Source organism: Macaca fascicularis, chromosome 10, assembly GCF_037993035.2.
Source record: "Macaca fascicularis isolate 582-1 chromosome 10, T2T-MFA8v1.1".
In the NCBI taxonomy this organism is placed as follows: domain Eukaryota; kingdom Metazoa; phylum Chordata; class Mammalia; order Primates; family Cercopithecidae; genus Macaca; species Macaca fascicularis.
The window spans coordinates 60,825,835-60,897,923 of NC_088384.1; the positions used below are offsets into that span (position 1 = coordinate 60,825,835).

The following is a 72,089-nucleotide window of genomic DNA, read 5'->3' on the forward strand; positions in this document are numbered from 1 at the left end:
TTGTTAATACTTTGTCTAACTCTAACTTTTATTCTGTTACCAATGTCAGTAATACTTTATTTTTCATTATTTCTCTTATAAAGTGACTTCTGAACTTGCTAGTTTGTTTAAACTATCACAAGGTCAGAAAACCAAACACTGCATGTTCTCACTCACAGGTGGGAATTAAACAATGAGAACACTTGGACACAGGGCGTGGAACATCACACACAGGGGCCTGTCATGGGGTGGGGGGCATGAGGAGGGATAGCATTAGGAGAAATACCTAATGTAAATGAGGAGTTAATGGGTGCAGCAAACTAACAGGGCACATGTATACATATGTAACAAACCTGCATGTTGTGCACATGTACCCTAGAACTTAAAGTATACTAAAAATAAATACGTAAATAAAATAAAAAAATAAATACAAACATATTAATCATAAGTAAATGAAATATCTGATTATCTCATTATGTCTGGTAGTAATGTCATCTAAATATTTAAATATTCATCGATATATTCCTTTGCTAAATTTTCTTTTATTTCTCTTTTATATTAAACTTTTTTTAGAGAGCACAACTCCAAATCATCTTTTATTAATGTAGAAAGTAGAAAGGTCATATTTAGCAAAAGACACAAGGCAGGGAAGTGTCAGGCCTGAGGCCTGAGCCCGTGCTGAGGGAGAAGGAGGCTGGGGGCACGTGGGAGAAGTGCTGGGAAGGGCTGAGTGGTGGGGCCCACAGAAAGTTCCAGTGGGCAACACTGTGGGCAGGTCATGGGTGGGACTCACGGGGACCTCCCTGCTAACTCTTGTTGCTTTGGCGGAGTGGGGTGGGGGGAAGGGAGGATCGTTAGTGCTGCCACCTGCAGTGAGAGCCACCCCTTGGTTCCTGAGGGCACCATCAAGGGACACAGGACCCAGGAAGCCCAGGATGGTTAGTGCAACTAGGGATGAGGGCCAGGGAGAAGCAGGTGCTCTGGAGTGGCCGGAAAAAGTCCAGACACAGAGGCTTAGGAGCTTCCTGTTAAGTGTGGGTTCCGCTCTGTCTCCGCCAGGCACTCTGACTAGGGATGGATGATCCCTCTCTTCAGGCGCTCCGTGGTGCTCTTGCTGCCAGCGAAGGTGGTCCGGATCCCTTTGCCCATCTCCCCTGTGACCGACAGCAGTTCCGTGTGGGTGCTCTGGCAGCCCTGGGCGCCAGGTGGTTTCATGGCCTGCACGCAGCCCATGGAAGGCGGTCCAAAGTCGTTAAACAGCGGTCTGAAAGGGACAGCGGCTCCTGGCACTGAACCCGACGGCGACAGGACGCTTCCTGTAGGGACCGGGGTGCCCGGCCCAGGGGTGCTGGAGCCTGGGGTGCTGCTGGGGGCAGGCATGATGGATCTGTAGAACATCCTCAACTTCTGGGCACTGCGGAGCCAGCAGGCCGCTCCTCGGGGGTTGGCTGCCTGGCCGCTCAGCCGAGATCTGATTTGCAAGCTGGCTGCACACCCCGTACTAAATCTATGTTAAATTTTTTAACTGCCGTTTTTATTAATCTAAATACAGTTCAGATATTCTCGATGAAAATTTCACATTTGAGTTGAGACGTACTAAAATGTAAAATACACAATGGATTTCAAAGATTTCATAAGAAAAAAGAATGCAAACTATCTCTAGTAATTTTTACATTGATTACATGTTGCCACAGTATTTTGGATTTATTGAGTTAAAATATGCATTATTTTTTTAAAAAATCTATGCTACATTTTTGTTAAAAAAATTTAAATAAACTATGAAATTACTTCTTGGGATAGAAAAGGGGACATTATTAAATATTTACCTAAATTTTTTTCAAAAATATATCTTTAACAAAAACATTATCAAACAAAACAAAAGTATTTTAATTTTGACTAGGTAAAATAAACTTATTCCTGCTGAAATTCAATCCTGGTATGATTTCTTTTTTACGCATTTGAGGACTCTGTTTATAACCCAGATAAAACATAAAGCTTATGAAACTCCTCTGAGAATGTCGAACACAAATTACCTGTATAGATATGAGGGTGCAGATGATGCTGAGGCCGGGCTGGCTGAAGAAGAGCAGGATGAAGATGCTGTACTGGCACAGGGGCTGGCCCCAGGTCACCCGCCCTTCATGTACATGGCGATGGTCACCTGGCTCACCAGCAAAGTGAACAACAGGTCGTTGGTGGCCAGCCGCATACCAGTGTGTAGAAGGCGGTCTCCTTCTGCTCCTCGCGCGACTTGCACAGCAGCACGATGGCCACCAGGTTGCCCACCACCCCGAAAATGGACGGTCCAAGGCTGTCCAGCAGATTGGGCTCCAGGTGAGGGACACATTGACCTGGGAAGGGGTTAACATGACGGTGGCTGGTGGTGTGCAGCCCTGGAGTGTGAAGCTGAGTCTGGGGTGATGGAAGAGAGACAAAGCCTCCATGAGTGAAATGACCACCTGCAGGATGTCAGAGCCGCGCCCAGGAAACGGGATGCTAACATGACAAGAGAGGATCTCAGTCCCACTCTCTGGATTGCAACCACTTACCAACTGCAGCCACCCAAATCTCCAGGCTCGCTCTGCTCCTGCCAGCGGCACACCATTGCTGATCTTAATATGTGTAAACTGAGCCTCACATTCCTCTTCCTCCCCCCTACCCCCCCCCCCCCACACCTATCTCACTACTCTGACAAGAGCCATCTTCAGGGAAAGGTAACTCCCTAGTATTATTCCTGACAGATTCTGAGTTAATAAAATCCTCATGGAAACCCTGGAAGACAATTTGGAGAGTGTTCTCTTTCCTCCCTGGCTCCGCTGGCAGTGCCCCATCTCCACGCCTTCTACCCAATGGCCCAAATCCCATGTCACGTGTAGCGGCCCCAGTGGTGGCCTCTGCACGACCCCCTATGGTCAGCCCTCAGCTGTCTTGGACCAGCCTCCAGTCTGCCTTCACCTCCTCCTGCTCAGCCTGGAAAGTGCCAGGGCTTTGGCTTCTGAGAGCCAGGTCTCAGTGGCTGCGATTTAGGGATCTGAGGTCAGAGTAGCCAGTTTTCAAAAACGTGGGAAACAAGAGGGCCAGCGGGATGGATCTGGAAAGAACAGTGCTGGGTTACTTGTTCGATTTTTTTCCTTCCTTCAAACATGAGTCCCAGCTTTGCTGTGCCCCCCGGTGTAGGCTGTGGGAGGACAGCTTCCAGGTGTGCGCCGCACGCACAGGTGGCAGGAAGCCTGGGTTCCGGCTCTGGCCGCTGTCCGCCCCAGTCGCTAGCAGTGTCAGCAGCTACTGATGTTGGCGGCTGCCGCTCACTGGCATTTATAAAGTACTCCACCCTTGGCTGGGTGCGGAGGCTCACGCCTGTAACCCCATCACTTTGGGAGGCCAAGGCGGGTGCATCACCTGAGGTCAGGAGTTGGAGACCAGCCTGGCCAATATGGCAAAACCCTGCCTCTACTAAAAATACTAGAATTAGCCGGGTGTGGTGGCGGGTGCTTGTAATCCCAGCTACTGGGGAGGTTGAGGCAGGAGAATCGCTTGAACCCGGGAGGCGAAGGTTACAGTGAGCCGAGATCAGGCCATTGCATTCCACCCTGGGCAAAATGAGCGACACTCTGCCTCAAAAAAACAAAACAAAACGAAACAACAAAAACCCCTGCTCCTCCACCCCCTAGCATCAGAATACAGCAGAACATTTAGGTACCCACAGAACATAAACCAAGATGGTCTGTGTCCTGCATTTTAATAAACATTAGAGTTTTAAAAGAACTGAAATCATGTACAATGTATCCTCCAGCCAAAATGGCATCCAATTCAAAATAAAAAAGTAAGATAACAGCAAAATCTTAAATACTTGAAAGATAAACAGCACACATTTTAGTTTTGTTGGTTTTTTTCTTTTTTACATTTTTATTTATTTTATTTTAAGTTCTGGGGTACATGTGCAGGATGTGCAGGTTTGTTACACAGGTAAATTTGTGCCATGGTGGTTTGCTATACATATCAACCCATTGCCTTGGCATTAAACCCAGCATGCATTAACTATTTTTCCTGATGCTCTCCCTCTCCCACCCCCATCCAGGGGCCCCATTGTGTGTTGTTTCCTTCCCTGTGTCCATGTGCTCTCATTCTTCAGGTCCTACTATAAGTGAGAACATTAGGTGTTTCGCTTTCTGTTTCTGCATTAGTTTCCTGAGGATAATGGCTTCCTGTTCCATCCATGTCCCTGCAAAGGACATGATCTCATTCTTTTTTTATGGCTGCATACTATTCCATGTTGTATGTGTACCACATTTTCTTCATCCAGTCTATCATTGATGGACATTTGGATTGATTCCATGTCTTTGCTATTGTGAATAGCGCTAAACAGCAAGCACACTCCTAAGGGAAACGTCTCAAGGGAAACTATTAAATATATTAAACTGAATAAAAATACGACATATCACACTTGATTCAACACAGGTAAAGCCAGTGCTGGCAGGAAAATGTGTTTCACTAAATGTGTATGACGGAAAAGTAGAAATTTCTCAAATAAAATTTCAGCTATCACATCAGGAAAGTAGAAAATAGTAGCAAAATAAAACCAAAACAAATATAAGAAAGAAGCCCGAGCTCTGAGCGGCAGCCGTGGCCACCGGCAACAGCACCGCCACCAGTGTCTTGCGGGCTTTCCTCAGAGGAGCCTGTCAGCATCCTCCAGTTCCAGGCGCTCTAGCCCCTGTCCTGCTTCAAGAGGCTTTTTCCAACCAGAGGCCTCTCCTCCATAGCCTTAAGGCTCGGCCAGTTCCCACGAAGTTTGCCGGGAACGCAAGGCTGTCACTGATATTCGTGGCACCAAGACTTGTGCGCAGGTTGCACACATTGGCCACTGTCTGTGCCACGTGCAATGACGCCGCCTGAGGCGCGCACACCGCACGCGCACCCGCGTAACGGCTTGGCTTGCCTGTAACGGCGAGGCCTGGCTCTGCGTTCCTGGCTTGGCTTGGCGTTCCTCGCTTGGCTCGGCGTTAATCGCTTTGCCCGGTGTTTCTCGCTTGGATTGACGTTTCCTCCATCGCGTTCTTTTGCTGGGCTTGACCTTTTCGCTGCTGGGCTTGGCATTCCCTTGGCTGGGTTGGGTGTTTCCTTTGGGCGGGGCGGGGCGGGGGTTGGCCCTTCCTGGGGGGGGGGCGTGGGATCACCTCGGGTGGGCGTGGGCTTTCCCCGGCTGGGTGTGGGTTTTCCCGGGTGGGGTGGGCTGGGCTCCCCTGCTGGGGTTGGCAGGTTTTGGCTGGGATTGACCTTTCTCTTCAAACAGATCGGAAACCCAGAATTTCCTGCTAGTTGGTGAAACTGGTTGGTAGACGCGATGTGCTCGCTAGTACCGGCCTCCCCTGGCTGTTCAAAGCAGATGGTGGCTGAGGTTTCTTCAATACCCGCTGCCTCCGCTGTGAAGAAGCCATGTGGTCTCAGGAGCAAGATGGGCAATTGGTGCCACCACTGCTTCCCCTGCTGCAGGGCGAGCGGCAAGAGCAACGTGGGTGCTTCTGGAGACCAGGACGACTCCGCTATGAAGACACTTAGAAGCAAGATGGCCAAGTGGTGCTGCCACTGCTTCCCCTGCTGCAGGAGGAGCGGCAAGAGCAATGTGGGCACTTCTGGGGACCACCATGCCTCTGCTATGAAGACACTTAGGAGCAAGATGGCCAAGTGGTGCTGCCACTGCTTCCCCCGCTGCAAGGGGCGCGGGGAGAGCAACGTGGAAGCTTGGGAAGACTACCACGACAGCGCCTTCATGGAGCCCAGGTACCAAGTCCCCAGCTGCAAGGGGCGCGGGGAGAGCAACGTGGAAGCTTGGGAAGACTACGACGACAGCGCCTTCATGGAGCCCAGGTACCACGTCCCCCCATGCAAGGGGCGCGGGGTGAGCAACGTGGAAGCTTGGGAAGACTACCACGACAGTGCCTTCATGGAGCCCAGGTACCACGTCCCCAGCTGCAAGGCGCGCGGGGAGAGCAACGTGGAAGCTTGGGAAGACTACGATGACAGCGCCTTCATGGAGCCCAGGTACCACGTCCCCAGCTGCAAGGGGCGCGGGGAGAGCAACGTGGAAGCTTGGGAAGACTACGACGACAGCGCCTTCATGGAGCCCAGGTACCACGTCCGTGGAGAAGATCTGGACAAGCTCCACAGAGCTGCCTGGTGGGGTAAAGTCCCCAGAAAGGATCTCATCGTCATGCTCAAGGACACTGACGTGAACAAGACGGACAAACAAAAGAGGTAACCGGGCCTGGGCTGGGAGGAGGCGGGACATGGGGGAATGATGATGGGGGCATACCCTCCTGGCGGGATCGGGGTCCTGGCTTTCTGTTCCTCCGCAGGCCCCACACCACCCTGGGTGTGGAAACCTCAGAGAGGTCAGGGCACAGGCCCTTTATGAACAACAACACAGAAACAAAACTTTAGCTGATTTCCTATCCGATTATAATTTCCCTTATAGAACACTAATAGACTGTATGAAAGTGACTTAACTCGCAAAATCAAGTCGATGCAGCAGATTATTTTTAATGTACACATTTTAAAACAATGTTCTATACATTATAGAAAGGTGTATATTGAGAACTAAGTCCCATAATATATCAACTTCTGGGCTAAATATTTTTCAAATAAAATCCAATATGGATTTTATATCAATGTACCCTATGTAAATATGTCCTTTACTGAGGAACCTTACAAGGAAACTGAAATGGGAAGATGGTTTGTGTCCTTGAATAGGAAGATTCGTTTTTCTTAAGATGTGAGCTTTTTCTGTGTTTATCACTTTTACGTAAGCCAAATAAAAATAGCAAAGTTTTAGCATTTTTACACTGCACATCCTGTATTTTATTGCTGTAATAAGTTAATTTTTTGTAACAGAATGGAAAAAGACTTGCTTTTCCAGATATCAAAATGTGAATGTGCTATTTCCATAAATTGTTTACTAACAACTGAAAAAGTATCAATGAATAGAACAGAATAGGAAATCCAGAAATACCCAAATATATGTAAGAATTTAGCACTTGATAATGGCGATGTTTCATATTGATAAAGCAAGATTAATCATTAATAAATGAAATGCATGCTGTTTGGAGAAAACTAGCTAGATTTTTATGTCACAAAAGTAAGTTCCTGGAGTATAGATTAAAATTTTTAAATATACAAAAGGAGAAAAATACCAGAAGAAAACACAAAAGCCTATTTATATATGCAACTATTTATTTATTTATTTATTTTTCTGGGACAGAATCTCACTCTGTTGCCCAGGCTGGAGTTCAGTGGCGCAATATCAGCTCACTACAACCTCCGCCTCCCGGGTTCGAGCAATTCTCTGCCTCAGCCTATTGAGTAGCTAGGATTACAGGTGCCCGCCACCACACCCGGCTAATTTTTTGTATTTTCAATAGAGGCAGAATTTCACCATCTTGGCCAGGTTGGTCTTGAACTCCTATCCTTGTGATCTACCCGCCTCAGCCTCCCAAAGTGCTGAGATTACAAGCCTGAGCCACTGAACCAAGCATATATATGCAGATATAATAAAATAAGCTCAATTTAAGATTGGGCAAGGTACTTTTTTGCATATCTACCAGTGACCTGTGCACATAGGAAAACGTAGTGTTCCTGGCAAGAGAAGGAATTTAAGTTAGAAGAGGAGTGAAATACTGTTTTCTATTGAAGTTAGAAGAGGAATGAAAGGCCGGCCGCGGTGGCTCACGCCTGTAATCCCAGCACTTTGGGAGGCCAAGGCAGGTGGATAACAAGGTCAAGAATTTGAGACTAGCCTGGCCAGCATGGTGAAACCCCGTCTCTACTAAAAAATACAAAAAGTTAGCCAGGCATGGTGGCATGCACCTGCAATCCCAGCTACTCAGGAGGCTGAGGCAGGAGAATTGCTTGAACCAGGGAGGTGGAGGTTGCAGTGAACTGAGATTGCACCACTACACTCCCGCCTGGATCATGGAATGAGACTTCATCTCAAAAATAAATAAATAAATTAATAATAAAAATAAATAAATAAAGGAATGAAATACTGTCTTCTATCCACCAAGTTTGTGAGGGTGAAGAACAGTGGTATTTATGTAGTTGCTGAAAGTTTAAGCTGCTGCAACTTTTCTAACACACTTAGATGATAAGAACCACATGTTAAAAATGTGTATGCCTTTTACCTATCAACTCTATTATACTGAAATATCTATATGAAATAGACACATATGTTTTTCTTAGTATTGCTTAAAATAGCAGTGTATTGAGAAGAGCTCACATAAAGATTTTATGAAAAAATTTCAGTGCATCCATAGGATGGAATAACATGTAACCATTGAAGGTGTCAGTAGATACAGAGATATGTTGTGCAAAGATGTGCTTTGCTATATCAAGTGAGGAAAAAATCAGTTTGTTATACACCTACACAAACAGAATCTGCTCTTGTGTTACCTGAAAACGTGTAGAAAACATAATCAAACTTATTTCTGGGGATTTGTAAGTGAAGTTCTTCCCTTTCTCTTATCTGTGATTTCTGCAATGAATATCTGAAAAGTTTTAGTTAAATTTCACTAGTAATGAAATAATCCTTGGGAAGAGAAGGAATGTGCTACTTGCATAGATACAAATAATTTCTCACATTTTATTATTTATTTTTATTCCTGTGGATAGCTATCTTCTGTGAACTTTTACCCTGTTGAGAAGTAGAGGGTTTCTGTTTACCTGTTCCTGTAGATTTTATTGTATATACATTTTATTATAAAATTATCTTTTCATTATATATATAAACATGTGTAAAAGGTATGAATTATTTTATTTTAGTTATATATTTATGAAAACTAAAATAGCAAATATAAATGACCATTACTATTGTAAATGTATTGCTCTACTCAACAGGAGCATTCTTTAAAAATATTGAACTCCCAAGCTGTGTTTATGCATTCTTTCAATCCGTTTAGTCATCAAACATAAGCCAGACACCTATTATGTGGAAGGCATATTCTACCATCTCTCAGGATCCTTCCGTCTTTGAAAACTTCATATTTACCTGCTGGGCCTGAGCAAGTTGAGAGATTTAAAATTGGGGCATTAGGAGGTAATCTCAATTGAAACTTTTCTTCCCTCCTTTCAAACAAAAGCATTTCTGAAGGTAGACAATAGTAAAAGATAACCCTCAACTACCCTTCTGAAAATGTATAAGTCTTGGGTAAAGACTGTTTTAGTACTTTTAAGAACTAAAATGTGGCACACAAACAGCATGGAATACTATGCAGTCATAAAAGAAAAACGAGAGCATGTCCTTTGCAGGGACATGGATGGTGTTGAAGACCATTATCCTTAGCAAACTAATACAGGAACAGAAAACCAAGTACCGCATGGTCTCACTTATAGGTGGGAGCTAAATGATGAGAACGCACGGACATCTAGAGGAAAGCGACACACACTGGGGCCTATCAGAGGGTGAATGGTGGGAGGAGGGAAAGAAGCAGGAAATAGAACTAATGGGTACTGGGCTTAACACCTGGGTAGTGAAATAATTTGTACAACCAACCCCCTTGACACGTTTTTACCTATGTAACAAACCTGCACATCCTGCACCTGTACCCCTGAAAGTAAACGTTGAAAAAAAGCTCCACAAATAGTTTCATAAATTCATTTTAAAAGGATAAGAATTATAACAGTCTTAAATCCTAATATGAATGATTGGAAATATCTAATGTACATACATTGTATAAATCTAAGTATTGATAAAAATGAGCCCATGCCATTCATTTGAATTTCAAGCTTTCTTTGGCTTAAAGTTTTTGAAAACCAAAGTAAGAAATAGATTATTTTAGAAATTTGTTTGTGTTTTCACCTCAGCCCTCTTATTCCATACTTCTTTTAAGAACTAAAATTTATCTAAATGCTAGTCATCTGACTGGAACCGCCCCAGACGTGTTATATTGTAACATATTCTACTTAATGTAAGGCACCAGGGATTGTATGATGCCCCATTATTGTATGTCTCAATAAGAGAATTATTTAAATGCTGCCAATTATAGTTATAGTAAATCATGAATTATAAGTGGTATTTCAGTGTGAGAAATGGTGAAACATAGAGACAATGATCATCTTAGAATCACTAAAATACATCGTTACCTGTAATCTTTAAAACATACCTGAAAGTGTAGGTATAATTGTATCATCTCATTGAATTCAAATGTTGTCTTTAGTGGTATTAGTAAAAATTATAATATCTTACAATTACTGAGCTGTTATTTGTGTTAGGAACTATTCTATATCTTTCATGTAGAGTCTTATTTAAGCATTACTGTGGTTTCCTCTGAGAAATCGACTCTTTTCATTCCCATTTTATTGATGAGGAAATTGAGAGCCAAAATAGGTAAGCAACAGCTGGGAAGCATCAGAGCTTCAAGTAGGATTCCAGCCCACGTTGAATGCCATTCAAGGGCTCTGGTCTTCCTATTCAAATAGGCTGCTCTTTCATTCATACAGTGAGTCATGAGGTAATAAGTAGTGTGCTTTCTTCAAAGGGAAATTAAGTTTGTTTTGAAGGCAGAGTAATAGCAGGCTTTCTGTGTTTGCTATTGCATGAATCATTGATGTAGCTGTAGATAGTGCACTACAATTTCCTAAAAAGTCTTCTCACTCTCATAGGACTGCTCTACATCTGGCCTCTGCCAATGGGAATTCAGAAATAGTAAAACTCCTGCTGGACAGACGATGCCAACTTGATGTCCTTGACAACAAAAAGAGGACAGCTCTGATCAAGGTATGCAGTAGTCAACTATATCAGCATGAGATGGCTTTGATTTCAATACATAGCATAAAAATGAGTTTTCTCATTTAAATGGAACTAGTTGGTGAAAGCTGTGGAATGTTAGTTTTAATTCTCAGGACTTATAATTTATTTTTGGTCTAATACTGACAGGCTGTACAATGCCAAGAAGATGAATGTGCATTAATGTTGCTGGAACATGGCACTGATCCAAATATTCCAGATGAGTATGGAAATACTGCTCTACACTATGCTATCTACAATGAAGATAAATTAATGGCGAAAGCACTGCTCTTATACGGTGCTGATATTGAATCAAAAAACAAGGTATGGGTCTACCAATTTCATCTTCAAAATACTGAAATGCATTCATTTTAACATTGACCTGGGTAAGGGCCAGTTTTCCATATTTGGAAGCTCAAGCATAACCTGAATGAAAATAGTTTGAAATGAGTTAATTATCTAAGACTTTATTTTAAATATTGTTACTTTTAAAGAAGCATTCGAGGGTACAGTTTTTTTTTTTTTAATGCTCTTGTGGTTTATGTTTTTTTTAAAAACACTGAATTTGTATAAGGTAATACTTTGTTTTTTTTTTTCATGCCAGGTTTTTTTTTCCCCTAATAAATGTAAAATGACAAAATTTGCCCTGGAAATAGGTTTTACATTAAAACTCCAAGAAAACTCAAACAGAGTTCAGTGAATAGTAATCCTGCCCCTTTGGCAAGTTCCAAAAAAAAAAACAAAAAAAAAAAAACAAAAAAAAACAGTAATAGATATGAGGTGATGGATTTCTCAGTGACAAGTCTTTTTCTCAGTGACAAGTCTTAAGATATTTCTGATTGCACATGAGGCAGAAGCGGAAAGGGAAAAAGACAGCAATCAGAAATATCAAGGCCAATTTGGAAATTGGGTAATGGAGGGAAAGACCATGAAGAGGTTTTCTGTGTGTGTGTGTGTCTCTGCACGTGTGTGTGTGTGTTGCTGTTGATCGTTCATTTGTTTCCTTTGTATGGTGAGACAAGGTTCTTTTCAATTTTAGAGAATGACAGTTTTCAGTTTGGGAGAGGGAGTTAGTGGGTTGTAAACTGCTTAGAGATCAATTTCAGGAAGCCTCTGAGGATCCAGATAGGCAGTGAATAGGTGGTAATGTAGTGGGAAACACTTGAGCAGAGGGAACGACAAGTAATTAACTGACTTAGTGTCCTATTCTGGTAAAAATGGCCAATTGGAGTCTCAACTCTGCTTTCAACTCTAGAATATCTTGATGGGAAGGTGGGTGATAAGGGGCTTATAAGGAGCAAGATCAGGTTGGATTTTGAGTTTACTAGACCTTGTTCTACTCTTACCGGGGAAAATTATGTGATGTTTTCAGCAAATGAGTCTCTCTCCTACTCTTTCCTCTTTTTGGCCAAATCCTCAAATGGTAAAGGGAATTGGTTATGTGGATGAGCGCTGAGACTGAAGTAATCATCTATTGTACTAGATTCCAGCTAGAGTTGTGCATTCCAGTTACCTCAGGAAAATTTTTAAATAATCCACAAGTCTAGGCTTTCCCCTGAAGGTTTTGATAGAGTAAGTCTAATATGTACATTTAAAAATGTTTCCTTGAAGCCAGACGTGGTGTTGCAGGGCTGTAGTCCCAGCTGCTGGGGAGTCTGAGGTGGGAGGATTGCTTGAGCTCAGGAGTTCGAGTCTAGCCTGGTCAACATAATGAGACCCTGTCTCTAACAACAACAACAACAACAACAAATTTCTCAAAATCTGGATACACTTCTGCTTAAGAACCATGAATACATAAGTGTAATATGTAAATTCTTATGTCTCAGAAACTTAAGATATTTCCAGAAGAGTTGGAGTTGCATATGTGCTAATTCCTTTCAATCTTTCCTTTCCAATAACATTAATCTAACTTTTTTTTTGGTTTGTTTTTGAGGTGGGGTCTCAATAATTCCCCAGGCTGTAGTTCAGTGGTGTGATCACAGCTTACCACAGCCTTGACCTCCCCAAGCTCAGGTGGTTCTCCAATCTCAGTGGTTTTTTTTGTTTTTGTTTTTTGTTTTTTTTTGTTTTTTAGTAGAGATGAGGTTAATGCCATGCTTTTCAGGCTGACCTTGAACTCCTGGGCTCAAGTGAATCACCCACCTCAGCCTCCCAAAATGCTAGGATTACAGGTGTGAGCCACCATTCCTGGCCAAGTCTGACTTTTATATGTGGATGAGACATTAAAATGAATATTATTGGCACTATCAGCTTACGGAATAATACCTTTTCCTTTATACCTTCAGTTATTCCCTGCCATTCAGAAGGTCTTTAGAAATTTGCAGTGAGTAGTCTTTCATTAAGTAGAGAATGGCCCTCTCAGGATTTTGTGTCTCTTTGTTCACTTATTCAAGTGCTTAGGTCAGTAAGTCATTGTTAAGAGCAGAGTTTTCTCAGTTAGAATTGTAGCAAATTCTAAACCTTTTTTTTAATCAACTGAAGCTGTATTGTGGACTATCCATTATGTCTCTTATGTTTGCAGAGCTTTGACATAATCAAGATGGCAGGTTTAAACACTAAAAACCATGGAGTTATTAAGAATACAGACGGGAATTCTGTTAGTTTCAGTAATCCTATGAACTGATGATTTAGTTAACAATCTGGAAAAAGTAAATACAAATAGATTTTAAATGAATGAATGGAAAAATTCTTCAAATGGGCAGTAGGAGTATTAATAGCAATTTTTATTGCACATTGGAGCTTGAACTTTTGGTAAAACATGTGAAACTAAAGAAATATTTTACATTCAAATTCTTGCTTTATATACAAGAATTTTGTCTTAGGGTTGGATAATATAGAGATAAAAGATACATCTCCTGCCCTCAAGAAGCTCTTTGTTTAAATGGAAAAAAAATCGTCATCCAAAAGTGCCATGCCAAATGCTGGGTTAGAAGCAAAGAGTCTTAGAAGCAGTAAATGTTGAAAGTGAGTTTTTGAGATGATCAGAGTTGATGTGGTCAGGCAGCGAAGGGGTGTTTCCAAGGGAAGCAACAGCATGTGGGAAAGCACAGAAGAGTAAGATGGAAGCAGCTACATTTGATTTACTTTCTATGAGTGTAAGTCCACGGGATCTTATATAAAGTTTCCAGTTCAGCTGAGAAATAGGTAATTTTTTGAATTACATATTGTTTTTGTTTTATATTGTTTTACAGCATGGCCTCACACCACTTTTGCTTGGCGTACATGGACAAAAACAGCAAGTGGTGAAATTTTTAATCAAGAAAAAAGCTAATTTAAGTGCACGTGACAGATGTGGAAGGTATAGTTATTTCTTCTAATCTGTGTGTTGTTCGAGATTGATAGCAGTCACTCAAGTCATAAATAATAAATTAGTAAGATTAAATTATACTTATTGGGACATAGTGATGAGTATCAACACAAATCAGTTAAGTAGAAAAACAATTATTTGGACTGGGCAACATGAAGAACAGTTTTAGTAGGATTCATCTTCTCTCATTGTATTGACTGATGTTATTTGTTGTATGATGTTTTTGGTTAGATGAGATTATGTTAGTTAAAGGGATTTCATGTTAATTTTATGAAATGTGAACTTTAGCTTTTAGTTTACTTTATGACCCAGTATTGAACTTCTTAACCTTTTCTAGTAGTTTTTAACCTCTGTGTCTTATATGCTTTTCTGCTAAATATGCTGCATGAAACCTAAATAGGAGTTGAAAATCCTTTTTTCTATTCAATGACTCTGCTTTAAGTTGCCTTGTTTGAAGAATATTAATGTTAGCTTATCCCTACTTGACAATTAATTGCTATTCCCACATACTGTGGGTCCAACAGCTTTTCCTTTTTTATTTCCAGTGTATTTTGATGGTTTTATTTTTAATTGGTATGGAGAGAGGGAGTGAAGATAGTTTTAAGTGGATACACTTTTCCTTTAATGAAGGCAAGCCGTAGGTGGGTGATAAGGAGAAAAGAGCTAGGCTTTGAATTCACACAAGACTGGGTTTAATCCCTAGCTTTCTTACTTGGTAAGTGTGTGACCTTGGGAATCTTATTTACCACCAAATGTGTTGTCATATATGAAAAGTAGGAGAATATATCCTTCAAATTGATTGTGCATAAGTAAGGAAGATATATATGGCATTTAATTGAGTGCCTAGCACATGCTTATTGGCATCATTAACTGAAACTCCTATGTCTATTCTTACCATTATTATTAATATTACTGCTTTCAGCAAGCAGAGAGGTCTTACTTATCTTACCCTCTAGCTGATTTTCTATTACAGCATATCAGTCTAGGGAAGCTGTAAGGAAATTTTCACTTATAACTTTGTCCACTTCAGATAAGTGGCCCTAGCATTGTTTTTTGCCCATTGAAAGACTTTAAATTAATGTCTTCTACTTTCCAATACCTCACCGAGATAAGAGGTTTCCTTGTTGTCCCTTCTTTTAAACCTTGTTGGTATTTTACAAAGATGAACACTTAAGCACCCAAGTGCTTGTGTGTTTTAGTGCATGTAAATCTTTAATTCTGTATGGACAGGTAAGATGTTAAGTTGATAAAGTATATCAAATTAGCTTTTAAAATAAGTTTATTACAGTTCCTAAGGGAGAAATTATCTCTGTCATTTTAGAAATGCTCTCATACTTGCTGTACGTTGTGGATCAGCAAGTATAGTCAGCCTTCTACTCGAGCAAAATATTGATGTCTCTTCTAAAGATCTGTCTGGACAGACAGCCAGAGACTATGCTGTTTCTAGTCATCATAATGTGTAAGTGTTTACATTAAAAGGCGAGTTAATGCTAAATTGAGGTTTAAAATAATTATAACAATAGCATCTTACATATCAGGTGAGATGTCATAGTGCGGTTCAGCTAGTTTTAGAGTGGCAGTCAGTTAGTCCCCTGCATCAGCCAGAAATCAAAAAAAAAGCAAGACGATTTAGAAGTACCAATGGATACAGGATTCTTTATCTCAGGACTTTTAAGACCTTGATACTTAGAGATCCCAACATTGTTCATTTCATCCAAGTATAACACCTATGGATGGGATTAAAAAACAGTGTCATATCTTTCATTTTTCTGTTTAGTTATTTGAGTCTTGAAATGTCCAGCTTAACAGAAAACCTTGTACTGTCTTCTGGAGACTATTTCCTACATACTCCTTGAATTTTTCAATAACTGAAGGGATTCACTAAATCCAAGGAAGACAGTCCCTTTTATCAAGTCAGAAGGAGGAGAATAAAAAGGACATTCCAGTCATTCTGATGTTTCCCTTGTTTCTGTTGCTGCGTTGTTGCCACTCAAACTGGTCCTGTTGCCTGGTAATGGTTGACCTTTGACACCAAGATGCCCTTACTGATTCAGATCCCTCAAGTCTTTAAGTTCCCGTATCTATGCTTCTATGCTCAGCCATTGTTCCCAAAGCACCAGCACCCTGCTCTGGCAGCTGGGCATCCTGACTTGATCTGCAGACAAAGTGAGCAAAATGACACTTGCCCCCATATTCAGAACCTAATGTGGAAACCACATCTTAGCCAAGAATTAGCTGAGACCTTCATGGTACGAAATCCTTTGAGGCCGTTGTTGGTCTTTTCTCTGGCAGATATTAATTGGGCTTGTTCTAAAGGGTCAGAGGGGTTCAAATAATGTGACAGAAAGAGATCAGTGTTTGTTTCTTCTTCTTTGCTATCAGATCTGTACTGTGAGGCACCTTTATATTCTCTATAGAACCTTAGGCAGTAGAAAGTCCCATATGAACCTTCTCCAAGCAGTGGCTCCCAGTTGTGGTCGGCCCTTGAGTGATCTGTTTTACATGATAATGAAAATCGTCCAAGCTACTTTCATCTGTAACTCAAGATTTTAAAATATCTTCAAATTCTACCTCACAGGGAACCATTGAAGAGAATTCTCAGAATCTCAAGTAGGTTAGTTGGACTTAACAGAACCAAGCCCTGTGCATGACTCATCACTAATCATGTGTAAAAATAGGGCTTTGTGCTTGCTTCCGCAGCACATATCCTAAAATGGGAACAATACAGAGAAAATTAGCATGGCTTCTGCATAAGGAAGCAGCACAAATTTTTGAAGCATTCCATAGTTTGGTCAGTCACTGGAAGGTCATTTGACTATTTGCTGACTAGCTCTGAGGAAACAGTGTGAATCAAAGCAAAAAATGGGTGCCACCAAAATATTGAAATTGTGATTTGTACTAAAAAAATAGTCATGTAAGATGGTCTATGAGGTGATTCAGAGCTGAATAATGTGTTTGGTGCAAAATATGTTGTTAGTGTGTATGTCAAAAATTAGAGAATGTCAACTTACAACTTCTTCATGGAAACTAAAAAACATATAGGTAGAGTTTTGGTCTCCATGTCAGGTGGAATTGAACATCAATATAAACCATTATCCTAAGAAACATCTGCTGGCTCAGAGTTGGAGTCGGTACAGAAGGATCACTGGTCCAAGCCAGGTCTTAACATCCATTGGTTTTTCTGCCGTTGGTGTGATTGGTCAACTCCGTAATAGTGGACACTCACATTATCTACTTTAATGAGATATTTATGAGTAAATTTAGTTACAAACTAAGACGTAGTTGAGATGCCCAGAATTATAAGCCCTAAGGAGCAGGAAAACTAAGAAGCAAAATTAAGACTTAATAACATTTGCTGAAAACTATAACATTTGCATATTAGAACCTATGAACAAAATATGCATTGGGTTTTATTTGGGATTCCAAGATAATTTTAGTTATAATGTTTAGGAACAGATTATTACTTTGCTTTACTATTTCTCTGAGCATTTAAAAAATGTTATCTTGTTAAATCTTTGTAACAACCTAGTGAAAGAAGGTAGCAGAGTCCTCACTTTGTTGAAGAAGATAAGCAAGTCATCCAAGAACAAATAGCAGCTGTTCATTATGGAGCTAGGACTTAAGCAGAGTTGGAACGCTTTCTATTATGTCATGCTAATGCAAGCTAATTTACTGGGTCACACTGCTCTCGATTTATGAGCATTTCACCCTACATTTTTGTCTTCTTTACTTAGAAGCTTCAAGAGAAGTTTGTAGAATGTACTCATAAGTGGATGGGATAATACTGTTAAGTTCTGATATTATGATATTGTTTGAAATACTCTAAGAATTTTACATTTGGTAAGTGTTTTACATCAGTATTAAAATAGTAATTTGGTTTATTACATTTTTATACATAGAATTTGCCAATTACTTTCTGACTACGAAGAAAAACAGATGCTAAAAATCTCTTCTGAAAACAGCAATCCAGGTAACCCTTGTGATAGTGAATTACTTTAGGTCAGTTGTCCCTGATCTTTTTGGTACCAGGGACCAGTTTTGTGGAAGACAGTCTTTCTATGGGCTGGGGGAAGGTGGGGATAGTTTCAGGATTATTCAGTCATGTTACATTTATTGTGCTACTTTATTTATATTATTATTACATTGTAATATATAATGAAATAATTATACAACTTACCATCATGTAGAATCTGTGGAAGATCTGAGGTTGTTTTTCTGCAACTAGATGGTCTCATCTGGGGGCAACATGAGACAGTGACAGATCATCAGGCATTAGATTCTCATAGGAAGCACACAACCTAGATCCCTCGGGTGGGCAGTTCACAACAGGGTTCATGCTCCAATGAGTATCTAGTGCTATCACTGATCTAGGAAGGGGCAGAGTTCAGGCAATAATATGAGCCATTATTATTGGTTGGCTATAAGTACAGGTGAAGCTTCCCTGGTTTGCTTACTGCTCACCTCTTCCTGTGTGGTGTGGTTCATAATAATCCATGGACTGCTACCGGTCTGTAGCATGGGAGTTGAGGACCCCTGCTCTGGGTGGTCCTACCATAGATAAAAAAGTAAAAGTAAGGAACTTTTGATCTCAAAAGAATGCTGAAGCAAAGTTATGTTACATATGCTTGTCCCAACAAGGTCTCACTATTACTGACTTCATTCCTCCTCATTTGAAGTTGGAAAGAGACACATTTACTTTGTTGGAGGAAGATGTGCTCTTCTACCTGCTGGTTAGTTGTCATGATAACAGCAATTTTGTTAGAACAAATGCTCTGCTACCATTTGCCAAAAGATTGTCATAATAAATATACAAATTTCTCAACTCTAGGCTCAGGAGATTATAATAAAATTAGAAAAATGTTTCACAATAACAAAAATGCTAGTATGCTACCTGGTTGTGGACACCTAATACATTGTATAACCCAAACGATATGAGAACACCTTTAATTTAGCCATCAATTTATCAAAGAACTTTTATAAGTTTGGTTTTATAAGTTGCAGGAGATAAAGATGGAGCAGATGTAGTTTTGATCCTTAAGGTGCTCATAATAGAGCTGTCTCTATTTCATTTCTGTGCTTTTTCAATAGAATTTACAAAGAAAATATTTCCATTTATGTTTTCACTTCACTTAACAAATAACTATTGAATGTCTTTTAGATACTAAGCATTTTTCTAATGCAATAGAACACAATTAAAAATACAGACAGGAGTTTGTTATTATCATTGTCATTATTTTTTTATTTTACTACTTTATTCAGTTCTTACTGTGTGCTAGATGCCCACTGGAAGCTTATAATTTATTATATATTGATTATGTGCCAGACATAAGTGATGAGGAAGGAAAGTTTTGGTAAAAAAAAAAAAAAAAGTAGGTATGATTCAAGGGAAGCATGCAGAGTGAGAAGAATTTTTCTAGGGAAAGAAGCAGAAGAATAATGTTTGACAGAAGAAACATGCAACAAGATTGTGTGTTGGCCAGAAGGAACATCTAAGGAGATTGCCTGTTTGGCAGGAAGGGCAGCAAGTGCAAAAGACAAGATGCTTGAGTGAACTTTGCAGGGTTTCTGAGCAGTTCAGTTCTGCTAGCACCAAAAGTGTTAGATACCAGAGGTTGGGAATGAGGTGAATACTTAGGTAAGGCAAGTTTATGACAGACTTTTTAATACTACAGAGATGAGTAGATTTTATCCTGTGGGCCATGGGAAGTTTACCAGGTAGAATGCTTTGGACTGCAAATACTGATGAGCAGTGGCGAAAACAGTAGGAACCAGAGTTGTTTTGTTTGTTCAGTGATATCCTAGGGATCCCTCTTGTCCCTCTTTCTGTGCTGTCGACAGTGTTTTATTCATGTCTCCTTTCATGGTTGGGTAATCTGCAACAGCTCCAAACATCTTGTTCTCACAACACAACATCTCAAGGGCTTCTTTTCTTCACCTGTGTTTTCAAAACAGGGAGAAAACTTAGAAGTACACAAGGGGCTTCCTGTAACATTTCATTGGCTGTGTTACACTACCTGCTCATTCCCAAACCAGGCACTGGGAATGCAAACACGTGATTAGCTTAGAATTAACGTTTCCCTTTCTAAGGCTGAGGAGGGAGATTGGGATAATAAACATCCCAATAGACTTGTGTTTCTTCTGCAAGAAAGAATAAGGAATGGCTATTGGTAGGGAGTCGACAAGGTTTGCTGCAGGGGCTCATTGGAGACATGGGAGCAGGGGAGTCACAAGATTAAATGTGAGTATTAAGGCATTCTGGTTATGGTGTAAAATGGGTTAGCAAGCTTTTCCTGTAAAGGACCAGGTGGGAAATATTTTAGACTATGTGGTCTCTGTCATAACTACTTACCCCTGCTGTTGTCTGCTGTTGTAGAGTGAAAGCCACCATGATTCTATGTAAGCAAACAGGCATGACTGAGCTCCTTTAAAACTTTATTTACAAACCATAAGGCAGATTTAATTTGGACTGTGGCCTATAGTTTCCTGGGATTGGTGGAAGGTTACCATGGAAAGAAACCAGGAGACAAAGGAAGCTTTTGCAATAGTCACCTATAGTTTTCGTCACACGTCCTTGGACTAGTATCAATGTATTATAAGGTTTTCACCCATCCATGGTGGAATAAAGTTAGGAATCTCAGTTACTCATTTTAATATGTTGGTCTTTGTTTTTATGGTGTTATGCCTTTTTATTTGTTTTGCTTAATTTTTTCATGTAAGAACTAACATTAGTAGTTGACGGTTTTCTTTTAAATAGAAGCCATTTTGTAAAGTTTATGTTCCCAGTGGCAGTGGGAATATAAAGCAGAGGCAGAAGAGAGGTATAGTCCATATGATTTAGTGATAATTGAATGAGAAAGGCTTGGGGGACCGAGAGAAATGTCAGATGATTTACAGGTTTCCAGGTCGTACACTAGTATTTAACCTGGACATGAGGAAGGAGTAGGAAATTTTCTGGTGAATACAGAAGAGCAAAGAGCTGCAGGTCAGCAGGAATGACCATTTTTTTCCTATGCATGTTTAATGGAATATTCATGTAGTATATTTTGAGTAGGTAATTGGATAACCAGCATTTATAACTCACATCCTACTACTTTGACTCTCAGTAACAAGACTTATCAAAGATCAAAGAATCTGAAAGTTGATGAAACTGTCCATGTGTATCACCATCAGTGACCGAAAGTTGGCATCCACAGAACACAGAATTGGGATAGGTGAACTTAATAGATAAAGATGAATATCAGAATTGTGTTCCTCTTAGGGAATGATAGTCTCCATGACCTGTGTGAGTCACGGCTGCCAGAAAAGAAAGAGAGCAAGGAGTGTATTAAAGAAGCACAGCAAATTCAGTCCTAGAGTGCCCTGCTTGACTTCATGTCATAGTTCTGATTTCTGAAATACTATTTTCTGCAAAATATGCTTTCTGTTTTTCCCCTCTTGTAGCCTGCAACCAAATAGAATCCCTTCAGTGGGGCATTTTTGTGTTCTTCCTTTAATAACAGCAACATATAAATAACAAAAAGAAGTAAGAGAAAGTGTGTTTTTTTATAGGCTCGTATTTAACATAAACTTGAGAGTGAGTACCAAGATTATACTTAGAATTTACAGACCGGGTAGGAAGACGAGATAGAAATCTGAAGATTACTGACTCAAACACAGTGTAGTTTCATTGCTTTATTGTCACATCTCTGAATTCACAACTATGAATTATATTCGTATGCACTATAACTTTAGAAAGCACCTTCCCAAACCAAATATTAAGTGATTGATTATAATTTCTTTGACTTATTATAGAATTGACTTTCCAAGTGCTCATGAGAATTATTGAGAATTTGCTACATAGTAACATCTCAGCTGTGTCCACAAGAGCTATCTGTCACCTTGTCTTAATGACTATTGGCTCACTAGGAATATTGGTTTTGGCATTAAAATGATATTTTTCTAAATGCAGATAGGACCAGGGATCACTCTTGAACATTAATGTCCAAGCATCTTAAAATTACACATCAGGTTTCATAATCTGACTTCTGCCCCACTCTCCATCTTTAGCCCTTTTCCCTGTGCGCCCTTTCTCTGGCATTACTGAGTTGCTGGTAATGTCCTACTCACTCGTTCACTCTTTCAGGCCTCACTCCTGCTCTTGCTGCTGTGTGGAATGCTGTTACCCTTTCCTTCCCTCTACCGCTTTTAATCTGGCTAGCCTCAATATTTCAGTCTGTGCTTGGGCATGTGTTCTAGAAAAGCCATCCCTGATATGCTTTATTTTCATTGTTTTTAAACCCTAATGCCTAGCATGTATGTAGCAGGACTCAATAAGAAATTTCTGAGTAAAATAAAGACTGTTTTTACAAAGATGATGTGCAAGACTGTTCTCTGCAGTCTTGGAGCAGAGGGGACAGATATGTGGCGGAATAACGTAGAGTTCAGGTGGTAAAGATGCAGTAGAAAAATCAGTGAAGTCAGAAGGCAGCCTCAAGAAGGAGGTACCTTTTTATCTGGGGAAAGACATGCAGAATCAAGGAAGACTTCACATATCATTGTTTTAAAAGATGAAAATAAGGCCAGTTGTTGTGTCTCACAACTGTAATCCCAGCATTTTGGGGGGCTGGAGGAGGTGGATCACAAGGTCAAAAGATCAGGAACATCCTGGCCAATCATGAAACATCATCTCTACTACAAATATGAAAAATAGCTGGGCATGATGGTGCATGCCTGTAATCCCAGCTTCTTGGGAGACTGAGACAAGAGAATCGCTTGAACCAGGGAGTCAGAGGTTGCAGTGAGCTGAGATTGTGCCACTGCACTCCAGCCTGGTGACAGAGAAAGACCCTGGCTCAAAAAAAAAAAAAAAAAAAAAAAAAAAAAAAAAAAAAAAAAGAAGAAGAAGAAGAAAAAAAAAAAGAAAAGAAAATAAATTTGTCAGAATAGTAGAGGGAAACATTTTAGATATTAGGAAGACATTGTGCACTAATAAAGGTGTCAGTAGTAGTTTTGGAAATCATTTATAAGGTACTATTGTTGCAGAAAACAGGAGGCAGGGAGAGACCCAGTGGGTGAAACAGGAGGATTTTATTTAGGTGCACACCGGTTCAGTGGATTTGCATCCAAATGCTGAGTCCTGAACAAAGACAGAGCCTGGCTTATAAAGGCAAGCTTACAGAAGCAGAACAAAGGCAGTTAATCATATAGTGACAGTTTTGCAACCTCAGCATAGCTTGTGACTTTGCAACTACATTGAAGGAAAAGAAGAACTTGCAAAATATATACATTTGTACAAATAGCTATGAGTAAATGCTGAGGGGAAGGGGAGACGGTAAAGGAATTTGTTTTCTTAACCTTGCTCTGGGATGTCTGGACCCATACCTGTGGACTCTGGCTTCTTGGACAGGGTCAACACAACCTTACCTGGGCCCTGCCTGTTACTATCCTTAGAGTCAGAGTAGTTAAGTGCAGGAAAACTTGTTTCTCTTTAAAACTAAATTTCCTTTTCATTACATTTACTGCTTCATGATTAGGAAGTGGAGAACAACATTCTGTGTTACCTTATATGTTTCTACTGTATTTTAAAGTTGTGTTTCTGGTGGTTTTGTTCATTTATGTTGGGTGGATGAATTTGTGAGTGAATCTCATCAGGCGTCTCCCCAAGTGGTTTGTTGAAGTCTTAGAGAGTGATTTCCTAAGTAACTATTTCATGAAACACTAAACACTCAATTTATGAGATAACATAAAATGTTGTCTTAAATCTATTTTTATAAAGGCAATAGTTTTTAACTGTTCTAAGTGGTTCATTTTAACTGAATATATGGATTTCTCAACAGAACAAGACTTAAAGCTGACATCAGAGGAAGAATCACAAAGGCTTAAAGGCAGTGAAAATAGCCAGCCAGAGGCATGGAAAATTTTACATTTAAATGTTTGATTTAATGTTGTTTTCTTTGCTTTAATAATATTAGGTAGTCCAAATGAAATTATCTTTCAGACTAGGTTTTGAGGATGAATAGATTCTTTTTTCTAAGAACTTTTTAATAGATTCATAAAATTTAATAAATTCAGCAACCTCATTAACAGAAGAATCAATAGATTCTAAGTTAGCATTTGAAACTTAACTTAAAAAACATAACCACTATAAACTTTAAAATACTCTTACTTTACAATATTCTTATTTAAAATATTCTTATCTGCCTTTTTGATTAGCTTATAGGTAATCTTTCCTTTTGTAATAGAGGCAAAAGAAATTCCAGAACTTTGTTCTTTTATTCTTACAACACCCTGACATGATAAAGAAAGTAACATCAATTATTGGATTATATTATTAAGCAATAGAATTATGAACAATGTAACACTGATGGTCCCTGAGCTGGATTCGTGGTTGAAGAGTAATCATGGCCAGTGATTGAAAATCTGCAGTTTTATATTGCAGTCACTGATAGCAAGGTGAAAGATATATTCTGCCTTGTGATCTCTCATTGACCTCAGCGTTTCTCTTCAGGGAGGGAACCAGGTCATAAAAGCAACCCAAATGCCTATTACAAGAATCGTATCTTGCAGAGTGGGACCTTTGGTGTTAGTGCAGAAACACAATAACATTTGAACTTACTGCAGTTGCAGAAAATGAGTACAGATTATTAAAATTTTTATCCACTGTCATTAGTACACATTAGAATATATTAGAACTGGACTTAAGCAGATAAACTAGATACACAACACTATCATATTACGACATATAATTTCAATTAAAATTTAAGAATTTGCATTTCTTTCTGTTTGGTGTTGATTTCAGCTCCTAATAACTGAAAGCATGCCTACAATTCAGTTAGTAATCTGTAGAGGCTCACTGGTTAGGGTTTGGTGAGGTAAACTCTTTTCAAGTGAGGAAGACTTTGCAACACTACAAATCATCCGCTGATGCATTTTTGGCAGATTTAACACGTAATAAATTAAGTGGAGTCCAAACAAATGGTGACAAAGTTAAGTTTGCTGGTTCATGTTTATCTTCTCCCATTGGCTAAGGTGAATTATTTTTCTCATGTTAGTCAGAAGCCAGTGATGTGGCAATAGCTGAACGTAGATTAAAAAGTTAATTTTTAATTTTAATTAATTATTTATTTTAACAGTTAAATTTTAATTTTAATTATTTTCTAATTTTTCATTGTCTATACTTGATTACTTAAAATAAAATTATTTTTAAAACATGCATTCCAAAAGAGGAAACATCACAGAAATACAACAAGCAAATTAACCTTCTATTTTTGCATTTGCAGGAAATGTCTCAAGAACCAGAAATAAACAAGGATTGTGATAGAGAGGTATACCATTATATTCAAATGTTTCTGTTGAATTAGATTTTTACATTATGTTGTTTAATAAAGTGTTGTAAGTATAGGCACACATGATCCTATCATGTAAGTAGCATAAATCATCAGTGAAAAATTTAATATTTAACTCAGAAAGAATTCTGTAGATTGAGTTTTAAAGAGATACAAACCCCAGAGATATTCTTTCATTATTATGGAATAATCCTGAATGGTGCCGTAAAGTGCTAGGTCATGCGACTTTAGGAGCTTTGGATCAATCATTTTATCTTTCTTGGTTTTAGTCTGATTATCAATAGTTAATGTGGCTAAAGAAGATAATTTCTTATTCTGTGTATCTTCCAGCTAGAAAATTGTACGGCTATCGAATGTGAAATTTGGGGAACATCTTATTTTCTGGGCATCCACGCTTGTACCTCAGCAGTTTCACTCTGTTCCTTGTGTTGTGGCGAACTTTGGTTCCCATGTTTCAGTGAGAACCATCATGTTTTTGATATCCCAGGGACCAAATGAAAAAAAATGATCAAAGGCAGTGGGGGAGAAGAATATCTCAGTGCAGAAAAGGGCAATCTTCCTTTCTATTCCTGAAGCCCCACAGTGTCTCATCCTCTAAATCTGACTGCTTAATGTGAGATCTAGGTGGTAAAGACAGAAGAAGACACATTTTGCATCTTTGTCTTTTTATTTGTGTGTTCCCACGAGTCAAATGGGATAAATACATATATAAGATTCTGAAGAGTCATTGGGAATAAAAGCACAAAATGAAGGAGGGCCCTTTTTGAATTTTGAAAAATTCTGTTTTATTCAGTCAAGCAGAAATGAAGCAAACTTTACAATGATATGATAATTACATCTTAAAATTAGAGGGTAATTGTTCTGTATATATGATCAAACTTAAGTGTGAAATATTTTTAATGACTACAATAATGACAAACTGAGTCAATTGATAAAATCAATCAAAAAGGTTCTTTTTATTCAATAAAGTGAATATCCTTAATATCAAACTTCCACTCAAGGCTGAAGAAGACATGAAGAAGCACGGAAGTAATAATATGGGATTACCAGAAAACCTGACTAATGATGCCACTGCTGGCAATGGTGATGATGGATTAATTCCACAAAGCAAGAGCAGAACACCTGAAAGTCAGCAATTTCCTGACACTGAGAATGAAGAGTATCACAGGTAAGCCTATGACAACATTTAATAGGAGACAGCCATATGCTGTCAAACTAATCCTAATTTGGGCTAATATTCATGATTAAAAATTTTATATTTTTCCTAGGATATTCAGCCTTGCCTGGTAATCAGAAAAATGAAAATCAGCAAAAAATGAGTTACCATTTTTTCCAGTCATTAATTTATTTGAAAAATAACGAGTATTGGCAAATGTGAGGGGAAAGGAATTTCTTTACATTTTAGTGAACTTTTATTTTAGCTTCAGAGGTACATGTGCAGTTTGTTATATAGGTAAACTGTATCATGGAAGTTTGGGCTACAGATTATTTCGTCAGCCACATAATAAGCAAAATACCCAAAAGGTAGTTTTTTGGTCTTCTCCCTCCAGCCATGCTCCACCCTCAAGTAGACCCTTTTGCCTGTTATTTTCCTCTTTGTGTCCATGAGTTCTCATTGTTTAGTTTCCACTAAATGAGTAAGAATATGTGGCATTTGATTTTCTGTTTCTGCATTAGTTTGCTTAGAATAGTGGCCGCCAGCTCCATCTGTGTTGCTGCAAAGGAAATGGTCTCATTGAAAAAGACATGTCGTACACTGTTGGTAAATGCATTTCGAACATTAATTGAGTAGCATATTCACACACACATATATAACATAGTAAGGATATATATGTATATTAAGGATACTTGTATAGATTTGTTACGTATATACTTACATATAAGAACATTTATTACAGCATCATTATATCAAAAGATGGATCCTTATCAGTAGGAATTTATCATTATTAAAAGCAAATCCTTACCAATAGGAAATAGCTCAATTTTCATTCCCAGAAAATAATGTAGTATGGAACCATTTTTTACAAATGAGGTTAGATCTAGAGTATACGGATTATTTCACAATTAAAATGTATTTAAAACCTTTGCTTTGATAACACATCTTAAGATAATTTTGTTAGAATTCTTGTAATATCTGCTGTGTTGCAAATGGAAGCTGCATGCTCCATTGACACTGTACCTTGATTGCTAGTTGTTAAATTTTTGTTGTCAGTGCCTGAGTGCTGAAATATTGGATCTTCAATCTGAATATTGCCAAGGGATTGTATGGGGATCTATATTTAATATAAACATTTCAGTATATTGGGTAAAACTTTTATTAAAATGTATCAAAGGATCTTTCATCTACTAAACCAGAATTTTGTCAGATTTTTCTGCAAAGAGTCAGTTAGTAAATATTTTAGGCTTTGCAGACTGTATATATATTTTTGAGACAGGGTCTCTGTTGCCCAGGCTGGAGTGCGGTTTTGTGATCATGGCTCACTGCAGCCTCCACTTTCTGGGCTCTAGTGATCCTCCCACCTCAGCCTCTCTGCTAGCTGGGACCACAGGTGTGCAACATCACACCCAGCTAATTGACTCTGTGAACTGTAGAGTGAATAAGCATGGCTGGGTTCCAAGATACTTGACTTACAAAAACAGGCAGTGGGATTTGGCCCACAGGTGCTAATGTGCTGACCTTGTGCTAAAAGGAAGGTGCTACTAATGCAGTAACTCTTATTCATAAAAGTGTCCGGCATGTGTGACATTATCCTTCCTTTTAGAAAAGGATATATTTCAGTATTCACCACACCACATTTTTCCACAGTGACTTCATATAATTTTTAAAATTTCATTTATAACATAAGACTATTTTCTGCATTTCTGCCACTTTATTCCTGTTAATAGAACTCAGTAGTTTACTGTGATCAATTACTTTGTATATTTGATGAGTATCAACTGTTCTAGAATTGGCTGATTTTTATCAAGCCAGAAATACTCTCCTTGAAACGTTTAGTGTTTCTTGGTCTTTATGTATAAGCATGAACAAAGTGATATTCAGCTTATGGAATCTAGAATTGTTTAAGGTGACTTTTAGTTCTATAGTTTTAAGGATTTAACACCTCAGTCTGGCATTTTTAATGCCACATGTGTATAATTTTGTAACTTTTAAAATATATAATTGTTATGTAAAATTTGAAGACTACACCTGTTATATAAAATTAGAAATTAATTGTCTATTATTTTCCATGACTGTGGAAGAAAATTACAACATTCTCAGCCATGACTTCTAAGTATGATGTCCTTAAAAGAACTGTCTAAGTATGATGTCCTTAAAAGAACTCATGAACTCAATTATCTTTTCATTCACTCTTGATCTCACACCAGTAAGTCTTCAGTTTCAGTACTCCTCCAACGTTGTTTTTCCTCAAGATTATCACTAATTTTTTTTCTGTAATAAATCTAGGCATTTTTCGTACACTTCATTTTATTTAATCTGTTAGCAGAATTTGAGCCAATGGAGGACATCTCTTCTATAACAGCATCTTCAACGTGGCTTCCAGGACCTCAGTCCCTCAGGCTTTTCCTCCTGCCTTTCTAATCCATTCATCATGGCCTCTTTTGCTTGCTCCTCCTCATCTTTCTCCATTTGGACATTGTTTTTTCCGAGGGCTCAGTCCTCAATCTTCTCTCTCATGACTTTTTCTTTTTTTGAGACAGAGTTTCACTCTGTCACCCAGGCTGGAGTTCAGTGGTGTGATCTCGGCTCACTGCAACCTCCACCTCCTGGGTTCAAGTGATTCTCCTGCCTCAGCCCCCTGAGTAGCTGGCATTACAGGTTGGTGCCACCATGCTCGGCTAATTTTTGTATTTTTAGTAGACACAGCATTCCCCTATGTTGGCCAGCCTGGTCTCAAACTCCTGACCTCAGGTGATCTCTCTGCCTTGGCCTCACAAAGTGTTGGGGTTGCAGGCATGAGCCACTGCACCCAGCCCCTTGTGACTTTTTCTACCGTGTATATGCTAGTGATTTCCAAATGTATGTCTCTGGCTCAGATCTCTCTCCCTAATTCCAGATTTCCATATGAGCCTGCCTACTTGATATCTCTATTTGGTTAGCTATTGGGGATCACACACTTGTCAGACCCAAAATTGGGCTACTGATGGCCTTCCTGAAATTTACCCCTCATGTAGTCTTTCCTACTTTGGTTAAGGGCAACTCTTCCAGTTGCTTTGCCAAAAATCTCGTTGTCATTCTTGACTCATCTCTCTCTCCGTCTCTGACACCTTACATCTATTCTCTCAGTAAATCTTGTCAGGTCTATCTGAAGAATATGTCCAGAAACCAGTCATATCTTCTACATCTGAGCCACCCTCATCTGCAGTCTACATGAGTGTCATAGACTGGTAATTGATAGTCCTGGCTTTTAAAAACTTCCCTTTTCATCAATTCTTAACTCAGTGGATATACTTAAAATATAAGTCAAATTGTGTCAGTCCTGTGCCCCAGCCCTTCTGATTGCCTCCCATTTCACTCTGAGTATGTGTCAAATTTCCTCCTAATTCTCTCCCTTGCTCTGCTTTAGCCACACTGAACTTCTTGCCATCCCTTCTCTACCCCTAGTGCTTAAAGACTCCAAGCACACCTCTGTACTTGGCAGTTCCCTGTGTCTGGAATGCTTTTTCCCCGGATATCCTCCTAGCTTACTCTTTCCATTCCTTCAGTTCTTTATTTAAAACCTCCCTTCTGCTAAGAAGTAGAAAAAGGGTAAAAAGAAACACATTATGGAACAACCACTTTCTGAGGAAGAACCATGTACTACCCAGATGCATCATGCTTAAGATTCAACTGGGAGTGTACCAGGGAGGCTCTCTAATGTAACCAAGGGAAGGTTCAATGAAACAAAGTGATTTATCATCTCTAACTTCAAATCCATTTGTATCTTGACATCAACACTCTTAACCTTATATCATCATTTCTTAGAGTCTTTGATATACAAATAAAAGGTTTTTTTGTATTAGAAAGAAAGAAATCCCCTTTCTCAGCAGAGACTTTTCTGACCATCCCAACTTTCCCACCACCCTCCCCATCAAACACATAAACATTTCATTTTCCTGCTTTAGTTTTTTCTCCTCTAACGTACTGTATACTTTGTCTTCTCTGTCTGTTGTTATTGTGTGTTTATCTCACTCTCATGAATAAGGATTTTATTTTTCACTACTATATCCTCACTGCCTAGAAAAAGGCCTAGCGTATTGGATGTAGCTACCTAATAAATCCTTATTAAATGAATGAATGGAGTTTATCCTGGGTATGTTGTTTGATTGATTCTCACTTTAAAATTTTGACATGGGTCATTCTATTAGTTTTGTCTGGTAATTATATGCATTTTAATTATTGTTTTGGCTTTTTATAATAAGCTACATTCTTTATATTAATTTTTTTATTTAGGGAGAAAAGCCCAATATTGTGGTTATTCATTATTTATTCTTTTATTTATAATCATAATTGTAATTATGGTAAACTGAGTCAGAGGAATTGCAAACTTTACTAGTATTTTATTTGATTTGATTTTTGAGATAGAGTCTCACTCTATCGCCCAGGCTGGAGTGCAGTGGTGGGGTCTCAGTTCACTGCACCCTCCGCCTCCTGGGTTCATGTATTTCTCCTGCCTTAGTCTCCTGAGGAGCTGGGATTACAGCGGCATGCCACCACACCTGGCTAATTTCTGTATTTTTAGTAGAGACTACTAATTTCACTTTATTGGGCAGGCTGGTCTCGAACTCTTTACCTCAGGTGATCCACCCACTTTGGCCCTTCAAAGTGCTAGGATTACAGGCGTGAGCCACTGCACCTGGCCACCTGCTTTAAAAAAAAAAAAAATGGGGTGGCACATTTAATGGACTTACAAATTCTTTTCAAGGGATTATGAACCTTTGGTATTTGAAATAAAAAGACAGAGTTGGAAATTTTTTGCTTCCTATAGTAAGAGGAATACTGGTCCGGCACTGGCTATTCTGATGGAGCAGGTGCTGCTGCTTGGCTGTATTTCAGAAGCAAGCTGCTCACATCTGTATTGGTTGGTGAGCAAGACCAGTGGTCATTGATTGGTTGATTAGATTTCAAACTGGCTCTGGGTGGCTTCTTGTTACCATTGGTACAGGTCATTTCTTTCCTAAGTTACACTCAACTTTAACTGAACATTTTCTGTTTAAAAATTGCCTTCAATTAACTATGTTCAAAATGAAACTATTTTATATTCCAGAATTTTAGACCTCATTTTAAAATTGTGGTCACGATGAATTGGTTAATAATAGCTCTCAGGAAGATCTATTTACATTTTTTAAAATACATATTTCTTTGCATAATTTATTCCTTAAAATTAATTGCCTTGTTTCTGTTATTGGTATTTCTAGAAGCTTTTGTTCAAGTCCTAACATAAACTCCAGTAGGAGATTTTAGTCTCTTTGTCAGTTAATATAAGTATATGGTTGTGATATTCTCTTTTTAAATTCCTTTTCTTGTTCACTGTCTTCTCTGTACAATAACAGTAATATTCTTATGCATTTTTACCTCATTAAAAATAATTACAGTTTTCAGGTCATGTGATGCCAACATGTTTGTTCCTTTTGCTTGGTGTGTGTGCTGCTATTCAGGCTCTGTTGTGGTTCTACATGAATGGCAGCTTTTTAAAATAACTCTGTGAAGAATGACATTGGTACTTGGATAGAAATTGTATTGGATCTGTAGACTTCTTTGGGCACTATGATCATTTTCACAATATCAATGCTTTCAGTCCAGGAACATAGGATGTATGTTCATTTATTTGTGTCATCTCTGATTTTCTTCAGTGGTGTTTTCCAGTTATCCTTTTATAGTTGACTCACCTCCTTCATTACATATTTTCCTAGGTATTTTACTCTTTTGCAGCCATTGTCAAAGAGACTGGGTTCTTGACGTGACTCGCAACTTGGTTGTAGGTAGTGTATAGTGGTACTACTCATTGGTATTTGTACATTTTGTAGCCTCTGAGACTTTACTGAATTCATTTATCAAGTCTAGGAGTGTTTTGTAGGAGTCTTTAGGGTTTTCTAGGGATAAGATCATATCATTGGTGAAGAGATAATTTGACTTTCTTTTTTCCAATTTGGATGTCCTTTATTTCTCTTGCCCAATTGCTCTGCCTAGGACTTCCCAGTTTTATTCTTAACATGCATGAAATAAAAGTAAAATCAAAAGTGATTAATGATTACTTTATTTCACATCTCTGTCGCATACACAGATAAAATTAATTCAAAGTTGTATGTTAAAAACACAATATTAGACCCTGTCTTGTTCCAAAAGGAATTTCTAAGTTGTCTATAAAATACAGAGGAATCAAGAATATAAGTGGAAAGTGTTTCCCAAAAATAAATATAAAAAGTATGGGTTATCACAGGGCTTCCCAATCCCCAGGCCATGGACCAGTACCAGTCCCTGGACTGTTAGGACCTGGACCACAGAGCAGGAGGCTAGTGGCAGGTGAGCAAGCAAAGTTACATCTATTTAAAGCCACTCTCTGTCACTCACATTACTGCCTGAGCTCCTCTTCCTGTCAGATCGGTGGTGGCATTGGATCGTCATAGGAGCGTGACTCAAACCTTGTTGTAAGCTGCTTACACAGGGTATCTAGGTTGTTCACTCCTTATGAGAATCTAATGCTTTATGATCTGTCACCATCTACTGTCACCCCCAGATGGGACCATCTAGTTGCAGGAAAACAAGCTGAGGCTCCCACTGATTCTACATTATGGTGAGCTATGTAATTATTTCATTATATATAAGTAATAATAGAAATAATATGCACAATGAATGTTATGTGCTTGAGTCATCCTGCAACCATCCCCCAACTCAGGTCTACAGAAAAATTACCTTCCACAAAACCAGTCCCTGGTGCCAACATGGTTGGGGAGAACTGGGTTAAGAGATGTGAGACCCCTTTGCCTTGTCTTGGATTAACGTGCAGATATGCATTGTGTGAATGACATCTGATGGCACCATGTTGCCCTGTAGATCATTTTAGGGACACCTCCAGTATTTCATGAAAATCAAAATTTCTTCTAGTGATGAACAAAATGATACCCAGAAGCAAGTTTCGGAAGAACAGAATGCTGGAATATCACAAGAAGAGATTCTGACTGGTAAACAAGAGCAGATGGAAGTGGCTGAAAAGAAAATGAATTCTGAGGTATTTTCTTTAGTCATTTTCAAATGTTTTAATATGTGTATTTATTTAAAAGACAACTTTATGTATTTTGGAAAGTACACAGGATTTTTAAAACAGAAGTGCAATGTTTAGATGCCTACGTGTACATTGTGGAAGGGTACAATGCTTAAACAGTTATGAATAAATGCAATTCTTATAACTGACTGTAAAAATATTAGAAAAGTAGTATATTGATAAAACTTTATTCAGTAAAAGGAACTTAAAGAACTTTAAGAAATTGCTTCTGTCCAAATATATGCATAGCTAAGGTTCTTACAATGGTGTAGTTGATAGATTAGATATCAGAGAATAAACCCAATTTAAAAAATATACTCAAGCATATTAATCTTATATTTTATGCATTTGGGTTTTTTATAATTCAGAGAAAGGCTTTTCCAATTCTGAAATTCTAAAAATCCTCTAGTGACTTATTTTTCATGGTCTTTAAATAAGTATTTCAACTTTTTGGAATTTACACATTTTTAGATTTGAAGTTTTGTCCAACTTTTTTCCCGTTAAATATCCACTATGGGAATTCTTTCCTTATACAAATATAAATGTCATACTTTAATTTCAGAAGAAATCATGATATGTCATTCTCTTGAGTGCTAATTAAAAGTTCCCTTTGTTTACTTAGGTTTCTCTTACCAATAAGAAAGAAAAAGATCTCTTGCATGAAAATCGCATGTTGCAGGAAGAAATTGCCATGCTGAGACTGGAAGTAGACAGAATAAAACAGCAGAGCCAGCTAAGGGAAAAGAATCTTTTGGAGGAAATTGAAAGTGTGAAAGCAAAGAAAGATAAACTTCTAAAGGCTGTAAAATTAAGGGAGGATCATTAACAAAAATCAGCATTTAAGTACAGTGGACAGCTTAGCATTTTGACAACTGAGAATAATGATAAACTTCTTAAGGCTGTAAAATTGAATGAGGAAGCATTAGCAAAAATCAGTATTTCAGTAGAGTGGACAGCTTAGCATTTTGACCGCTGAGAATGCTCAGTTCTGAATTGCAGAATGTAAGACACAGCTAGGAAACACTGGAAATGGAAATCCTATCATGTCGCTTTAGACTGACTACTGCCCTACATGACTGTGATCAATGTCAAATAGATGAAACAGACTTCTTTACAGAGAACAAACACGAACAGGTTTATTTACAGGAAAAAATGAATTCTCATATATCTAACCTAAAAGATAACAGTGAGATTCTTTCTGAACAACTCTAATGTTGACAGCAAAATTAACAGCCTAAACATTAAGCTGCATCACACAGGATAAATTCTGAGAGACAAGATGGGGCAGGCCCCCATCTTTACTGTTCAGACAACTTAGTCATTCTAGTGTGTGGGCTTTGGAGACTACAAACCCATCAAGGGCAGAAGAGATCCTGTGGCACGGCACAGCTGCTTTACCAAATCATGGCCAGACTGCTTCTGTAAGCAGGCCCTGATCCTGTTCCTCATCACTGGACAGGACCTCCCACCTGAGGCCTCTAGCTACCCCCACCAGTGTTCCCTGACCAACGGAGATTTGAAACCTTCCTGGGACAGAGTTCTCAGAGAGAGGGGAGGGCCACCACCTTTGCTGTTTGGGCACCTAGCCATTCTGGCCCATGGGCTTTGGAGAGCCCAAGCTGACCAGGGGTGGAAGTGGTGTCTCAGTGCAGCACAGCCACCCTCCAAAAACGTGGCCAGACTCTTGTTTAAGTCAGTCTCCAACCACGTTTGTAAACACTGGGTGCAGGCTTTCAACCAGGGTCTCCAGCCACCTTCACTGCTGTTCTCTGGCTGACAGAGGTTTCAGACCTCCCTGAGTCAGAGCTCCAGGGGAAGGACCAGACTGTCATCTTTGCCGTTTGGACAACTTAGCCATTTCAGTCTTCAAGTTTCAGAGTGTCTGAGGCAACCAGGGGCTGAAGTGAACCCCCAGCACAGCATAGCCACTCTACAACAATGTGACCAGACTTCTTTTTTAAGCAAGTCCCTGTTCCTGTTCCTCCTGACTGTTCAGGACTTCTCAACTTGCCTCCAGCCATATCCTACAGGTGTGTACAGATTGGCAACAGGTTCATACCTCCGAGGTGCAGAGCTCCCAGAGGAAGGGGCAGGCTATCATCTTTGCCTTTTTGCAGACTTCACTGCTGATACCTTCAGGCACTGGAAAATAGGAGGCCATTGGGGACTGGAGTGGACCCCCAGCATACCACAGCAGCCCCACAGAAAAGTGGCCAGACTGTTATGTGGGTGCCCATTTCCCTATCTCCTCAATGGGTAGGCCCTCCTGGCAGGGTCTCCAGCCAGCCCCCCACTGGAACTATCAAGCCTGTAGCAACTTGGCAATTCCCTAGACTGAGCTTCCAGGAGCAACTGAAATCCTCTCTGCCGCTGCCTCTGCAGTGGAACTGCCCTTGCTTCCCTCAGAATATCAAGGGAGCAAAGACCCTAAGTGCCATATCGACACCTCCAACAAGCTGCAGTTGACCCAAGGAACACACCAGTCCATTTCCCACAGGTACCACACACCCTGCACTGTTCATCACCAGACAGGGAACCCTGACTTGGGCTCACAGCACAGACCCTCCATCCTGGGCTGATTACATTAAGTAACTGCTAACTTACATCTCTCTCGGGTGGAGCCTCCAGGAGACAAAGTTGTAGAGCAACAAGTCAGATGATATGCAGCCCAGAGGGCAGGGACAGCTATCTCTCTAGCTCTGCGTGCTCTTATGAGACACTTTATCCAGCACTTAAGGAGTGCTGCGGTCAGACCAGCCCTGTCTCATGTGCAAGATTGCCCAGCACAGATCAGGTCTAAGAGTTACCTTCTTTAAAAAGGGGAGTTTCTTAAAAAAGAAGTCTGGCCATGTTTGTGTAGAGCAGTTGTGCTGTGCTGGGGTTCACTTTTGAGAGAGTTCTCTGAGACCTGATCTCTGCTAGGCAGTTTTGCACATCAGGTGAGGCTGGTCTGACCTCAGCACCCCTTAGTCAGCTTGCCTCTCCCAGGACCCCAGCCAGGCCACACCTGCTTACAGGACACTCTCGGGTGCACACACCATAGCTTCTGTACCAGTGGACCGTGCCTGATTAGTGGAGAGCTGCAGCAAGGTGGCCCCTACAGCCATGCACCAGCCTGCACATCACCTCTCCATACTGCAGCCCTTTATATGGAAACTTCTCACATCCCTTTGCTGTGTGTGTTTACACAGGTGGGTTTTTCTGTACGTACCCTGATAGCACATGGGAGTGCAGCACACACCCCAACCCACACCAACTGCCACTGAAGATGAAGCTGTGGTTGGAACAGAGCCAAAAACCCCATCCCTGTCAACATCAAGATATGGGTAGGAATAAAGTTCACTGAGTGAAAGAAGTACGTTGTCATCCAATACAAGGAAGCTAAAAATCATTGTACAACACTGCAGGAGATGACAGACAAAATAGGCAGTACAGAGAAAAACATAACTGACCTGATAGAGCTGTAAATCACACTACAAGAATTTTCATAATGCAGTCACATGGTGATTGTGTGTGATGGCATTATGAAAATTATTGTAGTGTGTGTGGGCACCCGAGAGTGCCCTGTAAACAAGTGTGCCCAGGCTGGAGTCCTGGGAGAGGCAAACAGACTAAGGACGGCAGAGGTCTGACCAGCTCCATCTCATGTGCAAAACCACCCAGCAGAACAGACGAAGCAGAGGAAAGAATCTCAGATCTTGAAAACTGGCTTTCTGAAATAAAACAGGCAGACAAGAATGGGGAAAAAAAAAGAATGAAAAGCAAAGAACAAAATAGCTGAGAAATATGGGATGATATAAATGACCAAATCTGTGACGAATTAATGTACCTGAAAGGGATGAGGAGAATGGAACCAACTTGGAAAACGTACTTCAGAATATCATTCGTGAGAATATCCCCAACCTAACCAGACAGCCAACAATCAAATTCAGGAAATCCAGAGAACCTCAGTAAGATATGTCACGGGAAGATCATCCCCAAGACACACAGTCATCAGATTTTCCAAGGTCAAAATGAAAAAATAGTATGTTAAAGGCAGCTGGGGAGAAAGGCAAGGTCACCTACAAAGGGAATTCCATCAGACTTAGCAGACCTCTCAGCTGAAACCCGACAAACCAGAAAAGGTATTCAACTTCTTAAAGAAAAGAAATTTCAACCCAGAATTTCATGTCCAGTAAAATGAAGCATCATAAGTGAAGGAGAAATAAGATCCTTTTCAGACAAACAAATGCTGAGGGAATTCATTATCACCAGATCTATCTTACAAGAGCTCCTGAAGGAAGCACTAAATATGGAAAGAAAAAACCATCACCATCCAGTACAAAAACGCACTGAAGTACACAGTCCAGTGATGCCAAAAACCAACCACATACACAAGTCTGCAAAATAACCAGCTGACAGCATTATGACAGGATCAAATCCACACATACCATGATTAACCTTAAATGGAAATGGGCTAAATGCTCCAATTGAAAGACACGGGGGCAAGCTGGATAAAGAACCAAGACCCATTTGAGTATGCTGTCTTCAAGAAACCCATCTTGCATGCAGTGCCATACATAAGCTCAAAATAAAAGAATGGAGAAAAATATTTCAAGCAAATGGAAAACAGAAAAAAGCAAGTGTTACACTCCTAGTTCCTGACCAAACGGACTATAGCAATAAAGATAAAAAAAGACAGAGGGCTGGGCGCAGTGGCTCACGCCTGTAATCCCAGCACTTTGGGAGGCCGAAGTGGGCAGATCTCGAGGTCAGGAGATCGAGACCATCCTGGCTAAGACGGTGAAACCCCGTCTCTACTAAAAATACAAAAAATTAGCCGGGCACGGTGGCGGGTGCCTGTAGTCCTAGCTACTTGGGAGGCTGAGGCAGGAGAATGGCATGAACCTGGGAGTCGGAGCTTGCAGTGAGCTGGGATCGCGCCACTGCAGTCCAGCCTGGGTGACTGAGCGAGACTCCATCTCAAAGAAAAGGAAAAAAAGAAGGAGATTACAAAGGTGGTCCTGACCTTTGATAAATCTCATTATTGATTGATACCAACCTGGGCTATCTTTATTGCCCAAACCAATAGGATAATTTGCTGAGGTTGGGGAGCTTCTCCCCTGCAGAGAGTTCCTGATCTCCCAAAATTTGGTTGAGATCTAAAGTTGATTTTGCTGTACAAGTCCTTTTCTGAAGTTTTACTCATTTCCAACAACGAAGGCAAGTTTTCCTGCTTCCATGGCAATGGAGAGCAGGCACCTCCTTTCCTGAGTTTCGGCTTGCTTCTGACAGGAAAGGTGAGTGTCAGTTTTTTCCAGCTTCTCAGATGGCAGAGAACGATCACCAGCCTGAGCCTTATTTCCAGGTAAGTAACTGAATTAGACTTTTGTCTTAAAATTTTTTCTAATGACTAAAATTTAAGATTATCCACCAGCTACTTTTAATTTCTCCTTACCATGAGAACACTCAGTAATCATATAAATGGTGCATTTGTTTGTTTTGCTCAATTCTTTGTGTGTGTTTGTGTTTGGGGTTTTATTGTTGTTGTTTCACTTTTCTCCCATCTCTTCCTGACTTGGTCAAATCCAAGGGAATGTTCCAAATTGTGGAGAGCAAGGCATCTGAATTGGCTAAAAGCCCTGTGGCTGCAAAAATGAAAAAAAAAAATTCCAGTTATCAGAAAATATTTTTTGTTTTTATTTTTTTTGTTTGTACATAAGTGGGCTCACCTACATAACAAGGCCATCTTTTGCTAGCCAAGGCCAGGCTGAAGGAGTAGTCTTGGTGACCCAGTGTTAGGATTCTGCCTGTTAACTACAGAAACCTGAGTTTGGTTCCTAAGTCTAGTTCTTTCTGTTTGATGTTTGTGTTACTTTTAAAATATCAGCAGTTTGTCCAAGCTATGAGGTGGTAGTAAAAGATTCAAAAGGATTTTTTTTTTTTAAATTCTATGATTAAAAGTTTACTTAAAAGCAAATTTCCTTTTTTAAAATTATACTTTAAGTTCTGTGGTGTATGTGCAGAACATGCAGGATTGTTTTATGGGTATACACATGCCATGCTGGCTTGCTGCATCCATCAGTCCGTGATCTACATTATGAATTTCTGGTAATGCTATCCCTCTCCTAGCTCCCCACCCTGACAGGCCCTGGTGTGTGGTGTTCCCTTCCTGTGTCCATGTGTTCCCATTGTTCAACTCCCACTTATGAGTGAGAAGGCGTGGTGTTTGGTTTTCTGTTTTTGTGTTAGTTTGCTGAGAATGATGGTTTCCAGCTTCATCCATGTCCCTGCAAAGGATATGAACTCATCCATTATTGTGGCTGCATAGTACACCATGGTGCATATATGCCACATTTTCTTTATCAAGTCTATCCTTGATGGGCATTTGGGTTGGTTCCAGTCTGTGCTGTTGTCAACAGTGCCTCAATAAACATATGTGTGCATGTGTCTTTATATTAGAATGATTTATATTTTTGGGGGTATATACCCAGTAATGGGATTGCTGGGTCAAATGCTATTTCTAGTTATAGATCCTTGAGGAATCATCACACTGTCTTCCACAATTGTTGAACTAATTTATACTCCCACCAACAGTGTAAAAGTGTTCCTCTTTCTCCACATCCTCTCCAACATCTATTGTTTCCCGATTTTTTAATGATGGCCATTCCAACTGGCATGAGATTGTATCTCATTGTGATTTTGCTTTCCATTTCTCTAACGACCAGTGGTGATGTGCTTTGCTTCACATGTTTGTTGGTTGCATAAATGTCTTCTTTGGGAAGTGTCTGTTGATATCTTTGCCCACTTTTTGATGGGGTACTTTGTTTTTCTCTTGTAAATTTGTTTAAGTTCTTTGTAGATTATGTATATTAGCCCTTGGTCAGATGGAGAGATTGCAATAAATTTCTCTCATCCTGTGGGTTGCCTGTTCACTCTGATGATTGTTTCTTTTGCTCTGCAGACACAGTAGTTTAATTAGATCCCATTTGTCAATTTTGGCTTTGGTTGCCATTGCTTTTGGTGTTCTAGTGATGAAGACTTTGTCCATGCCTATGTCCTGAATGGTATTGCCCTACTCAAGAACATTTCTGTGCCTGAGTGCCATACCACCTAAAGTAATTTATAGATTCAGTGCTATTCCCATCACGCTACCACTGACTTTCTTCAAAGAATTAGAAAAACTGCTTTAAATTTCATATGGAACCAGAAAAGAGCCCACACAGCCAAGAGAATCCTAAGCAAAAAGCACAAAGTTGGAGGCATTACAGTACCTGACTTCAAACTATTCTACAAGGCTGCAGTAACCAAAAGAGCGTAGTACTCATATCAATCCAGATATATGGACCAATGGAACAGAACAGAGACCGCAGAAATGACACCATGCAACTAAAACTGTCTGATCTTTAACAAACCTGACAAAAACAAGCAATGGGGAAAGGATTCCCTATCAATAAATGGTGTTGGGAAAACTGGCTAGCCGTATGCAGAAAACTGAAACTGGGCCATTCCCTTACACTTAATACAAAAATTATATTAAGATGGATTAAAGAGTTAAATGCAAAACCTAAAACCATAAAAAACCTATAGAAGAAAACCTAGGTCACCAACTGCAGAGAAAGGTACTTGCAGTGAAATGCATGGTACAAACACGCATTCCCGTCTTCCCTGAGTGGGTCAGGTTGACGAGTGGTCCACCTGCTCCTGGCGGATCCCTGCAGACATGGCTGGTTGCTCTTTGAGCCAGCTTGGCCTTGCCTGGCATGCACAAGCTGCAGTGCAACAACTGTGCTTCAAATGGAGCCACACAGAGAAAAGTAGCAGCAGGATCAGGTGCAGGGTGTGCGCTGCCTTCAGAGTTCCAGTCCATTCCTCAGGGCTCAGATGGCACTGTGGGCTTCTTCGTTGCAAAGAGGGAGACCACAGGCCATCTTGAGGAGGACTTTATGTTCAAGTGCAGAAAGCAGGCAGGAGTTCCACCCAGTGGACTCGGCCTTCTGTGCCCCTGGCCAGATTTAGAATTTGACCCGAGGCAGGACAAGCTCACTCAGAGTAGCATGGTGGTAGCTGGGGTCTATGCATGCCAGGCAAGGACAAGCTAGCTCCAGGAGCAAGCAGCCACGTCTGCAAAGGTGTGGCTGGAACAGGTGGAACAGCCACTGACCTCACCCACTCAAGGAAGCAGAGATGGTTTCAACAGCCAGACTGGCTGCCACCTGATGGCTGATGGAGCTGAGGCCTGAGGAGAAGCAGATGGCACTGGGGCCCTACCTCTAGGGTAGAACTGATGTACCATGAGCGGCAGAGAGTAAGGTTGGTGGCTGGTCCACCAGCTCCTGGCACACCCTTGCAGAGGTGGTTGGTTGCTTTTTGAGCCAGCTTGGCCTTGCCTGGCATGCACAAGCCTCAGTGCAACAACTGTCTTACACATGGAGCCACATAGAGGAAAGGAGCAGCAGGCTCAGAAGCAGGGTGTGTGCTGCCTTTAGGGATCCAGTCAATTCCTCAGGGCTAATATGGCACTGTGGGCTTCTTTGTTGCCAAGAGAGAGACCACAGGCTGTCTTGAGGAGGACTTTCTTCTCAAGTTCAGAAAGCAGCCAGGATTTCCACCCAGGGGCCTAGGCCTTCTGTTACCCTGGCCAGACGTAGAATTTGGCCCTAAGCAGGACAAGCTCACTCGGAGCAGTACTTTGGTACCTGTGGTCTGTGCATGCAATACAAGGCCAAGCTGGCTCAAAGAGCAACCAGCCATCTCTGCAAGGGTGCCCCTGGAGCAGGTGTAGCAGCCACCAACCTCACCCACTGAAGGAAGCAGGGATGGCCAGTTTCCAACAGACTGAGTGACTGCCACCTGATGTCTGGTGGAACAGAGGCATGAGGAAAAGCAGATGGCACTGGGGCCCTGCCTCTAGGGTAGAACTGATGTACCATGAGCGGCATCGAGTAAGGTTGGTGGCTGGTCCACCGGCTCCTGGCACACCCTTGCAGTGGTGGCTGGTTGCTCTTTCAGCAAGTTTGGCCTTGCCTGGCATGCACAAGCCTCAGTGCAACAATTGTCTTACACATGGAGCCATATAGAGGAAATGAGCAGCAGGCTCAGAAACAGGGTGTGAGCTGCCTTTAGGGTTCCAGTCAATTCCTCATGGCACAGATGTTACTGTGGGCTTCTCGGATGCAAATAGGGAGACCATAGGCCATCTTGAGGAGGACTTTATGTTCAAGTGCAGAAAGCAGCCAGGATTTGAACCCAAGGCACTTGGTCTTCTGTGGCCCTAGCCAGACTTAGAATTTGGCCCAAGGCAGGACAAGCTCACTTGGAACAGAATGTCCATAGCTGGGGTCTGTGCATTGCCAAGCGAGGCCAAGCTGACTCAAAGAGCAACCAGCCACCTCTGCAAGGGTGCGCCTGTAGCAGTTGGACCAGCCTTCAATGTAACGCATTTAAGGAAGGAGGGATGGCCAGACTTAGAAATTGGCCCCACGCAGGACAAGCTCACATGCAGCAGTGTCTGTTTCTGGGGCTTGTGCATGCCAGGCAAGGCCAAGCTGGCTCAAAGAGAGGCCAGCCACCTCTGCAAGGGTGCGCTCAGAGCAGGTGGAGCAGCCACCAATCTCACCCACTCAAGGAAGCACGGATGGCCAGATTCCAACATACTGAGTGGCTGCCACCTGATGGCTGATGGAGCAGAGGCCTGAGCAAAAGTAGATGGCACTGGGGCCCTAACTCTAGGGTAGAACTGATGTACCATGAGCGATAGCGAGTAAAGTTGGTGGCTGCTCCAACAGCTCCAGAGGCACTCTTGCAGAGGTGGCTGGTTGCTCTTTGAGCCAGCTTGGCCTTGCCTGGCATGCACAAGCCTCAGTGCTACAATTGTCTTACAAATGGCGTCATATTGAGGAAAAGAGCAGCAGGCTCAGGAGCCACGTGTAGGCTGCCTTTAGGCTCCAGTCAATTCCTCAGGGCTCAGATGGCACTGCGGGTTTCTTCATTGCCAAGAGGCAGACCAGAGGCCGTCTTGAGGAGGACTTTATGTTCAAGTGCAGAAAGCAGCCAGGCTTTGCGCCCAGTGGCCTAGGCCTTCTGTGGCCCTGGCCAGGCTCAGAATTTGGCCTCAGGCAGGACAAACTCACTCAGAGCAGCACTTTGGTACCTGAGGTCTGTGCATGCCAGGCAAGGCCAAGTTGGCTCAAAGAGCAACCAGCCACCTCTGCAAGGGTGGCCCTGGAGCAGGTGAAGTAGCCACCAACCTCACTCACTCAAGGAAGCAGGGATGGCCAGATTCCAACAGACTGTGTGGCTGCCACCTGATGGCTGATGGAGCAGAGGCCTGAGGAAAAGCAGATGGCACTGGGGCCCTACATCTAGGGTAGAACTGATGTATCATGAGCAGCAGTGAATGAGGTTGGTTGCTCATCCACTGTCTCCTGGCACAGCCTTGCAGAGGTGGCTGGTTACTCTTTGACCCAGCTTGGCCTTGCCTGGTATGCACAAACCTCAGTGCAACAATTGGCTTACAAATGGAGCCATATAGAGCAAACGAGTAGCAAGCTCAGGAGCAGGATGTGGGCTGCCTTTAGGGCTCCAGTCAATTCCTCAGGGCTCAGATGGCACTGCAGGCTTCTTGATTGCAAATAGGGAGACCGCAGGCCCTCTTGAGGAGGACTTTATGTTGAAGTGAAGAAAGCTGCCAGGATTTCCACCCAGGGGACTCGGCTTTCTGTGGCCCTGGCCAGACTTAACAATTTGGCCCCATGCAGGACTAGCTCACTCAGAGCAGAATGTCAGTAGCTGGGGTCTGTGCATGCCAGGCAAGGCCAAGCTGGCTCAAAGGGCAACCAACCACCTCTGCAAGGGTGCACCTGGAACCAGTGGACCAGCCACCAACCTCACCTACTGAAGGAAGCAGGGATGGCCAGATTCCAACAGCCTGAGTGGCTGCCGCCTGATGGCTGATGGAGCAGAGGCCCGAGGAAAAGCAGATGGCACTGAGGCCTTACTTCTCAGGTAGAAGAAGTTATGTACCCTGACCGGCAGCGAGTGAGATTGGTGCCTGGTCCACCGGCTCCTGGCGCACCCTTGCAGAGGTGGTTGGTTGCCCTTTGAGCCAGCTTGGCCTTGCCTGGCATGCACAAGCCTCAGTGCAACAATTGTCTTACAAATGGAGCCTTATACAGGAAATGAGCAGCAGGCTCAGGAGCAGGGTGTGCGCTGCCTTTAGGGTTCCAGTCAATTCCTCATGGCACAGATGTCACTGCGGGCTTCTTGGTTGCAAATAGGGAGACCACAGGCCATCTTGTGGAACACTTTATGTTCAATTGCAGAAAGCAGCCAGGATTTGAACCCAAGGCACTTGGTCTTCTGTGGCCCTAGCCAGACTTAGAATTTGGCCCAAGGCAGGACAAGCTGACTCGGAGCAGAATGTTGGTAGCTGGGGTCTGTGCATGCCAGGCAAGGCCAAGCTGACTCAAAGAGCAGCCAGCCATCTCTGCAAGGGCACACCTGTAGCAGCTGGACCAGCTGACAACTCACCCACTTAAGGAAGCAGAGATGGCCAGATTCTAACAGCCTGAGTGGCTGCTGCCCGGTGGCTGATGGAGCAGAGTCCTGAGGAAAAGCAGATGGCAGTGGGGCCCTACCTCTAGGGTAGAAGAAATGGTGTACCCTGAGCAGCATCGAGTGAGGTTGGTGGCTGGTCTACTGGCTCCTGACACACCCTTGCAGAAGTGGTTGGTTGCTCTTAGAGCCAGCTTGGCCTTGCCTGCCCTGAACAAGCCTCAGTATAATTATTGTCTTACAAATGGAGCCATATAGAGGAAATGAGCAGCAGGCTCAGGAGCGGGGTGTGCACTGCCTTGAGGGCTCCAGTCCATTCCTCAGGGCTCAGATGGCACTGCAGGATTCTTGGTTGCAAAGAGGGAGACCACAGGCCATCTTGAGGAGGACTTTATGTTCAAGTGCAGAAAGCAGCCAGGATTTGAACCCAAGGGACTCGGTCTTCTGTGGCCCTAGCCAGACTTAGAATTTGGCCCAAGGCAGGACAAGCTCACTCGGAGCAGAATGTCCGTAGCTGGGGTCTGTGCATTGCCAAGCGAGGCCAAGCTGACTCAAAGAGCAACCAGCCACCTCTGCAAGGGTGCGCCTGTAGCAGTTGGACCAGCCTTCAACGTCACCCATTTAAGGAAGGAGGGATGGCCAGACTTAGAAATTGGCCCCACGCAGGACAAGCTTACATGCAGCAGTGTCTGTTTCTGGGGCTTGTGCATGCCAGGCAAAGCCAAGCTGGCTCAAAGAGAGGCCAGCCACCTCTGCAAGGGTGCGCTCAGAGCAGGTGGAGCAGCCACCAATCTCACCCACTCAAGGAAGCACGGATGGCTAGATTCCAACATACTGAGTGGCTGCCACCTGATGGCTGATGGAGCAGAGGCCTGAGCAAACGTAGATGGCACTGGGGCCCTAACTCTAGGGTAGAACTGATGTACCATGAGCGATAGCGAGTGAAGTTGGTGGCTGCTCCAACTGCTCCAGAGGCACTCTTGCAGAGGTGGCTGGTTGCTCTTTGAGCCAGCTTGGCCTTGCCTGGCATGCACAAGCCTCAGTGCTACAATTGTCTTACAAATGGCGTCATATTGAGGAAAAGAGCAGCAGGCTCAGGAGCCACGTGTAGGCTGCCTTTAGGCTCCAGTCAATTCCTCAGGGCTCAGATGGCACTGCGGGTTTCTTCATTGCCAAGAGGCAGACCAGAGGCCGTCTTGAGGAGGACTTTATGTTCAAGTGCAGAAAGCAGCCAGGCTTTGCGCCCAGTGGCCTAGGCCTTCTGTGGCCCTGGCCAGGCTCAGAATTTGGCCTCAGGCAGGACAAACTCACTCAGAGCAGCACTTTGGTACCTGAGGTCTGTGCATGCCAGGCAAGGCCAAGTTGGCTCAAAGAGCAACCAGCCACCTCTGCAAGGGTGCCCCTGGAGCAGGTGGAGCAGCCACCAACCTCACTCACTCAAGGAAGCAGGGAAGGCCAGATTCCAACAGACTGTGTGGCTGCCACCTGATGGCTGATGGAGCAGAGGCCTGAGGAAAAGCAGATGGCACTGGGGCCCTACATCTAGGGTAGAACTGATGTATCATGAGCAGCAGCGAATGAGGTTGGTTGCTCATCCACTGTCTCCTGGCACAGCCTTGCAGAGGTGGCTGGTTACTCTTTGACCCAGCTTGGCCTTGCCTGGTATGCACAAGCCTCAGTGCAACAACTGTCTTACACATGGAGCCACATAGAGGAAATGAGCAGCAGGCTCAGGAGCGGGGTTTGCACTGCCTTTAGGGTTCCAGTCAATTCCTCAGGGCTCAGATGGCCCTTCTTTGTTGCCAAGAGGCAGATTACAGGCCGTCTTAAGGAAGACTTTATGTTCAAGTGCAGAAAGCAGCCAGGATTTATACCCAAGAGACTCGGCCTTCTGTGGCCCTGGCCAGACTTAGAATTTGGCCCAAGGCAGGTCAACCTCACTCGGAGCAGCATGTCGGTACCTCGAATCTGTGCATGCCAGGCAAGGCCAAGCTGGCTCAAAGGGCAACCTGCCACCTCTGCAATGGAGCTCCTGTAGCAGTTGGACCAGCCTTCAACCTCACCCACTGAAGGAAGCAGGGATGGCCAGACTTAGAATTTGGCCCCATGCAGGACAAGCTCACATGGATCAGTGTTGGATTCTTGTGCCTGTGCCTGCCAGGGAAGTCCAAGCTGGCTCAAAGAGCAACCAGCCACCTCTGCAAGGGAGCGCCTGGAGCAGGTGGAGCAGCCACCAACCGCACCCACTCAAGAAAGCAGGGAAGGCCAGATTTCAACAGACTGAGTGGCTGCCACCTGATGGCTGATGGAGCAGAGGCCTGAGGCTCCTGGCACACCCTTGTAGAGTTGGCTGGTTGCTTTTGAGCCAGATTGTCCTTGCCAGACATAGACAAGCGTCAGTGCAACAACTGTCTTACAAATGGAGCCATTTAGAGGAAATGAGCAGCAAGCTGTAGAGTGGGGTGTGTGCTGCCTTTAAGACTCCAGTGAATTCCTCAGGGCTCAGATGGCACTGTGGGCTTCTTTGTTGCCAAGAGGCAGTCCACAGGCCATTTTGAGGAGGACTTTATGTTCAAGTGCAGAAAGCAGCCAGGATAGCAATCCAGGGGACTAGGAATTCTGTGGCCCTGACCAGACTGTGAATATGGCCACAGGCAGGACAAGCTGACTGAGAGCAGCACGTTGGTACCTACGGTCTGTGCATGCCAGGCAAGGCCAAGCTGGCTCGAAGAGCATCCACCCACCTCTGCAACGGTGCGCCCGGAGCAGGTGCTGATGGAGCAGAGGCTTGAGGACTCTGCCTTCTGTGGCCCTGGGCAGATTTAAAATTTGGCCCCAGGCAGGACAAGATCACTTGGAGCAGCTGGGGCATGTGCATGCAATGCAAGGCCATGCTGGCTCAAAGAGCAACCAGCCACCTCTGCAAGGGTGCGCCTGGAGTAGTTGCACCAGCCACCAACATCACCCACTCAAGGAAGCAGGGATGGCCGGATCCCAACAGCCTAAGTGACTGCCACCTGATGACTGATTTAGCAGAGGCTTGAGGAAAAACAGATGGCACTGAGGCTTTACCTCTAGGGTAGAAGAAATGAGGTACAGGAGTGGCAGTGAGTGAGGTTGGTGGCTGGTCTACCTGCTCCTGGCACACTCTTGCAGAGGTGGCTGGTTGCTCTTTGAGCCAGCTTGGCCTTGCCTGGCATGCACAAGCCTCAGTGCTACAATTGTCTTACAAATGGAGCCATATTGAGAAAAAGAGGAACAGGGTCAGGAGCAGGGTATGCGCTGACTTTAGGGCTCCAGTCAATTCCTCAGTGCTCAGATGGCACTGTGGGCTTGTTCATTGCCAAGAGGCAGACCACAGGCCATCTTGTGGAGGACTTTGTATCCAAGTGCACAAAGCAGAAAGGATTTCCACCCAGGGGCCTAGGCCTTCTGTGGCCCTGACCAGAGTTAGAATTTGGCCTCAGGCAGGACAAGCTCACTCAGAGCAGCACTTTGGTACCTGAGGTCTGTGCATGCCAGGCAAGGCCAAGTTGGCTGAAAGAGCAACCAGCCACCTCTGCAAGGGTGCCCCTGGAGCAGGTGGAGCAGCCACCAACCTCACCCGCTCAAGGAAGCAGGGATGGCCAGATTCCAACAGCCTGAGTGGCTGCCCCCTGATGGCTGAAGGAGCAGAGGTCTGAGGAAAAGCAGATGGCACTGGGGCCCTACCTCTAGGGTAGAACTGATGTACCATGAGCGGCAGTGAGTGAAGTTGGTGGCCTGTGCTTTATGTTCAAGTGAAGAAAGTAGCCAGGATTGAAACCCAAGGGACTTGGCCTTCTGTGGCCCTGGCCAGACTTAAAATTTGGCCCCAGGCAGGACAAGGTCACTCAGAGCAGCATGTCCGTAGCTGGGGTGTGTGCATGCCAGGTAAAGCCAACCTGGTTCAAAGGGGAATGAGCCATCTCTGCAATGGTGCATCTAGAGCAGTTGGACCAGCCTTCAATGTCACCCACTGAAGTAAGCAGGGATGGCCGTGTTCCCCCAGCCTGAGTGGCTGTCTCCTGATGGCTGATGTGGCAGAGGCCTAAGGAAAAGCAGATGACACTGAGGCCCTAACTCTATGGTAGAGGAAATGATATATCCTGACCAGCAGCGAGTGTGATTGGTCGCTGGTCCACCGCCTACTGGCACATTCTTGCAGAGGTGGCTGGTTGCTCTTTGAGCCAGCTTGGCCTTGCCCAGCGCGCACAAGCCTCAGTGCAATAATTGTCTTACAAATGGAGACATATAGAGGAAATGGGCAGCAATCTCAGGAGCAGGGTGTGTGCTGCCTTTACAACACCAGTCAATTCCTCAGGGCTCAGATGGTACTGCGGGCTTCTTCTTTGCCAAGAGGCAGACCACAGGCTGTCTTGAGGAGGACTTTATATTCAAGTGCAGAAAGCAGCCAGGATTGCAATCCAGGGACTAGGCATTCTGTGGCCCTGGCCAGGCTTTGAATGTGGCCACAGGCAGGACAAGCTCACTCAGAGCAGCACATCGGTACGTGGGGTCTGTGCATGCCAGGCAAGGCCAAGTTGGCTCAAAGAGCAACCAGCCACCTCTGCAAGGGTGCGCCTGGAGCAGGTGCTGATGGAGCAGAGGCCTGAGGACCCTGCCTTCTGTGGTCCTGGGTAGATTTAAAATTTGGCCCCAGGCAGGACAAGATCACTCGGAGCAGCTGGGGCATGTTCATGCAAGGCAAGGCCATGGTGGCTCAAAGAGCAACCAGCCACCTCTGCAACGGTGCACCTGGAGCAGTTGCACCAGCGTACAACTTCACCCACTCAGGAAGTAGGGATGGCCAGGTCCCAAAAGCCGGACTGGCTGCCACCTGATTGCTGATGGAGCAGAGGCCTGTGGAAAAGCAGACGGCACTGAGGCCTTACCTCTAGTGTAGAAGAAATGAGGTACACGAGCGACAGTGAGTGAGGTTGGAGGCTGGTCCACTGGCTCCTGACACACCCTTGCAGAGTTGGCTGGTTGCAAGCCAGTTTGGCCTTGCCCCGCATGCACAAGCCTCAGTGCAACAACTGTCTTACAAATGGAGTCATATAGAGGAAATGAGCAGCAGGCTCAGGAGCAGGGTGAGCGCTGCCTTTAGGGCTCCAGTCAGTTCCTCAGGGCTCAGATGGCACTGCGGGCTTCTTCATTGTGAAGAGGTAGACCACAGGCCGTCTTGAGGAGGACTTTATATTCAAGTGCAGAAAGCAGCCAGGATTTCCACCCAGGGGCCTAGGCCTTCTGTGTCCCTGGCCAGACTTAGAATTTGGCCTCAGGAAGGACAAGCTCACTCAGAGCAGCACTTTGGTACCTACATTCTATGCATGCCAGGCAAGGCCAAGCTGTCTCAAAGAGCAACCAGCCACCTCTGCAAGGGTGCCCCTGGAGCAGGTGGAGCAGCCACCAACCTCACCCACTCAAGGAAGCAGGGATGGCCAGATTCCAACAGACTGAGTGGCTGCCACCTGATGTCAGATGGAACAGAGGCCCGAGGAAAAGCAGATGACACTGAGGCCTTGCCACTAGGGTAGAAGAAATGAAGTACCTTGACCGGCAGCAAGTGAGGTTGGTGGCTGATCCACCGGCTCCTGACACACCCTTGCAGAGTTGGCTGGTTGCTCTTTGAGCCAGCTTGGCCTTGCCTGGCATGCACAAGCCTCAGTGAAACAATTGTCTTACAAATGGAGCCACACAGAGAAAAGGAGCAGGAGGCTCAGGAGTAGGGTGTGGGCTGCCTTTAGGGCTCCAGTCAATTCCTCAGGGCTCAGATGGCACTGCGGGCTTCTTCATTGCCAAGAGGCAGATCACAGGCCGTCTTGAGGAGGACTTTATGTTCAAGTGCAGAAAGCAGCCAGGATATTCACCCAAGTTCCTAGGATTTCTGTGGCCCTGGCCAGGCGTAAAATTTGGACCCAGGCAGGACAAGTTCACTCAGAGCAGAATGTCCATACCTGGAGTCTGTGCATGCCAGGCATGGCCAGGCTGCCTCAAAGAGCAACCAGCCACCTCTGCAAGGGTGCGCCCAGAGCAGGTGGAGCAGCCACCAACCTCACCCACTCAAGGAAGCAGAGATGGCCAGATTCCAACAGACTGAGTGACTGCCACCTGATGACTGGTGGAGCAGAGGCTTGAGGAAAAGTAGATGGCACTGGGGCCCTACTTCTAGGGTAGAACTGATGTACCATGAGCGGCAGTAAGTGAGGTTGGTGGCTGGTCCACTGGCTCCTGGCACACATTTGAAGAGGTGGCTTGTTGCTCTTTGAGCCAGCTTGGCCTTGCCTGGCATGAACAAGCCTCAGTGCAACAATTGTCTTACAAATGTAGCCATATTGAGGAAAAGAGCAGCAGGCTCAGGAGCCGCGTGTGGGCTGCTTTTGGGCTCCAGTCAATTCCTCAGGGCTCAGATGGCACTGCGGGCTTCTTCATTGCCAAGAGGCAGACCGGAGGCCATCCTGAGGAGGACTTTATGTTCAAGTGCAGAAAGCAGAAAGGATTTCCACCCAGGGGCCTAGGCCTTCTGTGGCCCTGGGCAGACTTAGGATTTGGCCTCAGGCAGGACAAGCTCACTGAGAGCAGCACTTTGGTACCTGCGTTCTGTGCATACCAGGCAAGGCCAAGCTGGCTCAAAGAGCAGCCAGCCACCTCTGCAAGAGTGCGCCCAGAGCAGCAGGAACGCCACCAACCTCACCCACTCAAGGAAGCAGGGATGGCCAGATTCCAACAGACTGAGTGACTGCCACCTGATGGCTGAAGGAGCAGAGGCCTGAGGAAAAGCAGATGGCACTGGGGCTCTACCTCTAGGGTAGAACTGATGTACCATGAGGGGCAGCGAGTGAAGTTGGTGGCTGCTCCACCGGCTCCTGGCACACCCTTGTACAGGTGGCTGGTTGCTCTTTGAGCCAGCTTGGCCTTGCCTGGCATACACAAGCCTCAGTGCAACAATTGTCTTACACATGGAGCCATATAGAGGAAAGGAGTAGCAGGCTCAGGAGCAGGGTGTGTACTCCCTTTAGGGCTCCAGTAAATTCCTCAGGGCTCGGATGGCACTGCGGGCTTCTTGTTGCAAATGAGGAGACCACAGGCCATCTTGAGGAGGACTTTATGTTCAAGCGCAGAAAGCGCTTGGATTTAAACCCAAGGGACTCAGCCTTCTGTGGCCCTGGTCAGAGTTAGAATTTGGGCCTAGGAAGGACAAGATCACTTGGAGCAGCTGGGACCCATGCATGCAAGGCAAGGCCATCCTGGCTCAAAGACCAACCAGCCACCTCTGCAAGGTTGCTCCTGGAGCAGTTGCACCAGCCACCAACCTCACCCACTCAAGGAAGTAGGGATAGCCAGGTCCCAACAGTCGGACTGGCTGCCACCTGATGGCTGACAGAGCAGAGGCTTGAGGAAAAGTAGGTGGCACTGAGGCCTTACCTCTAGGGTAGAAGAAATGAGGTACACAAGCGGCAGTGAGTGAGGTTGGTGGCTGGTCCACCGGCTCCTGGCACACCCTTGCAGAGTTGGCTGGTTGCAAGCCAGCTTGGCCTTGCCTGGCATGCACAAGCCTCAGTGCAACAACTGTCTTACAAATGGAGTCCTATAGAGGAAATGAGCAGCAGGCTCAGGAGCAGGGTGTGTGCTGCCTTTAGGGCTCCAGTCAGTTCCTCAGGGCTCAGATGGCACTGCGGGCTTCTTCATTGTGAAGAGGTAGACCACATGACGTCTTGAGGAGGACTTTATATTCAAGTGCAGAAAGCAGCCAGGATTTCCACCCAGGGGCCTAGGCCTTCTGTGTCCCTGGCCAGACTTAGAATTTAGCCCCAGGCAGGACAAGCTTACACAGAGCAGTGTCAGTTTCTGGGGCCTGTGCATGCCAGGCAAGTCCAGGCTGGCGCAAAGAGCAACCAGTCACTTCTGCAAGGGTGCGCCTGGAGCAGGTGGTTCAGCCACCAACTTCACCCTCTCAAGAAAGCAGGGATGGCCAGGTTCTGACAGCCTGAGTGACTGCCGCCTGATGGCTGATGGAGCAGAGCCCTCAGGAAAAGCAGTTGGCACTGTGGCCCTACGTTTAGGATAGAAGAAAGGATTTACCATGTCTGGCAGCGAGTGAGGATGGTGGCTGGTCCACCTTCTCCTGGCACACTCTTGCAGAGGTGGTTGGTTGCTCTTTGAGTCAGCTTGGCCTTGCCTGGCATGCACAAGCCTCAGTGCAACAATTGTCTTACAAAGGGAGCCATATAGAGGAAAGGAGCAGCAAGCTCTGGAGCAGGGTGTGCGCTGCATTTAAGACTCCAGTCAATTCCTCAGGGCTCAGATGGCACTGCGGGCTTCTTCGTTGCCAAGAGTCAGACCACAGGGCATCTTCAGGAGGACTTTATGTTCAAGTGCAGAAAGCAGCCAGGATTGCAATCCAGGGGACTAGGCATTCCGTGGCCCTGGCCAGACTTAGAATTTGACCCCAGGCAGGACAAGTTGACTCAGAGCAGCACATCGGTACCTGCGGTCTGTGCATGCCAGGCAAGGCCAAGCTGGCTCAAAGAGCAACCAGCCACCTCTGCAAAGGTGCGCCTGGAGCAGGTGCTGATGGAGTAGATGCCTGAGGACTCTGCCTTCTGTGGCCCTGGGCAGATTTAAAAGTTGGCCCCAGGCAGCACAAGATCACTCGGAGCAGCTGGGGCATGTGCATGAAAGGCAAGGCCATCCTGGCTCAAAGAGCAACCAGCCACCTCTGCAAGGGTGTGCCAGGAGCAGTTGAACCAGCCGCCAACCCCACCCACTCAGGGAAGTAGGGATGGCCAGGTCCCAAAAGCCGGACTTGTTGCCACTTGATGGCTGACGGAGTAAAGGCCTGAGGAAAAGCAGATGGCACTGAGGCCTTACCTCTAGGGTAGAAGAAATGAGGTACACGAGCAGCAGTGAGTGAGGTTGGTGGCTCGTCCACCTGCTCCTGGCACACCCTTGCAGAGGTGGTTGGTTGCTCTTTGAGCCAGCTTGGCCTTGCCTGGCATGCACAAGCCTCAGTGCAACAATTGTCTTACAAATGGAGCCATATTGAGGAAAAGAGCAGCAGGCTCAGGAGCAGGGTATGAGCTGCCTTTAGGGCTCCAGTCAATTCCTCAGTGCTCAGATGGCACTGCGGGCTTCTTTTTTGCCAAGAGGCAGACCACAGGCCGTCTTGAGGAGGACTTTATTATATTGAAGTGCAGAAAGCAGAAAGAATTTCCACCCAGGGGCCTAGGTCTTCTGTAGCCCTGACCAGACTTAGAGTTTGGCCTCAGGCAGGACAAGCTCACCTGGAGCAGGTGGAGCAGCTGCCAACCTCACCCACTCAAGGAAGCAGGGATGGCCAGTTTCCAACAGACAGAGTGGCTGTCACCTGATGGCTGATGGAGCAGAAGCCTGAGGAAAAGCAGATGGCACTGGGGCCCTACCTCTACGGTAGAACTGATGTACCATGAGCGGCAGTGAGTGAGGTTTGTGGCTGGTCCACAGCCTCCTGGCACACCCTTGCAGAGGTGGCTGGTTGCTCTTTGAGCCAGCTTGGCCTTGCGTGGCATGCAGAAGCCTCAGTGCAACAATTGTATTACAAATGGAGCCGTATAGTGGTGAGGAGTAGGAGGCTCAGGAGCAGGGTGTGCGCTGCCTTTAGGGCTCCAGTCAATTCCTCAGGGCTCAGATGGCACTGCGGGCTTCTTGGTTGCAAGCAGGGAGACCACATGACATCTTGAGGAGGACTTTATGTTCAAGTGCAGAAAGCAGCCAGGATTTAAACCCAAGGGACTCGGTTTTCTGTGGCTCTGGCCAGGCTTAGAATTTGGCCCCAGGCAGGACAAGCTCTCTCAGAGCAGCACTTTGGTACCTGCAGTCTGTGCATGCCAGGCAAGGCCAAGCTGGCTCAAAGGGCCACCAGCCATCTCTGCAAGTGTGCACCCAGAACAGGTGGAGCACCCATCAACCTCACCCACTCAAGGAAGCAGGGATGGCTGGATTCCAACAGCCTGAGTGACTGCCTGCTGATGGCTGATGGAGCAGAGACCTGAGGAAAAGCAGATGGCACTGAGGCCTTACCCCTGGGGTAGAAGAAATGATGTACCCTGACTGGCAGTGAGATTGGTGGCTGGTCCATTGGCTCCTGGCACACCCTTGCAGAATTGGCTGGTTGCTCTTTGAGCCAGCTTGGTCTTGCCTGGCATGCACATACCTCAGTGCAACAATTGTGTTACAAATGGGGCCATATAGAGGAAAGGAGCAGCAGGCTCAGGAGCAGGGTGTGCACTGCCTTTAGGGCTCCAGTCAATTCCCCAGGTTCCCACAGCCTGAGTGCCTGCCACCTGATGGCTGCTGGAGCAGAGGCCTGAGGAAAGCAGATGGCACTGAGGCCCTACCTCTAGGATAGAAGAAATGATGTATCCTGAACGGCAGCAAGTGAGGTTGGTGTGCTGGTCCACCGGCTCCTGGCACACCCTTGCAGATTTGGCTCATTGCTCTTTGATCCAGCTTGGCCTTGCCAGGTATGCACAAGCCTCAGTACAACAATTGTGCTGCAAATGGAGCCAGACAGAGGAAATGAGCAGCAGGCTCAGTGGCAGGGTGTGTGCTTGCTTTAGGGCTCCAGTCCATGCCTCAGGGCTTGTATGGCACTGCAGGCTTCTTGGTTGCCTCCACAAGCCATCTTGAGGAGGACTTTATGTTTTAAAATGCAATTCAAATTAGCATAAAACATTTACAGCCTAGGAAAAGGCTTATGGCATTAGAATCCTTATTTATATGATTATTTTGTGTTTTTTTGAGATATGGTCTTTGTCTCTCATCCAGGCAGAAGTGCAGTAATTTTGTCGTAATTCACCACCGCCATGAACTCTGAGTCCAATCCATCCTTTTTCCTTGGTCTTCCAATTAGTTGGAGCTGCAAGCATAAGGCACCATGCCTGGCTAGTTTTTTAAATGTGGTTTTGTTGTTGTTGAGAGTATAGTATCATTATGTTGCTCTGGCTGGTCTCAAATTCCCAGCCTAATGTGATCTTTCTGCCACAGCCTCCTAAAGTGCTGGAATTACAGGCATGAGCCACCATGCCTAGCATAGAGTATTACATTATTTTCAAAGTCTTATTCTAAGATCCATTTATTGACTTTGGCCTAAATAACTCAATATAATATCTCAGAAACTTTTTTTTGACAAATTTTGGGGCATGATGATGAGAGAAGGGGGTTCAAAACTTTCTAATAAGAGTTAACTTGGAGCCATTTAAGGAGGAACAAACACAAATTATCAGAAAAATAAAAGAAAGATCAAGTGCAGAAGTTCTGTGGCAAAGATGATAGTAAAGAATATATGATTGTGACTCATGGTGGCTTTTACTCTGTTCTTGAATTTCTGAGTAATTTAAGGGTTAACATTTAAAGAATGTATGTTATAGATAACATTTTATTGCAAGTAAATATATTTCAAATTTTGTTACTGGTTTTGTATGAGATTATTCTCAGCCTCCTTCATTATCAAGCTGTATTATTTTATTAATGTAGTTTGATGATATTACAACACAGCTGGGAGCTGTATCTTCAAAATATGTCTATTTGACTAAATAAAATCAAGTTATTCAATGGGAGTTACTATCTATGAAAAAAGTACAACAGGAATGTAAAAAATTTGAGGAGGATAAAAATATGTTGGAAGAAGAAATATTAAATCTTAAGATGCTTATGGAAAGAACACACAGGTGAAGACAAATTGGTGATGTATAAAATTATAAATTGGATCTAGAAGAAAGCGCAATGCAGGCAATAGAAAAATGAGTAGAAATCCCTTTACAGGTTAATTTGCAAAATCAGGTAAGTTTATTTATAATGTGCTTCTATTTATTTCACTGCAAATTATATTTTGGAGATATATATATATTTCCTCTGCCTCCCTAATAGCAATTTGCCTTGTAGAATTCTAGCAATAAGGTGGCATCTGTTTTTACTTTCAAGTATTTAAATTTCCATCATTATAACAAAATTGATTTTTCAGAGTAATGATTCTCACTGTGGAGTCATTTGATTAATAAGACCCATTGGCATAAGATTACATCCTCTGACTACAAAAATCCTGGAAGAAAAACTACGAAATATTCTTCTGGACATTGCACTTCGCAATGAATTTGTGGGTAAGTACTCAAAAGCAATTGCCAGAAAAATGAAAACTGACAAGTGGGATTTATTTAAACTAAATAGCTTCTTCTGCACAGCATGAGAAACTCTCATGGGATTGAACAGACAGCCTACAGAATGGAAGAAAATATCCACACACTATGCACCTGTAATCCCAGCTACTCGGGGGGCTGAGGCAGGAGAATCATTGGAATCCGGGAGGCGGAGGTTGTAGTGAGCTGAGATCACGCCATTGCACTCCAGGTCGAGACTGCGTCTCAAAAATAAATAAATAAATAAATAAATAAAATAAAAACAAATAAATAAAAGCTAGAAGTTCTATGAAAACATTAATGCACATATAATCTTTTAAAAATGTTCATTGTTTCTCTAGAGAGTTCAATACCTATTCTAGCTTATTACAGTAACCTACAGTTTATATTATATCAACTATGGCATAAAAACCTTAAATTGTATATTTCTGTTTCCTCCCTCCTTTACACTATTTATGTCATGCACTATAGTCTCAAATATTATGAATTCCATGATGTGAAGTTACTCTTTTAAAAAAAAAAATTTAGACAATCCATGATCTTTAGAGCAATGTAAAATAATTGGGCTACATATCTTTATATCTTCCCTGGCACTCTTTATTTCTTTGAGTAGTTTCAACATTCATCTGCTTCCATATTCCTTTTGCTTCAAGAAATCGTTTTGACGTTTATTTTAGTGCAGACCTGTTAGCAAGGACTCTTCCAGTGTTAATCTGAAAATGTCTTCATTTAATTGTTATTTTAGTTATATAGTTAATGGATATAAGATTGGGGACTGATTTTTTTTTAGTTATTTAAAAATTTTGTATCATTGGTTTGTGACTTGTAGAGTTGCTGACAAGCAGTTCACTGTAATGTTTGTTTTTGTTTATCTCTGTACACAATGTTCCTATTTTTCTGTAACTGAATTCAAGATTTATGCTAATCGTTGGTTTTCATCAGTTAGACTAGTGTGATTATTCTAGCATTCTTTAAATTTTTTATTAATCTTTCTTGGAGCTTTTTGAGGTTGCTTGGGGTCCTCAGTCATCTTTTTCCAATTTTTCTTCTCTCACACTCTGTTTTTAATCTCCTTCTGGAATTCCAATTAATTGTATTTTAGTTAATTTCGTATTGGCAGAGAATTCTTGGACTCACCGGAGTATTTTATTTGCTTGGTTCATTGGTTTATTTTGTTTTCCTCTTTCTTCCCTTTGTGCTGCCATTCAAATAATTTGTGTTGGCCTAATATAAAATTAGCTGCTTCTTTCTTAACTCTGATGACCAGTCTGCTAATCAGCTTGCTGATGTAATTCTTCATCTCTGTTCTCAAGCTTTCACTTATTTCTAGCTTTTGCCTTTTACTGTTCCCATCTCTGCTGAAATTCCTCATTTTTCCATGCATGTCTTTTTTTTTTAACTAGATCCTTTAACATTTTGATCATTATTATTTTAAATTACTTGCATTTAGTTCCAACATCTGAATTATCTCTGAATTTGATTCTGTCGACTTTTTATCTTTTGAAAATATTATAACTCATAACTCAAATTTCTAACTTGCTTTTATGTGTCTCCCAGTTTCTAAAAAATGCAAATCATCAGATGTACAAAAACAGTAGCTCATGAGATAATTACTTATGTCAAGATTGTTTTATGTTTCTGTTTCATTTTGGTTTGTGTCCTGCTATTAGTGTGGGCAGGAACAAAGGCTGGTTTTTGCTGTGTTGTCTGAAACATTCAGTGAACCATGTAACTTCAATTTCTCCAGCAGTAGGCTGCCATACCATGTGCCTTTTGTGGGGCCTTAGGCTCTGCAGGGCATATGCCAATGCTCCTGTTCCACAGTTACCTTCCGGTAGTCCTTACCACCTATGTCACAGAGAGGGTCTCTCCACTTTCTTGTTCCTCTCTAACTGTAGAACATCATTTCTTGTGTGTGTGTGACTACGCAGAAAATTGAGGTTGGGAGCAGAGGGATGATTCATGTTATTTTGGAGCCAGTTTCAACATCAGAGTCTCAGAGAAGGGATATTTTTAGCACTTCACGACTTTTATTCCAGTGGGAGTCAAACTGTCACTTATCTGTGTTGGTTTTTGAGGAAGAAATAATATCTTGCCTCCTCCCACCTCAGTGGTAGAAAACCTTTGATTTATATCATTGAAAGTTTTCAAACCCACAATAAGGGCTAACTCTTTCCTTTCTCCTTCCATAGGAACAATGCACCTTTGTCTGTGGTCGCTGGATGGAGATTTTCCAACCCTTTACCACAGTAGCACGACTCTGCATTAGTGCAAAATCCTGGGCCCCAAAACAATCCTTGTTCCTCTCCTGATGGAGAAGTATTTTTCCTCCATCCATGCCCTAGAAGCAGTGATCCTTTGCCTGGTCTCAGGTGGGGTGGAGTAGGGTGTGAGAGGTTTCTTAGCCTTCTCTGAAAGCTGATGTGTTTTGCTTCTTCTTATCTCCCAGAAACAGTAGACTTTTGCATGGCTTGTGGACCTAGATGCTTTTAAGCCACAGCAAATTAAGTGTTTTGATTCTTAGGAGAGAAGCAAATGTTCACGTAGTCAATTTTTTTCTTATTTATTTTTTGCTTTGTTTTCTTATTTCAGTCATGATGAGTTGAATATGATCATGATTTTCCAGTTAAGCCGCTTGCATTTCTAAAATTTTATTAGTCCCCCTTTGGTCATTCGGCACTAAATCAAATGCAGATAATCATCACTTGTGTGAATAAAGTGTTTTTATTGAGAACAGAATTGTTCATATACACACGGATGTTGATATTATCTACTTAGCACAATATGTCATTGTTTCAAAATGTAAAATCTGCTTTAGGCTGAACAAAGAATGGTTCTTGAAACTATTTTCCCTTTGTGATCAATTAAAAAAACCCAGTACTTTCTATCTCATGGGTAGATTATTAAAATAATTACATGCCTGATCTTCATTTTATGTTCTCTCTCTTCGAGATATTTCCTTCAAAACTACTTTGACTGATTAGTCTCTTTTGGATTACGTTATACTCTGTATTTTCTTCACAAGCTCATCAGGATAAATCCTGCCTTTACATTTGTTATAAAAATTCTCTCTCTCTCTTTTTTTTTTTTTCAAATCTTATTTGAGCTGAAAGCTCTCCACCAAATGTCTCCTATGCCACAAAACCTTATTTTACTGATCTCTCCTGTCCTCCTTGCTCAAGCTCATTTAGGAATTTTTTAATGAAAATATTCAAGGAATAGTTTAAAAAAAAAGTATGAACATATATTATTTTCAATTTGAACACAAAATACTGCTCTACTTGAAAACAAGTTTTAGAAACAATTAAATGTTTCTAGAAGGAGAATCAACAGTGTCATAAATATCATAATCCAATTTTCCTGTTTGTACTAAAACACACATTAGCAAATATTTACTGAGAAATTACTATTTGCCTTAAAGTATAATGCTTTTGATACATGTTATAAAAACTAGGTACTATTATTAGCCGTATTTTAAGAGTAAAAATATCGAGTCTTAGAGATATTAAGCAATGTGCACAAATAGCATAGGGAAAGTTGGAGTTCTGAAATTCTGACTATGCTGTATGTAAGATAGGAGAATCAATTCTTGTCAAATGTAACTGTCAAGTCATTGTGCAGATTCGGAGGTCTCTGATTGCTAGGGTCAGTACACTTAAATCATGTCACAACTGAGTTAAATCTATTTCATTAAAGCAAAATTCCATGTATAATTTCACAAAGATTATTGGCACCAAAAACATTATTTTTCCTTCCTTCCTTCCTTTCTTTCTCATTCCTTCCTTCTTTCCTTCTTTCCTTCCTTCCTTCCTTCTTTCCCTCCTTCCTTCCTGCTTTCTTGCTTTCTTTCTCTTGTTCTTTTGTTCTCTTTCTCTTTCTTTCTTTGAGATAGGGTCTCAGTCTGTTGCTCAAGCTGGAGTGCAGTGACACAATCATGGTGCACTGCAGCCCCAGCTTCCCCAGGCTCATGTGATCCTCCCACCTCATTCTCCTGAGTATCTGGGACTACAGGAAAGCCACCACACCTGGCTTTTTTTTTTTTTTTTTCAAGATTGGGTTTCACTGTACTGCCAAACCTGGTCTGCAACTCCTCAGCTCAAACAATCCACCTGCCTTTGCCTCCTAAAGTATTGGGATTCCAGATGTAAGCCACATGCCTGGCAAATAATGTTATTCGATAAGTTCAATTTAACTATTAGATTTTGGACAATGAGAGATAGAATTTTCTATATCATAATTCATCTTGTGTTCTTATTTGAAGTAATATATAAGGATTTCAATTCCACTCAAATATATTTATTAGCAAATTAAATTTCTTTTTCAGGATTCCAAACTTTTGTTCAAGACATAAATGCTAAATGATGTCACTAATTTTAATTAGATTAACAGAAAGGTATTCTGGTGTTTAATAACAGAGACAGAATGGGCTATTGATTTTATTTTCTTTCTCTTTTTCTCTTTTCCCTTTTTAAAATATTTTACTTTTTAGGCTCTTTGGAATCCCAAAGATAGAGTCTTAAGAATTAAACAAAACACTCACAGAAACTGTCAATGCTAGGATGAAATATATTGTTACTGTGCTTTGGGATTAAAATAAGGAACTACAGTTTACAGAACTTTCATACTGATACAGAGACACTAAAAAGGGAAAGGGTTTGGATGAGAAGTTCTGCTAGGCAATCAAGAATCTCAGCCACTCATTTCTGTAGGAGCTGCAGGAGCTCCCTGTAAAGAGAGGTTAGGGAGAATGTAGCTTCAGAGTTTCTCCATTTTTCCCAGAGGTTCCCCCAAAAGGTCATGACACTTTATAAGAATGCTTCACTTGTGAAAAACAAATATCAAAGTCTTCTTGTAAATTATATTTAAGGACAAATCTTCATTCCATGTTTAATTTATTTAGCATTTTATATGTGCAAATGTGTAAAATATCATCACCTAAAGCTATATAACATGTTCTATTTCTATACTGTCATTACAGGTTTATAATTCTGGAAAGATATACAGAACAAAAGATTTACGTTTTTAATCACTTTAAGTGCACGGTTTTGTGGCATTAAGTATATTTGCACTGTTGTGCAACAGTCACCACCATAGACCTCCAAAACTTGTCTTCTTCTCCAACTAAAACTCTGTACTCATTGAACACCAACTTCCTATTCCTCTCCCTCCCCCTCCCCGTAGCAATCACCATTCTACTTTCTGTCTCTACAAATTTCACAAAGTATCTCACAGAAATGGCATGATATAGAATGTTTGAATTTCTCGAACTGGCTTATTTCACTTGGCATATCTTCAAGTTTCATCTATTTCATAGCATGTTCAGAATATATTTTAAGGCCGAATATTATGACGTTGCCGTATATACCACATTTTTTTAACTACTCATCTATCAATATTCACATGGGCTGCTCCTTCCCTTTGATTATTGTGGATAATATTGCTCATGGACACACTGCACAAACATCTGTTTGGTCCCTGCGCTCATTTATTTTGGATATGGATTTGCATTTTAATACAAAGGAGAAATTACGCAGCTTTTTAAAAGTGTCCAAATGAAAAGGAGCACAGCATCAGTAAAATATTAGAAAGTAGATTATTGGAAAAAGTAGGGAGAGAATTGAACCAAAATTTAATAAGCAGTGTAAGAGAGTTTCAAGAGGAGGGAAAAAATCGACAATATAAACAGAGAATTAAATAGTGAAAGGTCGATATTTAGAAAATTGTCACATGTACCCATATGTTGCCTGTGAGCTGATATTTACATTATTGTTTTATTCCAGGTTTCCAAAAGTAAGTGCAATGTGAGAGTTTCATGATGCTAAATAAACTGAAACGTAATACATATTTTGATGTACTGTCCTTGAGAGCAGGCTGGTGGTAATTAGTGCAATTTTAAATTATGATATGATAGTGGAGTCAATCTGCCAAACTGAAAAAAATGTATATATACAATGTGTATACGTTTCTCAAAACCCCGTTGTATCATACAATTAAATTATGATTTAAAGCTACCTGACAATTACTGGAGGAAAAAATGAAACATTTACATTAATATTACCATAATTTTGATATTATTGCAAATATCAAAGCGTGTAGTACTTAGGGATAAACCTGCAAAAAAGAGAAACGTTTGAAAACTACAAAACTACAAAATATTGTTAAAATAAATAAGAGACCTCAATCAATGGAATATATGAGTCATAAATCTCAATACTGTTAAAATGTCTATTCTTCCCACATTGATCTATAAGAATTCCAATCAAATCACAGCTGTATTCCTTATTTTAGAAATTGAGAAACTAAAATTCTGAAATGTATGTCGATGGGTAGAGGACCTATAAAGGCAAATTACTTTGAAAGGAAACAATTACTTTGAAACCAGGTGCTGTTGGATAATTAACAGCACCTGGTTTCAAGACTTATCAAGTTACAGTACTTAAGACAATGTGGTACAAATATAGATATACACATGTATATCAGCTTTCAGCTAGTTTTTAATAAACTTCTTAGAGTATTCATGGACATAACATTTTCTTTTTTTTTTTTTTTTTTTTTGAGACGGAGTCTCGCTCTGTCGCCCAGGCTGGAGTGCAGTGGCCGGATCTCAGCTCACTGCAAGCTCCGCCTCCCGGGTTCCCGCCATTCTCCTGCCTCAGCCTCCTGAGTAGCTGGGACTACAGGCGCCCGTCACCTCGCCCGGCTAGTTTTTTTGTATTTTTTTAGTAGAGACGGGGTTGCTTCTGAAACAATTAGATATCCCAGTGTGTGTGTGTGTGTGTGTGTGTGTGTGTGTGTGTGTGTGTGTGTGTGCATGCGTGTGTGTGTGTGTAGCTCAGTACTTCACACCTGAGAGGTATGAGCGTGCATTACCAAGGGGAACTGAGAAGCTTTGAGAGTATTGGATATGCTCACTGACCCCTTCATGGTGATTGTTTAATGGGCACATGTATGCATCAAATTCATCTCATTACGCTTTAAATATTGGTAGTGTATTTTATGTTCATTCGACATGAATAAAGCTGTAAATGTTATCAAAATATTCACTTACTATGCTTCTATTCATTTTACTCTCTCTCTCCAGAGACCTTCAGATAGAAAATGCAGTTCAAAGATATTTCATAAAGGAAGAAAAGAAGTATGAAGACAGGTGAGAGATAGTACTCAGATTTTTTTTTTTTTCAGTGCAATCCTGGTCTTTTGTGACTAGCAATATTTTTATGTGCAGAAGTAGTAGAAAAGATAAATATTTTGTACAGTAGAGAAACGCATAATTTCTGTGCCATGGAAGAGATAACTCACAAAGATGACAGATTCTGACTATGTTGGATACTATCTAGTATTGTAACTAACCAACGATCTCACCTGAACATTGGCTGTAAAGCTACTTTAATGTTCCTTGCAATGATTTCAACCTTTTACTGGAAACTTCATTGCTTACTGAGTTGAATAACACTGTTGATACGTGTTTATCTTATATTAGCACTAGGGTCATAATTTTACTTGTTAGAAAATTAAAATTAAACAACACTTGAAATTATATATTTTTAATGTTTCAACTGTGATCTCACTCCACATGCATCTTTAAATTCTTATGTGATAAAGGATAGCAAATACAGAAAGAATTCTTGTGATAATAGAGAACACAGAACTGTTGAACGGTGTTGAAGCTGAGCTGGAGAGAGTCACCAAAGCTGGCGCGGAAGCTGGCAAGGTCGGAGAGTTTCCTGCCTGGGCACAGCTTGAGCTCACCCCTGCGCCACCGCCAGTGGCAGAAACTGCACACCCAGCTGGGCCCTGAGGCCTCCGCCCCATCCTCCCACCAGCCAGGAACTGTGCTGAGGTTGCAGATAGGCGACCCTGGAGGCTTGCGCCTGAGGGAAGGCGGCCCATGTTCCGGACAGCAGCAGGACACCAGGATCCAGGGACCCACCTCCCGCCGCGGGAACCCCAAACCTTGCCTGGCGCCCCTTGTTTGCTCCGCCTGGCCTCCAGAGGCCGGTGTGTGTCCTGGTCATGAGGATGCACAGCAGGTGCCCGGGAGTCCCCCTCCGACATGGCTTACCGCTCTGCCAGCCATCACGCCTGGTTCACAGACCGCAGCGCAGCCTGGCTGCCTCTGATCCCGCCAGGCCGGGACCTGTCCTCCTCCTGGGCGACCAGCCGGGGGAATGCACACTGCCCGGTGGCCTGCACAGCCCCTGACCGCCCATCCCCTCTGGCGCCTCCGCCCCAGGCCAGGACCTTCCTGTAGCACAGAACCCACCTGCCTTCCCGCCGCAGAGCTGCTCCGCTTCCGCCACCCACAGGGAAAAACTCAGATTTCCAAACAAACAGAAATCCCCGTGTGACTCTGGTTGGATACTGCCAGTCCCCACATTTACTTCCAGGAGTTTTCTTGGCAGAAGGTGTCCGACATTTGATGTTTCACCAGCGATGAGGCTGAAAAGTGACAGCAATAGAGAAACACATCAGGCTTTCCGCAACAAAGATGACCTTCCCTTCTTCAAATCTCAGCAATCTCCAAGGCCCACAAAGGACTCAGGACAAGATGACTGAGCTGGAGTAGTCGGCCCAGGAAATGCAGGCCCAGAGCGGGTCACCTCCTTAGGGCAGGCCCAGCCTTCTCCTGGCTGCCTGGGTGCCTTTCTCCTCACTCCCACCCAATGTAGGGGACCCCACAAACTCAGCTCTCGGGGCTCCCTGCACCTCCCTCCACAGGAGCCACCTCCTGCCTGCCAAGCTGGGGCCTTCTGGGGCATCCTGGGCTGAGAGGGCAGGGTGCCAGCTCCACACACTGGAGAAGGAACACTGCTACACTGTCACACTGACACACCGCCACACGAAGACACCACCACACGGGCACACCACCACATGGCCACATGGACAGACACACAGACACATGGAGATATCACCATACGGACACACAGACACACCACCACACTGTCACATGTACAGACACACGGAGACATTATGACACGGACACACTGCCACACTGTCACATGGACGGACAGACAGACATACGGAGAAGTCACCACACGGGCACAGCACCAGACTGTCACATGAACACAGGCACACGGAGACATCACCACACTGTCACAGGGACACACCATCACTCTCACACGAACACACAGACACACTGCCACATCGACACTGCCACACACACAGACACACCGCCACACTGTGACATGGACACACCTCCACACTGTCAGATACCACCACACAGACACTGTCATGTGGACACAAGGGCACACAGGCACATTGTCACATGGATACACAAACCTGGGAAGCCACATCTGAAGGAACTGCCAGGTGACTAGGACCATAAGTCAATCAAAGTAGACTTTCCCTGGCTTGCTTACAAGTCATTTAAACTGTGGTGAGATGGTATCTCATTGTAGTTTTAATTTGCATTTCTCTGATGATCAGTGATACTGAGCACCGTTTCTTATACCTGTTTGCCATTTGTAGGTCTTTTTTTGAGAAATATCTATTCAAATATTTTACCCCCTTTTTAAAACCAGGTTATTAGATTGTTTCTTAAAGAGTTGTTTGAGCTTTTTATATATTCTGATTATTAATCCCTTGTCGGAAGAGTAGTTTGCAAATATTTTCTCCCATTCTGTGGATTGTCTCTTAATTTTGTTGATTGTATCATTTTCTGGGCAGAAGCTTTTTAACTTAGTGTGATCCATTTGTCCATTTGTGTTTTGGTTGCCTGTGCTTGTGGGTATTGCTCAAAATATTTTTGCCCAGACCAATGTTCTGGAGATTTTCCTCAAACTTTTTTTGTACTAGTTTTATTGTTGGAGTTTTAATCAACTTAGATTTTACTTTCATATATTATGAGAGATACTAGTCGGTTTTCATTCCTCTGCATATGGATATCCAGTTTTATCAACACCATTTACCACCAGTGTATGTTCTTGGCACCTTTGTCAAAAATGAGTCCACTGTAGCTACGTAGATTTGCTACTGGGTTCTCTATTCTGTTCCATTGATCTATGGGTCTGTTTTTATGCCAGTACCACATTCTTTTGGTTACTATAATTCTGTAGTATAATATGAAGTCAGATAATAGAATTCCTCCAGCTTTATTTATTTATTTATTTATTTATTATTGCTTAGGATAGTGTTATTTCTTATGCTGAAATCATTCTGTTATTTATTATTAGTCTACTTTTATAGTTTTACAATGCTATCCTCTTTTACAAAGCTATGATCAACTCAAGGTGTCCAGATCAGGGTTAATTGTAGCTATTTGAAAATGTAGCAATATTCTGGCTGGGCATGGTGGCTTATGCCTGTAATCCCAGCTGTCTGGGAGGCCAAGGTGGGCAGATCACCTGAGGTCACGGGTTCAAGACCGGCCTGGCCAATGTGGTGAAACACTATCTCTAATAAAAACACAAAAATTAGTTGAGGATGATGGCAGATGCCTGTAATCCCAGCTGCTCAGGAAGCTGAGGCAGGAAAATTGCTTGAACCCGGGAGGTGGAGGTTGCAGTGAGCCTAGAATGTGCCATTGCATTCCAGCCTGGGTAACCAAGACAGACTTCATCAAAAAACAAACAAACAAACAAAGGAGCAATATTCTGTGTAATTGTTGACAGCTTAATTCACTATTATGTGGATCAGAGAGCAGAGGATTCTGAATGCATGAACATATCTTTAACATTTCAATACATTACTCATAATTACTAATGAACTAAAGAGAAAGCAAGAAATTATGGTGATAGTTATATTGACCTGGAGAAATGTAGACATAAAAGAACAGTAAGATGAGAAATGTGTTCACACGGTCTGTAAGAGCACACAAGAATAAAAATAGGGAAGAAAACATGAGAGTTTTCAACAGATTTCTGGTCATGTAAGTCAATTTGTATCAGTTAATTTTTAAAAGGTTTATTTACATGCAATAAACTGCACATACTTCAATTGTACATTTTGATTATTCTTGGTATATGTAGCTCTATAAAACCAACAACATACTCAAATAAAAAGCATACCCATTACCTTTACCACCAAAGTTTTCTTGTGTTTTTTCTACTCACTTTCTCTTGCCTATCCCCATCCCATCCACAGGCAACCACTGATCCACCTGCAGTCCCTGTGAGTTTTTATTTCCAAATACTTGAAATCATAGGGTGGGTATACTTTTACATCACTCAGCATCACTATTTTGGAGATTTATTCATGTTGCTACATCTATCAATTGTTCTATTCTTACTAGGGAGTATTATTTCATTATATACATATACCATAGTAAATTTTTCAGTCACAAATTCACCTGTCCATGGACATTTGGACTGTTTTCAGGTTTTGGCTGTTGCAAGTAAAGCTGCTATGAAGATTCATGTAAAATCCATTGAGTGGGCATATGCGTTAGGTTTTCATCTCCACTGGAAGTGGAATAGATAGATATACGGCTATCATGTCTGTAACACGAAAACACAAAGCCTGACAAAACCCATTTCTAAAGTGGAAACTCCACCAGAGAACCTTGACTCCAGCCTGGCTTTTGAGACTATGTCCTATGTCTGGTGCAATGACTGGTCCTGGGGTAGCCACATGACCCAAGGAGGACCATGTTTAAACTTCTGAGTTTTCACCGAGATTAATATGCATTTGTTGAAAGAGAAGCCCCTTTGCCTCCTCCCCCAGCTGCAAATGCTTTCAGGGATCACATCATGCTGGAGCATGTGGTTACAGTGTTTCCTAAACTTTCTGGGGAAAATTTGTTCAAGCAGGTAAAAATGGAGCAAATACAAAGAGAGAAGCAGTCCAGAAATATCAAATAAAAAAGAAAAGATCTCCATAAAATCATTTGAACTTATGATTAATTCAATAGTCATTAAAACCAGTTTAGTGTACAAAGAATCATCCCCTCCACCACCCTTTATTCCTTCACCAGGTTTAAAGTACATTTTTTAACTAGCAAACAAAAGTTTTGTCATTGACTTAGACATTAAAATCCCTTGTCTCCAAGAGCAATCATTCAATTCTGTCCCTCTCATTGTTAGAATAATATGTTCACTTTATTCTGCATACACCTCTCCTTTGCCCTTGTTTGCCTATTCTATTAAAGTTATTTCAGACATTTATTTCATTTTATATCAAAGAAACTGTATACATTTTCTTAATCTTACAAAATGTTCTGAGTAATTTTTTGACTCATATTTGATTTTAAACTACCCAAGAAGCATTATTTTCTCATTTAGTATTTTGACTTTTCTAACCTAGGACTTTTATAGTAGATATTATGTCTTTTTCTAAATGCCTTGCTTCAATTTACATTTTAAATGTAATTTTTAAAAAGTGTATGTTTTAAATATTTGCATCTTGCAGCTCAGGCCTAAATATCCCTTAATAACAAATATTGTCTTTTTTTCTGTATATTTTTCACATATTTCAGTTGTGAGGTATATTGCCACAATAAAAGTTTTTGTCAACGTAACAGAACACATAGGCAAAATATTGTTTCCAAGTGATTGATGATGTGATGCTTTCAGTCTAGCGACAATCCCTTGAAGTAATCATCATCCCTATATCTAATGAAATACGAAATAAATATTTCACTTTGTTTCTAAAATTCAGCCGACAAATATATAGCCTGTCACATACAGCCTGTAACACCAACATATAAAAATTAAAGCAGTTCCTTCTCCACTCCCACTGCTTCACTTGACTAGCCTTAAAATATAATAACAATAATAAAAAATAAAAGCAAAACTGTTCCTTAACTTATGTTTGAAATTTAGTGGATAGACTATCATAAAAGCACTTATATGTATGGAGGGCCTCTGTAAAATACAGACTTTTAACAGAAAAGTAGACATATATGATAGTTAAATTAAAAACACAATTAAACGCACCAGGACTTGTTTTAGAATGCAAGATGTAATTGACTAAACCATTTAGGGCTAGACCTCTGAAACAAAAGGCATTCACACTTTGCGATTCTAGGGGGACAATATTATTCAAAATAGAAGCATGCAGAACCTTTACCTGATCATGATAAAAATCTTTCCTACTTGTTGTTAATCCACTGCAGCTTTTACAAGGTCAGCAAAAAGAGATTATCCCACAGTATAAGCTGATGGCCAAAATTATCCGCTTTACTTTAGGTAACATGATATCTATTAACTGTAAATTTATTCTGAAAGAAAACAGATACATTTTTCTCAGAAATGTCTTTAGATGAAGATCTGGCACAACTGTTTTGCTCGCTTTTGAAAATTTTGTTTTTATTGATAAATAAATATATATGGATACAATGTGGTACAATACATGTAAATATTGTGAAATGGACAAATTAGGTTAAATAACATATCCTCCACCTCACATATTTATTACATTGTGGTGAAACATTTGAGTTGTAGTATTTTAGCAGTTTTAAGATACGCACTTCATTATGAGTAACTGCTATCACTTTGCTGTGCACCATATCACCAGAATGTATCTCTCCTTGCTGAAGCATTATCCCATTGAATAGTTCCCCTTTTCCCACCCCCCACTCCGCCCTGATCAGCTTGTGATAAACCGCCATTCTAATCCTAACTTCACCCCCGCCCTGCTCAGCCTCTGATAAAGCACCATTCTACTCCCAACTTACCTGCACCCCGGCCCTGCTTAGCCTCTGATAAACCACCATTCTACTCCCGACTTCCCCCCGACCCCGCTCAGCCTCTGATAAACCACCATTCTACTCCCAACTTCCCCCCCCCACGCCCTGCTCAGCCTCTGATAAACCACCATTCTACTCCCAACTTCCCCCCCCCCGCCCCGCTCAGCCTCTGATAAACCACCGTTAAACTCCCAACTTCCCCCCCACACCCCGCTCGGCCTCTGATAAACCACCATTCTCCTCCCAACTTCCCCCTCCAAAGCCCTGCTCAGCCTCCGATAAACCATCATTCTACTCCCAACTTCCCCCCACCAAGCCCCGCTCAGCCTCTGATAAACCACCATTCTACTCCTAACATCTGTGAGTGCACATTTGTGGATTTCACATATAAGTGATATTATGAGATATTTGTCTTTCTGCGATTGGCTTATTTTACTTCGTATAATATCCTCTAAATTCATCCATGTTTTTACAAATGACAGAATTTCATTCATGTATAAAGATAAGTAGGATTTTTGTATGCATCCTACATATACTTTTAACTTCCCACAGCTTTATTGAGATATTATTCATACTTTGTGTAATTCACTCATTTAAAGTACAAACTTCAAATTCTTTTAGTATATTAACTGGGTGGAGAAATAATCATCATAGTATAATTTTAGAACATTTTAATGTGCCTTAAAGAGACTTGCGCCCATTAGCAAACTTTCCCCATTTTCTCCAGCCTTTCCTAAAGCCCTCCTAGTCTAGGCGACCACTCGTCTACTTTCTGAATATGAATTTGCCTATTCTGGACATTTCACATAAATGGAATCATTATAACACATAGTCATTTTTTACTCCTTTCACTTCACATATTTTTAATGTTCATCCATTCTGGAGCATGCATTAACACTTTTTTCCCTTTTATTGCTAAATAAGATTCTATTTTATGGATTCATTTGATTTATCCACTCCTCAGTTGATGAACATTTCTGTTGTTTTCTACTTTTTGTTGCTATAAACATTTGTGTACTACTGTGTGTAGCATTTGTTTTGTTTTCTTTTTGGTAAATACACAGGAGTGGAATTGCTGCCTCATGTGCTAAGTCTATGTGTAACATTTT

At 42.3% G+C, this 72,089-nt stretch overlaps 1 protein-coding gene, 1 non-coding gene and 1 pseudogene across 2 annotated transcripts; 2 read left to right on the forward strand and 1 right to left on the reverse strand.

Moving 5' to 3' along the window:
• Positions 1-1,047: 1,047 nt before the first annotated feature.
• LOC135965357 (cyclin-dependent kinase 2-associated protein 2 pseudogene) lies at positions 1,048-1,399 on the reverse strand (annotated as a pseudogene).
• A 3,966-nt stretch (positions 1,400-5,365) lies between these two features.
• On the forward strand, positions 5,366-59,668 carry LOC135965291 (POTE ankyrin domain family member G-like). The gene is made up of 17 exons (XM_065521810.1): positions 5,366-5,760; positions 6,109-6,234; positions 10,633-10,747; positions 10,907-11,080; positions 13,948-14,054; positions 15,385-15,522; positions 17,963-18,033; positions 23,879-23,949; positions 25,322-25,366; positions 26,389-26,555; positions 33,471-33,594; positions 34,250-34,426; positions 34,526-34,570; positions 35,961-36,124; positions 37,464-37,577; positions 38,902-38,974; positions 59,549-59,668. The coding sequence occupies exons 1-17, from the start codon at positions 5,366-5,368 to the stop codon at positions 59,666-59,668; spliced, it is 2,226 nt and encodes a 741-aa protein (XP_065377882.1).
• LOC135965793 (U6 spliceosomal RNA) lies at positions 16,748-16,854 on the forward strand. The gene has a single exon (XR_010578906.1). It is a non-coding gene; the product is annotated as a U6 spliceosomal RNA (small nuclear RNA).
• Positions 59,669-72,089: the final 12,421 nt, after the last annotated feature.

Excerpts from the sequence above, each read along its gene's own strand:
- LOC135965291 (XM_065521810.1), top strand. The coding sequence starts at position 5,366 with ATGGTGGCTGAGGTTTCTTCAATACCCGCTGCCTCCGCTGTGAAGAAG. Across the intron at positions 6,235-10,632 it reads AAGACGGACAAACAAAAGAG|GACTGCTCTACATCTGGCCT; the intron begins GTAACCGGGCCT and ends TCACTCTCATAG. Across the intron at positions 34,571-35,960 it reads TAGCAAAAATCAGTATTTCA|ACTGAGCTTCCAGGAGCAAC; the intron begins GTAGAGTGGACA and ends GCAATTCCCTAG.